At 41.9% G+C, this 72,089-nt stretch overlaps 1 long non-coding RNA gene across 2 annotated transcripts; it reads left to right on the plus strand.

Moving 5' to 3' along the window:
• Nucleotides 1-21,583: 21,583 nt before the first annotated feature.
• On the plus strand, nt 21,584-37,890 carry LOC139046556 (uncharacterized). Of its 2 annotated transcripts, none has more exons than XR_011506695.1 (3): nt 21,584-21,715; nt 28,083-28,307; nt 37,594-37,890. It is a non-coding gene; the product is annotated as an uncharacterized lncRNA (long non-coding RNA). The 2 variants fall into 2 exon arrangements; XR_011506694.1 differs by having other exon boundaries at nt 37,591-37,718.
• Nucleotides 37,891-72,089: the final 34,199 nt, after the last annotated feature.

Here is a 72,089-nt window from a genome sequence, read left to right on the forward strand (position 1 = left end):
ATGCTGTAGTCTCTTAAACTATGGGAAAAAGCTGCTGTAAGCATCAAAATAGTTCTTTTTCCCAAGAGCAGTAGATATTGGGTTACTGCCTGTTAGTTTGATAGATACAGTTTAAACACTTACTTTAAGTAAAAATACACATAAAACAGAGCACATTTTGGATCACCTTTGATCTGTAAGTGGTACCAAAAGGAATAAATTTTACTGGGAATTCACCTATTCTCTATCAAGTTGGCTGGCTATTCACATATTTTCATAAAAGATAAATATTTTGTTCATCCTTTGAGATAAAAGTAAAGTTCCAAAAAGATGTTTCAATGTAGGTTTCCTTTTAAAAAGTCTTTTTCTAGCTTGCTAGAATCTTCCATACCTGCAGAAATTTCTGTCTAGAGAAATTGCCCTCTCTAGAATTTCAGCTGAATACCTAATCAAAGCTGATGTCCACAAGAGAGCATTAATGTACCCATGAATCAAGGTTCTGTGTACACTTCCATTACCAGGGTAAAAATCTTTGTTGGTTTAAGTTAGATCTTGTATATTACAGGAGTCACCATATGGAAGGGTTGACTGAATCAGTATTTCTAATTTTTGTTTGCTGAGAACTCCCCTAAAAATTCCTATCTTTGAAGATGGAAGAAACAATAATTCCCAGGTCTGGATTATGTTCTGTATATGTTCCTAAGAGCCTAATTCTCTGCCCACGTTTGGTGGGGAGAATTAGGCTGATAATGGCTTATTCAAAAAATTGCATGTCATGTAGATATTTAAAAATTACATAAATGTAAAAATCATATATATAGCTAAAGTTATATGTATAATGCTAAAAGCATTTATATATTCATATTCATACACACGTGAATCTGAAAGAGGTGGTCTTTTTTAGATCACCTTTAAGAAAAATACCTTGATTGGTCATTTTGGGAGACAAGTCAGGTTGCAGGACAGTCTACAAGAAAGAGAGGACCTGAGAGCCTTGTAGAAAGCTGAAGCAAGAGTGGAAAGAACTCAGCACATTTCTAGGAATAAGTAGGGCTACCGTGCAAATATTTAAGTACTTTGCATTGCCCCAATGTAAAGCTTTTTGTGTGTCTGAACCTTCAACAACTTTGGCTGTTCACAAGATGGAAATCAAGTAAAAGGGGCCCAGTTGTATCTCATGGAGACTTAGAACCCAAGGTGCAAAGAAAACACATTTCTTACCAAATGTGCAATAAACATTGCTTTATGGCTCATGGAAGCGTCTGCTCACTTTAACATATAAGGACAGGTTTCTACATGCAGGAGAAAGAGGACTACCTTCCATAAAAATGAATTGTACTGTGAGAGTTCTTAAGTTCATGACTGTAGCCACATTCGCCTTTCTCTAGGATGTATATAATGTAGTTATGAATCTGTGTTAAATTAGATTTGAAAATTTTCTGCAACTATAACAAGCTTTAAAATATAGGATGCTAGAATTGTTTTTTTTTTTTTTTGAGGAAGACTAGCCCTGAGCTAACTACTGCCAGTCCTCCTCTTTTTTGCTGAGGAAGCCTGGCCCTGACCTAACATCCGTGCCCATCTTCTTCACCTTTATACGTGGGATGCCTACCACAACGTGGCATGTGAAGCGGTGCCACGTCCGCACCCGGGATCCGAACCACCGAACCCCAGGCTGCAAAGAAGCGGAACATGTGAACCTGACCGCTGCGCCACCAGCCCGGCCATAGAATTTTTTATTTCAAACCGATTTTAAACAATCAGTTCAGGCTTTTTCTTATTAGGATATTTTGCTCTATTGTTTTTTCTATCCTTTCTGTGTAGATAGATGTAATTGTTTTCATTAAATATGATAGAAATAACATATTAAACGACTACAAAATTGGCATAAAATGAATCCTTGTCTGGGGAAAATATGTCATATACACATACAAATAGAAAACATTTTTTTAGTTTGCAACACACACTGGGTCTATGAAGAATTCTCTGTAAATGTAAGTATAACAGTTATAGCTTCTTTTCAATAAACTATATTGGATTTACTGATTTCTGCAGTGCGATGGAAGCCAGCTTTGTAGATATCAAATCATTGTTCTATATAGAAGGCTTCTTGATGAATTAGATTGTAGATAAATGCAAGATTGAGGAAGTTCCTAATCTGTGTTACTTGGTAATGTTTTAAAAAATAGTTCAGGGGCTGGCCCCGTGGCCGAGTGGTTGGGTTCGCGTGCTCCACTGCCGGCGGCCGAGTGTTTCGTTGGTTCGAATCCTGGGCGCGGACATGGCACTGTTCGTCGGACCACGCTGGGGCAGCGTCCCACGTGTCACAACTGGAGGGACCCACAGCGAAGAATATACAACTATGTACCGGGAGGCTTTGGGGAGAAAAAGGAAAAAAAAAAAAAAGTTCAAAATCAAGTACATAACTTTACTGAATTAAGTTGATTACTTCAATGATTGTTCAAGTAAATATAAACGAAAGAACATGCTTGAATTATTAAATAGTTGAAATACAAAGGGCTCTTGGTGAATACTTCAGACCTTTTCTCCCAATTTGCAACTGTATTTTGAGTGGCATCCGATAGGCACTGAAAAGTTTCTGTCGACCCGATTACCTGTCTTTTGCACCGGCTGTAGGCCTCTGTGGCGGTTCTCCAAGTGGCTGCACATTCGAAGCCCTGGGACAGCTCTCCTGACCAGAGTCTGCCTTCGCAGATCTGAGGGAGGCCTTGCTCACTGCATTTTCCTTAAAGCTCCCGAGAGATTCGAATACACATCCATGGGTTGACAGCCACAATTCTACTGCCTTTGTTGCCTTTTTTTTGGCGGGGGGGGGGGCGGTCTGTTTCTCCAATTCAGTAGTCAGCCTTTTGGAGACAGGGACATTGTCATGAACTATGCTCCATGTCTCTAGCACAGAGTCTGATGCGTAGTGAGCAGTCAGTAAGTGTTTGTCGGATGAATGAGTTAATGTGCTAAGTTTTCCAAGATGATTACATTGACTGTCAAAGCTACACAACTTCTAATAAAAGAGCTCAGAAATTAAACTGAACTACTGAAAAGTAGAACCAGCCTTAATTCAACCAAACACGAAGACAAAAGAAATCTTGTCAAAGGCCCCAACCAGAGTGGTCTCAGTAGGGAGTGAAGGAAGAGGCTCTAAACTCAGCACTCAGGGGCATGAAGTTCAGAAGATTCTGGAAGAGCTATCATGATCCAGAGAGCCAGGGATCAGGGAGGACACAAGAAAGGACCAGGGAGGCATGTGTGTTGCAATGATGTAGCTCAAAGGATGAAGTGATGACCTGAGGACCCATATCCAGGCTTAAGGCAACTGAGGGTCCCCCCAGATCCAATGACTGCCTAAGAACACCCCAGACAAGAAGCTTAAAGATTTTCTTTAGCTTCTAACCCAAACAAGTTCAGATAAGAACATTATCAAGACGTGGATAGTTACCCAACTGAACCAGGCAAGCCAAAATTTATGTGGGATTACAAACTTAGTAATAGGCAGTTTTGGGGGATTTTTTTTTTTTTTGCTTTTATAGATTTGAGCTATATTGAGGCATAGATGGGGTGAAGTTAGTTATCTAAGCTAAAAGAGTTATGTGATCTAGTTGGCATTTGGAAGATGACTGGGCGATGGAAATGCAAAGCAAGTGCCACTGCTGCGCGCCCGTGTTATCTCCCTGGCATGCAGGAACAGTAGGGACTCGCACAGGCCCCTCTCCTCACCTCTCCAATCACAAACTCACATTTTCAAAAGGAATTTTCTGACGCACAAAGACGTGAGCACTCGTTTATCAGCCTAGAAACCTGTTTCTTTAATAGCAACTATATTAATGTTGGTTCAATTAGGGTTTTTTCCCTCTACCTATTAAAGTGCATTTGCCACAAAAGTTCTTATAATTGGCAGTAGGTTAGTCCTTAGAAAATCCTCAACTTTTCACAAATACTTTAGCACTATGTAAGCAAAAGATAAGGAGGGAGAGTAATTTTTTTGCCAGAAAATTAAAATAAATTTGCCCGCCTGCTTTGTGCAGATTGAGCCTGAAGAAACGGCTTGTGGGACTGTTCTGTGGCCTCCAGTATGCTTCCTCTTTTGACACAGTTAGATGTCTTCTAGTCCACTTTCTACCTGGTCTTCAACTGTCCAATTTTTCCTTATCCTGTCCTGGATGTGATATGTTTAGTCTTTCTACTGCCTTGGGGATGGTTGTAGGTTTTATACAACTCACCTGTGTCTTTTCTCCTTTTTGGATATTTTTCTTTAAAACCTGTGGTAGCCATAAATTCAGCTTTCATTGACTGATTTATAACTGATGGTTTGTCGCCTTACGTATTACCTGCTCTCGTTCTTTGATTTTCAATTAAAAGATGATCCCTGGGTGCAGAGCTCCACACACCTTGTTCTCACGCTTGATGTATTACTTTCTTTCATGTGAACGTCATCTTGTCTGTGAAAACTCTTGCTCTAATTTACAATTATATTTACTTTATGTCCTATAGTTTTTAGTTCATTTTCTTATTTTTTATTCATTATTTGGTCAATTTAAAGATCAATTCTTAACAGTATTGAAGGAAATCATCCTGAACTAGGTGCTTATAAAGGTGAAAGCCATGAGTGTGATATGTTAGTGATATTTAGCAAGAGAACCCCGAGACATTGAAAGCTCCCTTTGGTCAGACACCCCATCCAAATCGATCCCTGAACAGAGAAGAAGGCAAAGAAATTGAACTTTTCACATTAACAATGGCTTCTGCTGCAAAACAACACTGCAGATTCTAACAGGGTGGGTCGGATTCCATGGGGAACCATCTTTGACGGTCATTCTGAATGAATAAGAGCAGTATGCAAGTACCAATCTGTCCACAGTCATCCCAGGGACCAGCCTTGTCTCCTCTCTTGCTAGTCCAAGGCATGGAAAAGCCAGAGTAGATCTACCTGTGAGAAAATCCAGAGGAAAGCAGTAGGCAAGATCGTTTGGCCCAAATGGAAAGTTGAAAATGGCTTAGCAGACTTGTTAAGGTCCTTCTTGGTTGGGAGAGGCACTTGGGAAACCAAGGTATTACTTCCCAGGCTTATCCTAGTTAGCCGTATTAGAGAACTTTGAAAAAGGAGACATAGATGACTGGGCCTCTCCAAGGAGGTGATCCACTCTGCTTAAAGTAGCCAGGTATTCTGTTCCTTGGAGGAACAGAATCAAGTAAAAGAGTGAAAATGAAGACTGGCCAAGCTCCTTGGTTCCTCGTGGGAATGGTTCAGCCTAGACTTTGTACTCCTTCATCTAAACACACACACACAAACACACACACACACACACTGAGAGAGAGGGAGGGAATAAGAGAGAGAAAACTAAGTAAAAAGAGATGGCTAGGCCTTCTCCCAAGGGAAGTAGAACTAACTTCTCTTGGGACCTGGGAAAATAATCCTCATTTCTTCCACCTCTCAACTGTTTGAAAACTTCATCTTAGGGTTGAATGAAGAGTTTATACCTAGAGGCATATTGAGAAGACAGGCCTGTGAAGGGGAAAGGAATCTTCTGTTTCCTCCCTAGAGCTTCCAGTGCATTCCACTCTATACCATTTTTAGTATAGAGCAGTTGAGAGAACAAAATATGTTGTCTGCTCATTTTTTTTCCTCCCTCTTCCTTTTTTTAATGCCATGGACTTCTTTGCCAATCCTGTGAAATCTAAGGACCCTTTCACAGAACAATGCTTTTAAATACATAAAATAAACTACAGAAGATTACAGAGAAAACCTATCATATTGAAATAGACTTCTACCAATGGATTCCTTGGGGGTATCCATGGGGCCCAGGTTAAGAAACAGCGTTAAGTAGGGCTTTGCATAAGTCAGGGTCTCTGCAGGAAATAGGTGGCACACTCAAGTTAAGATAATTTGAGGATTATTTAATCAAAAGATATTTACGAAGGATGGGCATGGTATAGGGAAACCAAGCAGAGTCATGAGGTGCGTGATTCCAGAAACCGCAAGCTATTATTAACAGCAGAGACAAAGGGAGGAGGGGGCGCGGTGTGTAGTGAGGCAGACTCTGAGAAGAGTGACTCAGTCTTGGGAATGGTCCAGGCACAAGTGACCTTATGGGAGGGAGCCAGGCGTTCCCTGACCTGACCTCATTCCTTTTGATCCCCAGCTGGAGCTCCCCAGAGATGCTGGCCATTAAGCAGACTTTTAAAAAATGTAAATCAATTTATGTTTCAGCAATTCCTCTGCCTTAGAATCGGAGACTCCCCAAGTCCTTCAACTCTCACCTGGCTGTTGTCCTGGGTCTTGTGTTCTGTTAATCAGGAGCATCACCAAAAGGTAGCACATGGAAGCAGGTAAATTTCCACACACAGATGACATTGGTAAAATGTTCACTTACCATAACTCAGTATTTTTGTTGGCAAATATTTAAAAATACTTTAAACCATATGTGGAATTAGAGTAATTGATTTTCCCCCGTTTTTGCTAGAATAATTTTTCTTTTGTGATTGATTTAAAAAACACTCCCTGATAGATTTCTCAGGAAATCTCATTATTTGCCGGCCCAGGTTAGCTGGCCCAGGACATCATCTGTCTGTGCTGAAGGAGAAATCCTTTACAAGTTTCATCTTGAGAAATGGTTAAATTCATCAAATTCTCTGGGAGCAGCTATTTCATCTTTGAAAATGTAGGTGGAGTACTTGAGAACTATTTGAAAAGTCACTCGTTCCAAGGGTTTGTATTGTCATTTTACAAATTACACAAAACTATTTGAAAGGGGGGAAAAAAAAGGGCGATTGTTATCAACCCAAGGAGGTTCATTGAGAATGTATACCCAATGTTCCATGATGGTTTTCCTTTTGTAATAATAGAGGATTAATGAAGATCTACATGGCATGTCGACAATCTAGGCAGAGAGGCGTGTGGTCAGTCGCCTTGGTGTGAAGGTAGAGCCACTGCAGAAATGGCAACCATTTGCTCTGGGAACTCAGCCTGCGCTGCTGTGAAATGATTTGCATAAGAGTGTACCAGGAGTTCCCAGAACTGCGTTCCTGGGTGTTCCCCTCCTCTCTTTCCACTGCTGGCTGTCTGACTCTGTTTGGGTGTATGTCTTCATGTGTCATAATGTTCTGTTTTAAAACACAGCAAAGTTCAAGAAGTTTTGCTTCCTTAAAAGCAAACTTGGTGCCTAAATAGGAAATACTGAGCCGCTTTCCGCAGGGTTTTTTGTTTTGTTTTGTGTTTGAGGTACAAAGCAGTTCTCTAAACCAAGGGTGGGATGGGCAGTTCTCTGACACTGACTTTTCTAAATACCAAATTCCCACCATCGGTGTGCTCCAGGCTTCTTTTCCTTTCATGGACATCCTAACATGGTAGGTGACTTGACAACTGGACAGGGTATTTGCACTTGGGGCTATTTGCAAAGCATTCCTTTATTTTAAGGCAGCAATTTCCTACAGAAGTTTTTTTTTTTTTTAATGAATTCTCAAAGGGCGGACAGAGATGAAAAGGGAGGAACGGCTGAATATTTTTGCTAGTGTTTTGACCAGAACAGCCTTAAAATGTTCTGTTTATTAACACGGGGGAGAACGGTTTGTGTAAGGTTAATGTTGGAATCACTTAGCCTGGCCACGCCTTCTGTAGAGTGTCTGCATGAATTAGGAAAGGCTGCCAGGTGCCCATCTGTTAGCAATACAACCCTAGCCACAAACACAACTGTCGTGACAACCACACCGAGTTAGTCTTTCAAATAAAACTTGTTAAAAGCTACTGCCCTCCAGCCTCCACCCACTACGGTTAACTGCATTAAGGCGCCCTCTAACTAGGATTTATTTGCTTAGGCGTTCCTTACTTGTGCAGCTGCGGCGTGCTGGCCTGTGATCTAAAACACTCTACCAGGATGAGCGTTCACAGTCCCCTCAGATCAGGCAGTGCTCAGGGTACTGTCTGAGAGCAGCGTCCCACCTGAAGGGTCTCAGGCGGCGGGGCCTGCCTCCAGGGCCCTCTGGCCTCCCCTGTTACATGTTCTGTAAGTCTGGGAACTGATGGATCCGCTGATTCCTTCCAGATGACACCAAACCACAGAGACACCCTCAGAATAAGGCTCTAGTGCAAGGGTTGGAAAGACTCCCCCTCAGGCCAGGACCCCTCCCTGGGTCCCTGTTTTCCCATTTTGGTGAACTTGGGAGGCAAAGGCAAGGTTGGGCTAATTTCAGCTCACCTGTGAAATCTGAGTAGAGGAGAGAATCAAAGCATAACTGAGTCCACCGGCACTGGGTTTCCTGTAGTGCACATTTTCTTTTACTTTATATATTTGAAACGTTAAGAGATCAGATGGACTAGTGACCCCTTGGTATGACTCTTTTATCTAAAAGCAATTTAATGCTCTCTGAGGAGCTGGTGCCTTTAGAAGACCGCCCACAGAAGAGAGGGATCTTCAGTGTGGGCTGTGAAAATGGGTACTCTACTTAAAAAAAGCCTAGGGTAGGAACAGTGAAATGAAGATGAAACATACTATGTATCTCTGAACTCTTTGTACCTTTTGGAAAATGAAAAAGAAAAGAGCCCTCTCTGAGTGTTAGGAGAATGCCCAGAGGCCACGCCTGTACCTGAACAATGTGGTCAGAGGGAAACAATTGTGCCTAAAATGCTGTGAGACAAATACTGCCTTTTAAATACCAATTCCAGCTCCTACACAACTGAAGTGTCACAGAAATTGAGGAAGTCTACAGTGCCTGGTCCACACTGATCACTCGAATTATTTGTTGAATGAATCAGTGGATAAATAAGGAATGTTGATGATGATCATGATAAAGTTAAGGATAAACTTTAAAAGAGAACAAGACTGTGACTCATACAAATAGATAATCAACAAGTCAAACACTGTATTTAATGTATTAATGAAGAAAGCAATAAGATGTTATTACAACCGGTTCAAAAGAGGCGCACATTATAGCAGATAAAGATGCTTAAATGAATTTACAAATGAGTGTAAACTGGCAACATCTGTCCACATCTACAGGGCAAAAATCAGTTGTCTTCCATGGGGCACACTATACCTTTCTGTGGGTAGAATTATTTACGTAACTATCACTCTTCTACAAATTAACTTGTATCTCTACAGACTTGTCAAATATCCTAGTCAAAGAAAAACAAAGGTGCACGTGCTATAGAATCAAATCATCCTGTAATCCCGGTCTTCCCAACAATTCCTTGACCAATTCCAAAACCTCCAACCCTTCCCCACAGGAGCGAACACAAACATAGTGCTTATGTGCCAAACACGGTTCGAGGTTATACACTTTGCATAATAATTTACCTCATCTTCACAGCAACTCTATGAGGCAGGTACTTTGAATAACCCCATTTTACAGTTGAAGAAGAAGAGAGAGATTAAGAAATTGGCCAGAGGTCACAGAGCAAGTAAATAATGGGCCAGGATTTGGACCCAGCTGCTAACTGCGCCGCCCCCAGGCTCTTACTGAGCTGCAGACCTGCCTGAGGATGGATGTGGTCCAGGGGTCAGCTGGCCTAGGAAAGAGGCTCTTGTCACTGTTGGTCTTGAAGCCACGCGAGCTACGGGGGCCGGACAGTTGCGGCTGTCCTGGATAAGCCCAGGGCCTTTGGAAGTAAAAATGGTGCACCGGGTTTCTTGGTGTTCCTTTGTTTACTCGTCAAATCTGCAACTGGTGCAGCATTTCTATCTCACCATGATTTGCATGTCCATAGGCTCTGATAAGCAATGGTTATGACTGAACAGCTTCATGGCAGGTTGAGTGGCATCGAGTAATTACAGCTAGTTATCTGCCCATCACAAATCCAAGTAGTGAGCGAATTTGGGCAAACATCGGTCAAATGTGTTTGCTTCAGGACTTACTTTTCCATTTGCTCAGGTCCCCTTCATGAGAATGGCCCTTGACAAGACCTCCGCCCGCACTGCTCCTGCCCAGGGCAGTGCGCGGCAGGCCCCACGCACTGCCTTGAAGCTTTATCCTCAGGGGAGCAGGCCTAGTTTCGTCAAGTGAAGTGTGGCAAACACAGAGAGTTGCAGATTCCTAGGCTGGCAAAGTCTCTCCTATTCATTTTCTCCCGTAGTTTTACTGCTTCATATTAAAAAAGAAAGTCCAGGAAATGTTTAGTACAGTATTACAGCTGTGCTCCGGGAGCTGTAAAACTTTGCCATCCTTAGCCTCCTGATATCTCTCATCCTTACATACCCTGAAACTGGAGAGATATGCTGGGGAAGGTCGCCTAGGCACTGTGTCATGCATTTGCACGTTAATTGTAAAGCTTCCAGGAAAAGAAAACTCTTGTTCTAATTTACAATTATATTTACTCTATGTGCTGTAGTTTTTAGTTCATTTTCTTCTTTTGTATTCATTACTTGATCAATTTAAAGATCAATTCTTAATAGTATAGAAGGAAATCATCCTGAACTAGGTGCTTATAAAGGTGAAAGCCATGAGTGTGATATGTTAGTGATATTTAGCAAGAGAACCCTGAGACGTTGAACACCCCCTTTGGCCAGACACCCCATCCAAATCTATCCCTGAACAGAGAAGAAAGCAAAGAAATTGAATTTTTCACATTAACTATGGCTTCTGCTGCAAACAACACTGCAAATTCAAACAGGCTGGGTCGGATTCCATGGGGAACCATCTTCGATGGTCATTTGGCATGAATAGGAGTTTCCCCTCCATCGTGGCCGCCTGTGACCTCGAGCCAGTGCAGCCGGTCCCACAGCGCAGCTGTGCCCAGAGAAAGGAATCAGGGTGGGTTCTCCTCTCAGCGTGGGGCACCTTTCGCTTTAATGAGACCGGAGGAAAGACAGTAAGTCATCTACAGTTGTGGAGGAGTATGACTTTTGCTTTTTTTGCTGGGGTTTTGTTTTTGTTTTTAAATGAGCTTTGGCCCTTCATGTGTAAGTAAAGTTTGGGCAGGAGCTGATGTTTTATATGTTTCATGAAGAAAAACAAAGCAAAGCAATGTAATAATGATAATAAAACTAACCTAAAGTCCCTCTCATTTTTTTTAATTGCTGTGTCTCTGAAAACTTTGCTGTAGAGAGATCTGGTGAGGGAAGGGCATCGGGTCGCATTTCATCTGCAAGGAGCCGCCCAGAAAGGCAGCTCCGTCTGGGCAGGGAGGGGATGGTGATGATGACGCATTTACTCATACGCCCAGTGCTGTGCTGGGGCCATAGCTGACTGTGGGCGTCTCCCCTCAGCTCTCCATCCTGTTGGCAGTCTGAAATTGGCCATGGGAGTATTTACACCATGGTAACTGGCAAACACTACCAATCAGAGCTTCCCCTGCTCCCTCCAGGAGTGCCCTGTTTATTAAACATTTGCTAGCATACCACTCAACAGACCCCAAGTGCCTAGAGCAGTGCTTGCATACAGCTGGTGCCCAATAAATGCTTGTTGAAGGAATGAGGGAAGAATATGGTTGTCAAGTTATAGGAAGCTTGAAGAAAATTTCACTCTAGTTAAATAAATAACATCCTTAAAGTATCTAAGTTTAGAATTTTATCTCGAATTTCCTTAACAACATAATTCAACTTATTGTTTGGTGGGCAATATACAAGCTGCTTCTCATACTTTTTGCTTCTTTTAGTCTCCAAATAATCTTACGCAAAGTGGGAATTTTTCTCATTTTATAGAGAGGAAATGAGGATTCAGGGTACAAAGGTGAAGGGCACAGTGCTAATGTGGGGCAACCTTCACACCCAAGTCTGGTTGTCTTCAAAGCTGCTACTTGGCTGTGAGATGACAGTACCTCATTTTAACATGAAGGAGACCTGTGTCACACAGTGAAGGCAAAAGGATTTGTCCTGTTACTGCAGGAGCCACCCTGAGAGCCACCCTGGCCTCCTTCAGTTCTGGTGCTACCTGCAGAGCGGAATCAGTGAATTTCCAGCTCCCCATGTCTTCCTTATTCCCTGTTTGGAAATATAAGAGCAGACACCTATTACTGGGCCCTGACAGCTGTCGGTGCATTCTGGACCCAGGGCAGTAAAATTTAGGCCCCGTCTTGAGCAATGCATGGTAATGTGTTGGCTGAGCAAAAAAGATACAGTGATATAAGACAGCTACAAGGTGTGGTCTGAGGTGGGAAGATGGCTGATCTGGAATGCAAGCATTTAGTTGATACAAGGACTTCGGGACACCCGAGAGTCACCTCTGTGGTTCGAGGTTTTGGGATGACTGTGGTGCTCCTGTCAGTTGGCAGAGGGTCAGCAGGAGGAGGGATGAGAGAATATGGTCTCAGCTCTTTGAACATCTTATTGATGTTCAAAGTGACAAGGCTGAGGTAATAAGGTATTTAAGCTCACCCCCCGTCAGCTTGCCATACCTGCTCCTGGTCCACCGTCAGGGATAAAAGGGCAGCTGCTTGCCCAGCCATTCTCTCTTTTTCACTAATTCTCTCCTTCTGGCGCCCTTTACCTGCCCACTTGCTGGGAGCAAGTTTCAGCCTGGCTGTGGAGGAGGAAACAATGGGGTGCCACGTGATGTGGCAGAACAATGGTTGGCTCTGCCAGGCCCATGTCTTATACGAAAGAGAGAAATGACATGACTGTCACTGTGAGGATACGCTTGTGGGGGAAATGCAATAATGAGAAATGTGCCTATTCAGCTGCACAGAATGCATCTGAGCCACAATTAGGATTGGAGGCCATCAGTCCTACCCATATTACTACAGTGTGCTTTGAATAAAATTCACAAAAGTTCAGAAAGAAACTCCATAGTGCCACTCTCCTGACATTTCAGTGCCTTCATCAAAAAGGACGCCTGTTCTTTCCCGTCTCTGGAGGGCAGCTACTTCTGAAACTTGGTTTTGCAGGTTGCTGGCTTTGAGATTTATTCTGCAACCTTTGCCCTTCACTCTCAGGCGTGATCCTTCCAGGTGGGCTCGCCAGGTAAAGCCCAGGATGAGCTCCCACTTCGCTGAGGAGGCTGTGGCATCAGGGACCACTCGTGGGGGTTATTTGTGATCTTCCGTGAGGCTGCAGAAAACACGGACATTTTAGTCCTAAAAGCCAAAACCTAGGAAATCTTTGCAACATACATGAAAGAAAGTTAATACCGCTACTACACAAAGAGCTCTTAAAATCAGTAAAATATAGATAAAACTGTGAGAGTGAAATCAAGTTCCCGTGTCTCAGGTCCAAATTGCCAGGCCCAGTGGGATGGCCTGGGGCCTGCTGTGTAACGTCTTGTTCAGGGGTGTGTTCAGGGGTTTTGACGTCATCCTAAGTGCAGTGGGAACACAGCGAGGAGTCTTGGATAGGCCCAGGGAGTGGATGGAGGAGAATGTGACATGATTGTAGCTGCACTTCCAAAGTCTCTTTCTTCCTGGAGAGCAGGTTGAAGAGGCTGGGATAAGAGCCTTTGTTGGCGACATCAGGAGGGTCCAGGGCAAAGATAATGGTAGCTGAAAAAAGCCTGGAGGTTGCAGCATTGAAAGAAAGTTAAAGCAACTAATGAAGTCTTAGGAGGAAACATTGACAGACTTGATGGTTTGGCTACAGGGATGAGAGAGAAGGGGGGGCCAAGGCTGACTCCTGGGTCTCTGCCTAGATAACTGAAGCCTGGCAGCCAGTGGGACCACTGACAGGAGCTCACTCTGGAAGAGGAGCAGGGTTTTTGCTGAGCTGGGAGGCGAGAATCGTGAGCTCAGTGTGGTTCGTATTGAATTTGAACTTACTGTGCAGTTTCCTGGCAACATGACAGAGGAGAGGGCTGAGCCACAGGTATAAGCTTGACTCCCGTCTGACCATCGGTAGGCTTTGGGGCAGAGGTAGAGAAAGTAGTGGAGAGGGCCTATGAATTAATGTTTTAGGAACTTCAGAACTAAACGTCCGCGTGGAAGATGATGAACCTGGAAACAGCTAAGTAAAGGAACATCTGGAGAGATGGGAGGAAAGCTGGAGGTCATTGTGTCACAGAGAGAGGAATGAACGTTATGGGTCAAAGGCGCTGAATGCTGCTGAAGTGGCTGATATGTCTATTGGGTTCAGCAACATGGAGCTTATTGGTAACCTTAGTGAGAATTGTTTAGTTATAGCAATGAGGGCAGGGGCCAAATTGGAGTCGGTTGAGAAGCAAGAGGAAACTAGGAAATGAAGACAACACATATAGAGAGACCTTTAAAGAAGCGTGGCTGTGAAGGGGAAGAGAGAGGGAGAGACAGACACAGCAAGAGACAGAATGAGAACCGGACAGAGAAGAGTCAATCAGGTGAGGATGTGGGCATAGACTCCAAGACAGAGGTGCGTGATTATCTGAGCCTGGAAGAGAAATGGCTTCTCTTGAGGGACAGGAAGAAAGGGAGATAGAAATGGAGTGCAGAAGGAGACACAGTTGTCAACTTGATATCTGAAGACACTGGGAGTTCCCATGTGCTGGCTCCAAGTTTTCTCTGTAAGTAGGAGCCAGGTGGCTGCTGCTGACAAGCATAGATGGAGGAGGCGGAGGAGAGCAGAAGTGGATGGAAAGACCCTTGTACAGTGTGGACAGCAGTCTATTGACTGGACAAGCATCAGAGTAGAAAAGCTCCTCAAGATGACTGCTCACTTCTCTGCTTCAGAATCGTGTCTGCATTGGTGTATAAAGTGCTCCTTTGCAGCAGGAGCTATGACGTGAAGCAGTATCAGGTCCTGCACTTGTCTGCTAAGGCTGCTGTCACAAAGTACCCCAGCCTAGGGGGCTTAAACTAGGGAAATTTCTCTCTCACATCCTGGAGGCTGGAAGTCCAAGAACAAGGTGTCGGCAGGGTTGGTTTCCGAGGCCTTCCTGGCCTGCAAGCGGCGGTCTTCTGTGTCCCCCCTGGGCTTTTGTCTGTGCAGGCCCATTGCTGGTGTCTCTTCCTCTTCTGATAAGGGCACCAGTGCTATAGGATTAGGGCCCCATCCTTACGAAAGGCCAGATCTCCAAATACAGTCACACTGGGGATGAGAGCTTCAGCATATGAACGTGGGGAGACACAATTCAGTCCATAACAGGTAAGTAAAGATAAATTTCTCATTTTAGAAAGTGGCAACACCTTCCTTGCTATCTTAAAGTTTTCTTTAAAGGTTCCAGGTGAGTATCGCTTCTTTCTCACCTATTGTAATGCCAAATACTTCATATAAATTTTCCACAGTTTGTCTTAGTCCACAAAGAATTTTGTGGGAAATGAAGGCAAATGAAATCCATCCAATTCCTTTTCTATGAGATTTAGGGAAATGACATTGTTTTTCCTGCTTCCCTAAAAATTCTCTTGAGCAAGTTTGCTGTAAAATGCTTTTAAAAGGAGGTGTATTAAAAATTTTTACAACAACCAGTCTTGCAATACATATAGGTTAGAAAAAGAAAATTGAATATTGATATTTTTTATTGTGAAAGTGAGATCGTTTCACTATTTTTTTCCTGAGGAAATTCTCAAAATATTTACTTTATCTTAGAAGATTCTGGCAAAGTAAATTTTTTTTAAAGTTAGATTTAGTCTTCCTCCCATTTCTTCCCTCTTTAAGCTTACTGATACGATTATGACATTTGTTATGAACACATAACCCACTTTACTCTTTCATAGCTCTTTGTATTCAGAGATAAAACTACTGATAGCTTATTAGGATATCTATGTAACTCCAGATTAGGTTTGGTTGTGAGTTACAAAGACCTGAGAAACAGTTGGTAAAACAGGATAGGAAAAATGTTCATTTCCTCATGTAAATTGGCCCAGAGAAGGGGAATCCAAGCCTGGAACCCAGGCTTTTTCCAGGTCTCTGCCTTTATAAAAACCTTCTCCTCATAGTCTAAGATTGTTGCAAGAACCCCAGCCATTTCATCTGAGTTCTGATCAGAAGAGTAAATGAGGGAATGCAGAATATCATATCTTCTCCCTTTAAGGAACATTTCTAGAAGTTCCACCCACTTCCACTTATATTTCACCGGTCAGAACTTGCAGCTAGTTTCCCAGGAGCCTGGAGAGTATGGTCGTTTAGTGCGGTGCAAGACCGTCCAGAGTAAATTCAGAGCTCTGCTGCTAAGGAAGATGCCAGTGGTTACAAGACTTCCAGTCCTTTGTGTACTATGCACAGGCCATGGCTGCTCTGTGGAGCGTTAGGTTGGGGGGGCTGTGAACTCCCTTGCTCTGGGCAGATAGAGGACGAGACTGCACAAGAGCAGTAATGGCAGAAATAAATTCAGAAAACACGTGAGCTGTGTTCTGCAGTTTTGTTAAGCATTTTCATAGCCACTATCTCCGCTAGTCCTTATAATGATGTTCGGAGGTAAACATTAGCCCAGTGAGCTGGATACTCATATTACTTTGTAAATTGCTGGAAATAATATAATCTATAGGAGGTGAGGCTCATGTTCCAGGATCTCACTTAAAAATCTGTGTGCCGTCTGCTCAACCAGGCTGCCTAGATTTCCCTGACTGTGCCTGAGCACTCTGCCTGGCTACCTCGCAGGGACCCCAGGGTCATCCTTGACCCATCTCTTTGCCCCACCCTCCTGTGTCCACGCTCCACAAATCCTATGATTATCCTCCATTCATATTCTTTCCCTCCACCACCACCATCTCAGCCTGGACTGTTGTGGCAGCCTCAAATTTCACAGGTTTTTTTAATGCTATTCTCGACTCCCTTCCAAATGATCTTCTAAAATGCAAATCCGGGCACATCACTCATCTCCTTAAAGTCCTCCTAAGCTTCCTCCTGCCTTCAGGATCAAGCCACTTTCTGCGGCAAACCCAGCCCTTCACAATTTGAGCTCACTGACATTTAGTCTGATCTCTCACTGGCATTTTTCTCATCCTGTTGGGTTTCCAGCGAGTTTGAGTGACTTTCACTTACTTGATTGCTCCACTCCCTCTGTGTCTGTCCTCCATGCTGCTCTCCCTGACTCACTCCTGTTCCTCCTTCAGAGCTCAGCACAGCCCTTTCCTCCACTGAGAAGCCCCTGACCTCCAAAGCCTGGCCGAGTGCCCGGACGCATGCTCTGCTCTCTACTGTGGTTGTTGTTTCTCGTCCCTCTCCCCAGCTTGATAGCTCAACCTCAAGGGCAATGTAGCGAGCACATCTTTTTATTCTGATGCTTTGACATCTGGGGTCTTGCTGACACTGCAAGGACTGCCCCTCCCTGGCCAATTCCTAGAGCTAGTGAAGGACCGGCCTGTGAGCACACTGTTCATACACAAACCAAGCAATCAAACCCTCACACCCCACCACCTCTTGTAGCAGCTGTCACACTCCCTGCCACCACTCCCCTGCCTTGATCACCCCAGGGACAGGTCAGATAACTCAGGATGGCTCCTGTGTCCCAGAATCTACTGACATCATTCAGACCAGCCAATCCTGAGCCTGCTTACCCTGCCTCACCTGTCCCTTCCCTTGGAAATGGCAAGAAAGTCTCTTGCTCCTGTTTGCCCCACATCCTCTGCCTCCTCCCTGACCCTGGGGCTCCCCATGAGGCCCCCTCCTCTTGGCAACTGTGAATAACACACTGTCTTTCAGTGACAGTTGTCTCTGGGTCTGTTGGCCTCACCATACCTGGATAATAATAAAACCTACATTTTAAACCAGAAAAAGCCTTTGTCTCATTCACCGTTGCAACCTGGTGCCCATGCAGTGCTTGACACATGGCAGGCGTGCGTAAGTGACTGCATGGACTAAAGAAGAGGAGGGAGTGAGGATTTAGTTGGGGTGAGTCCAGGAAGGATTCCTTACAGGGTGTCACTTGATTGGTGCTTAAAGGAGAAGCAGGGTTCACTGGGTGCGGGCGAGCGGGAAGGGCGCTCCAGTGGGATCAAGAGCTGTTCCTTCTGCCTGCGATGCTGCTGGCTCTCCCCACCTCTCCTACTTGTCCACATGTCCTTGACACCTTAGCTTCTAATCACCCTCCCAGGGAGCTCCCTGACCACTCAAGTTGGATGCAAGTGCCTGATTATGTGGATTTTCATAGCACTTTGTAACTCTCTTCTTAGTACCAAGAACAGTGTGTGATTTTACCTCTACTTGTGAAAACTGGTGACAGCTATGTCCCTTCACTAGATGGTCAGCTCTGTGAGAGGAAGGGCTCTTTGTTTGTTCACTGTGGTATCTCTATCTCTAGCAAAATGCCTCTTTTAGTAAAGGTTCAAGGTTGGTTAGAGGAATGCATGAATGAATTTAGGAAGTAGAGAGTATCTTGGAGTAACTGAAACATATGGTACAAACCGGGCAATGCTAGGAGGTACCCTGGACCTGGGTGGGGTGATTCTGCATGGGGTTTCCAGTCCTGCGGCCACTGCTTTGGAACTGCTTTTACAGAGAGAAGATGAGACAATCGCTGCAAGTGAGCATGAAGGGACAGGCGAAGTGGTGGGGTGTCTCAGGAGGAGGAAAGGTGCTCCTGAGCGTGTCTCAACAAGGCGGACCAGCTGGAGGGAAGCTGGGGTTGAACCCCTTAAGAATATTATCTTGTTTCTCTCTTTTGGCCTCAGTTCCACTGCGTGACTGAGCCAAACACCACACAAGCTGTCTTGGTCCAATGATGGGCGACCTAGTTTCAGAGTTCAGCATCTGCCCCTTTTTCAGCACACAGCAACTTCTCACTAGCCCTTTCTTTTTCAGCCAGAAAAGATACACAAAAGAAAAATACAGTGCTTTCCAAGAAAAGTGCAGCACATTCGAGAAAAACACATATAAGCAAAATGCAGAGCCATTTTTTATTGAGCTGGTGAACTGATGGCTCATTTGCAAGGCTAACTTGTCAGCTTCTTTTAATAGAATCCATCATATGCATGTATATTGCTATATAAAGCTTGTATGTTATTAAATTTTAAGCATGGACACTGTAAAAAGGAGAAAATATGATCCCGGTTTTGTGATCTAAAAAAAAATAACAACAAAGAAAATTTAAAGGGCAGAGTCTCGAATTCTTAAATCTCTAATTAAACACACACACACACATACACACACACAATACACATTAATCTACCTCCCTTTGTACGAAGAAAGGCCAGCATGTCACAACTTCTCTTTGCTAACAATTCAGTGTTATCTCCCAACTCGGGTGGATTTAATAACTGGGAGACTGAGAGCCATTGAGATTTGATGACCCTTTAGTGGCCTCAAGTTATAGGACAAAAAACAGTGAGGAAATACCTTCTAAGGAGTCCTTGCCTTGGTGGTTTCCATCAATGACTCCACTTTAAATTGCTGGGGTTCTGTAGCCTCCTACAATTACTGCTGCTCTAATTTCCTGGGACTAATTTTAGAGGGTGGAAGATTTTAATCATGGAAAGGAATTGTTTCCATTGTTCAGACTAACTTCAGAAGCCAAGTTGAAAGCAGGCGCCCAAGCAAGCCCCCAGAAAATTCCACAGGGACTGGGCGGGCCAGGCCTGTCTACCGCTTGAAAGAGAAAACCCTCCCTGAGCCAGGGCTTCTGATTCCCCCACTGAACTCTTGTCTCTCATTTAGCTTTCTTTGTGTCACAAAGAAGTGGCGGAGGCTAAGAATTTAGTGAAGTTTTCAGAATGAGTTTATATGCATCGTTCTTCCTCAGGGAAATCTCTGGAGGTTGAAGAGGCCCCTTGCACCTTAATATGGCCTTAGGATGCTGGCTTCTATATTCCTGTTATTGGAAAGGCTTTGAGGGGGCAAGAGACAGGGTGGGGGGAGGTAGGGCAGTAGGGTTGAAGTGAGAGAGTGGCTCCCCTCTCTCCCTCGCTGCTGTCCCCTTTGCCTAGAGCTATACTTGCCTCTTTCTCTCTGTGTCACACTCCCCTGACCAGGAGATGGCAGGAGATATCGGCAGGCCTGTCAACAAAGTGACCTTTCCATTACAAGTATTAGAGGGTTCTTCTCCGACACACCTGGAAACACACTTCACAGTCCTGCCTGCCCACGGCAGAACTTGTCAAACAATGTGACCTTCCTGTGCCCTCCACATGACCTCTTCAGAGTTAATTCCCCGCTTTCTTTCTTGTTGGTATAGACTCCCCCCACACCCGCGCCTCTCACTAACATGCACCAACCTAAGTTTAAGATTTTGGATTGATGGAGAAACAGGCATCCCTCTGAGCTATTGTCACCTACTAAAGATGTGCTGAAAGTATGAAGTGGTGGGGGATCCGATGGCCAGTGTCTGTGGCCCCTCTCTGTGGACTGTCATACTGCCCAGAACCTTCCAGCTGGAAGAAGCCTCTCAGTCTCATGGTCCTTGAGAAGTTCCTCAGGTTGCCTGCCCACAGCAGCTCCCCAGGCCCTCCTCTGACGCTTCCACAGAACGCCTGCACCAGCAGGAGGCAGTCCACTCAAAGCATCTCAACACATACAGTTAAAGAGAAAACTTCTGAGGCTCAGAAAACACCGCTAACACAATTTACGCTGAGTGGAAAACTGAGAAAAGGCACCAATACTGTTTATTCCTAAGAAACTTATTAGTGATTTGTTTTCTTCTTTTTGTTTCTCTAATTCTTCTACGATGAAAGTATATTTAGACCATCTGAAAAGAAGGCACATTAGAATGCATTGGCCCGTAGGAGCCCGGGGGGTCTGTTCTGCTTACATAGCTCTGGTTACAGAACCTTGGCTTTTGAAGAAAAGCCACAAGTTTTCTAGTCCAGGATCCCACCTAATTCAAGCACTTGTTTTCCTGTGAAGCATTTGAGAGTGTTGTTCAGTCCCTGCCTGAGCGCGCCCAGTCAAGGGGAGACCACTACCTCACCAGGCCACAGAGGCCCTTGGTGGGCAGCACTGTTGTTAGAAAGAGAAAGAAGTGGGTAGAGGAAAGAAGAGAAGGATGGAGGGAGGGATGTAAAACATTGACATTTTGTTGAATTCAACTTCCTATAATATCCAGATATTTGACCAGGTTTCCCATAGAAACAGCACAGAAGCAGTCAACTCCTTCAGACATGATACACTTCAGCTTGATAAGCTTTCTCTTTGTTTTATTATTCCAAGCGTCCTAAGTTCCTTCAATTAGTCATTACATGGCACTGCTTTTAGCTCCTTACCATTTGTATACTTCCTTCTAGCCCAACTGTAGTTAGTCAGATTTTTTTAAAGTGCCTCTCCCTGAATGGTGCATTGTGCCCTGAGGTGGGTGCAGGATGCGCAGTATGGCAGGACTATTCCTGCCCTCCATCTGGATGCCACACACGCAGGTTTCCAGCTTAGGACCGCACTAACATTTTTATTGTTACATCACACTGTTGACTTATATTAAGTTTGTGGTCATCTCAAACCCTTGCTTGAATCTCTAAAACTCATCAGGTGAGAAAGTCGGGATTGGGGAAAAACTTGTATTCTGTCTGTGCTGAAGATACAGATATGCAAGCGTGTCAGGTAAAATTAAGGCAGCAACACCGAGCACTTGGCCCTGGGAGGGGATCAGCAGGGAAGGGGGGCTCCCCCAACAGAGGGCCTGAGGGCCGAGGGGAGCGGGGTTCACTGTGCAGTGTTGTGAGACCCCTTTCCGATCACATCCAGACATTCTTTGGAGAGATGCGCTCCCTGGGGAGGGAAAACTAAGAGCTCGACCACGAGGGGCTCAAGTGGCCCCGCAGGGGGACATGCAGACACGGAGAACAGAGAAAACCAGTGGTCAGAGGCTGTCGTGAAGGGCAAGGTCACAGGGTGCCAGACTGGCTGCCGCGGGCTGTGTCGAAAGCCGCAGCGGGGAGAGAAGCGGCAGGGACGCGGCAGCTGGCTTCGGTGCAGGGGCCCTGGGGGACTATGGAGACAGCAGCTGTCCCGGGGGAGCATCAGAGGTGAGGAGCAGTCACCGAGCAGGGTGGGCAGTGGCCCGGCAGAGCAGCAGAGTAGGTGCCCGGGACAAAGTGGTGCTGGAGGGGCAGGCGACAGCCCACACTGGTGTTGAGGCGGATGAGAAGCTCCTCTACCCTCCAGGAAGGTGCCGGAAGGATGAAAGACCTCGCATGGGGCAAAGGAGAGGTCCTGCAAACGGCAGATGCCAGACAGTGGGTCTGTAGATGTGACTTCGGTGGTGTCCGTAAGACAATCAGGCCTGGGAACATAGGAGTTTTCTTATACAGAGATGTTCTAAACTAACCATTTGGACACAGGTTTTAACGGAAGGTTTGTGGTGAGAAATGAACAGTAAAATAGTCATTTAATGCTGTGCCTTCCCGAGCCAAGTCGGGTCCAGGAGAGAGGGCGTGTGCCGGCCTGTCGGGATCCTGCGCAGGGCCCTGCCCTGGTGGCCGCTGACTCCAGCCGGTGCCCCAAGCGCCCTGGAAGAGAAAGAGTCCTTTGAAGACTTGGGGGTCAGAAGTGTCTGGTGGCCAGAACAGACCACAGAGGGACACTTCTACAGGAGAAAATCAGATTAACTTTTCTTGATTTGATGGTTTGAGAATCAGGCCATTTTTACAAGCTGAATTTTAGACTGACTCATCTTGTTTCCGCATTGCTTAATTTAACTTTCATAAGCATATTAAGCAGGGGGGAGTCTCAGGTGAATTTTCTGGTTCATTCTTTGATATTTCAATCTATAAAATTAGGCAACAGACAGGATCGCTAAAAAGATATCTATTTAATAATGTTATGATAATTTAAGGGTCCCCTTGGAAACCCATGTGAATCATCAACATATTTCTTTCTTAATGAGGACGTCCAGATGTGTTGAAAAAATGATTTTACAAACCATTCATTTGGCATCTGTTTTAAGATATGTAAAACATTTCTATCTACGTTTCTTCAAGGAAGGATTTCTAACTTAGAAGCCAGCAGCTCACGCTTTTTCTTCATTTGCTTCACTTTGCGCTGAGCTTAGTGTCCATTTTACCTCTGTTGTTTTTGGATTTCCTAGATTGCAACTGTATAATGAGATTTCGCTGAGGTGTCCTGGAGCACCCGGTCCCGGCTTCATCTTGTGCCCACATGGCTGGCTGCAGCAGGTACTGCGCCAGCGGGGATCCATAGCTGTCACAGCTGTGGTGGCCTCCTAATTGCTTGTGACATGGGGCTGCCTTTTGATCTTGACCATGTTCTCCTAATTATTTAATCTTTGACAACATGAAAACATGTTTAACCACATACCATGAATAAAGATCCAGCATGACTTTTCTCCTGAGGCCGAGTTTAAACTGCATATTCTGAACGCTAACAGCAGCTAAGGTGAAAAAAATGCTTATTTCCTGCATTCTGTGGAAGGGGAACTTGGGGCTGGGGTGGGGTGGGGAGGAAACTCCCCCAGCATCTCCTGCTCTGGATTTCTGCTGACACATTTCCTGCCGTTTCTGAATTTTCTGGAGTTCTCTCAGTGTTCTCAGGGGGATCGTGACTGATGGGTGTTCCTGGCCCAGGAAAGGCAGAGAGAGCTCACCGATAGACAGGGAAACAAGATGTGGATTCTGGTGCCGTTGTATTCTATTTAGGAATATTTACATTTTATTTTGTCCAGTTCACCAGTCAAGCGGGGACTTCAATTGACTCTAAGCTGCCTGCTGGTAGGGCCTCACTATTCCGTCTACTTATCACCTGTGCTTCAGGAGTACTTGCTGAGGGAACGAATGAATGAGCAACAGTCAACAATTTCTTGAATGAATGAATGAATATTAAATTATGTTTGTCTCTGAGGACTTAGCTAATGGCATAAGTGTAAGTACTGAGGCCTGCCAGTGAGGAATTCAGAAGAAAATCTGCATCTTTTCTTAATTGCAGCAAAAATATATTCACATGAAGGTTTCCGTCCTGGCTCTCAGCAATACAACCTGATGTTGCATAACTGACAAAAGCCCTCAGAACTTTCTGCTCTGGTTGCATAGTTTTCTCTCAGACACCAGTGTCCAAAGGTTACATTTTCTTATAATAATTTATCACATTTGCTTACATATGCTGGAGGTATTTATCTTAGCTCTTGAACTCTTGCTGCTCTCTGGCAGAAATGTTCACTAGGGCGACAAGTCGCCTATGTGTTCTCTTTAATACCTTCGCACCTTGGCTCTGTAGAGGAAGCGTTTACTATGAGGCCCAGGATTCTCTCTGGAGGAGACATCTTTCTTCAAGCGCCCTGGTCATCTGTGTAAGAAAACATCGTGACATGGTGCCTGTTGGTTTGGCTGCAAGGAGGAGACACCTTTAGATTGGGAAAAAAGTGTGCTATGGCATCTAGCCCATTAAGAGGGGAAACTGGAGCTGCTGCTGGAGAGGAATGGGAGGGAGCAGGGCCAGCTGTGAGTTCAGACAGGGTTTATCTTGGCCTCCTTGGACTTCCTGAGTCTCCATCGTCATCTGCATATTAAATGGATCTTTTCCAGTTTGTGTATGGGGACTCAGGTGTCCCATTCTTAGTAGAAAGTGAAAGGGGAAGGGTAAAAAGAGGTTCTTTTGCCTTCCCATAATAGCATTTTTCTAACTGTAAATGAATGAATCAAGCAATTCACATATTCTGAGGCCTTTTCCGTTGGTCTAGCTAAAAGTCTAGATGTTATAGCTGCTTAAGTTTTCTAAAAGACCAATCCTTGGGAATTTAGCCCTTAATTATTTTTTTTTAAGATTTTAATTTTTCAGAGTAGTTTTAGGTTCACTACAAAATTGAGCAGAAAGTACAGAGAGTTTCCATATAACCTTTGTCTCCCTACGTGCACAGCCTCCTCCGCTATCAACATCCCCCACCAGAGTGATACGTTTGTTAGAATCAATGAACCTACATTGACACATCATGGTCACTCAAAGTCCATAGTTTACATTAGGGTTCACTCTTGGTGTTGTACTTTCTACGGGTTTGGACAAATGTATAATGACATGTATCCATCATTGCCGTATCATACAGAATAGTTCACTGCGCTGAAAATCCTCTCTGCTCCTTTGATTCATTCTTCCCTCCCCCCAACCCCTGGCAACCAGTGATTTTTTACTGTCTCCATAGTTTTGCCTTTTGTAGAATGTCATAAAATTGGAATCATACAGTATATAGCCTTTTCAGACTGACTTTTTTCACTCAATAATATGCATTTAAGATTTCTTTCTGTCTTTTCATGAGCTGATAGCTCATTTCTTTTTAGTGCTGAGTAATAGTCCATTGTCTGGATGTACCACAGTTTATTTATCCATTTGGTTATTAAAGGACATCTTGGTTGCTTCCAGTTTTGGCTGTTAAAAATAAAGCTCCTATAAACATCCATGTACAGATTTTTTTGTGGACAGAGTTTTCAACTCCTTTGGGTAAATATCAAGGAGTACAATTACTGGATCATATGGCAAAAGTATGTTTAGTTTTGTGAGAAACTGCCAAACTGTCTTCCAAAGTTGGCTGTGCTATTCTGCATTCCCACCAGCAGTGAATGAGCAGTCCTGTTGCTCCACATCCTCGCCAGCATTTGCTGTTGTCAGTGTTCCAGATTTTAGCCATTCTAACAGTGTATCTAGCAGTGGTATCTCATTGTTGTTTTGATTTGCATTTCCCTGATGACATATGATGTGGAGCATCTATTCATATGCTTATTTGCCATCTGTATGTCTTCTTTGGCGAGGTGTGTAGTAAAGTCTTTGGGCTATTTTTAAATCAGTTTGTTTCTTGTTGAGTTGTAAGACTTCTTGGTCCATTTTGAATAACAGTCCTTTAGCAGATGTGTCATTTGCAGACATCTTCTCCCAGTATGTGGCTTGTCTTCTCATTCTCTTGGCATTGTCTTTTGTAGAGCAGAAGTTCTTAATTTTAAAGAAGTCTGGCTTATCAATTATATCTTTTATGGATCATCTAGGTTTTCTCCTATGTTATCTTCTAGGAGGTTTATAGTTTTGCATTTTATGTTTAGATCTATGATCCTTTTTGAGTTAATTTTTGTAAAAGGTATAGGGTCTGCATCTAGATTCATTTCTTTGCTTGTGGACGTCCCATTGTTCAAGCACCATTTGTAGAAAAGACAATACGTACTCCATTGTATTGCCTTTGCTCCTTTGTCAAAGATCAGTTGACCACATTTATGAGGATCTATTTCTGGCCTCTCTATTCTATTCCATTGATCTGTTTCTCTATTCTTTCACCAATGCCACGCTGTCTTAATTACTGCAGATTTACAGTAAGTCTTGAAGTCAGCTAGCATCAATTCTCCAACTTTGTTCTTCTCCTTCAATATTGTGTCCTTTAATTCTTCTTTTAAACTTACTTTCGAAATGAAATAGAGTGAAATATATGGAGAATGTGACTTTCATTCATCAGAGATCAACATCATCCCAGAACGTTTTAATTTCAGGAGCATTTTTCTGGAACTCATTCCAGAAAGAGACAAAGAAATAGAGTAATTCTAAGAAAAGATTTCTGTGCATTTTCTTTATCTTTTGGTAAGTTCTGTGTTCCAACTCCCGTTTGTCACACAGAGTCACATTATCTGATACTTATATTTTAAAATCAAGAATGATACATTCACATATAGATGGAAAGTTATCTTAGAACTTCAAGGGGTAAAATCAGCTGTCGATAAGCTTTTAGAAGGAAACTAAAGGATTGCTAAGAATGTGAGTGTGATAGAGCATTTCTAGTAATATTTGACACTGTTCGCAGCAACTGTTCTAAACTAAATAAAATATTATATAAGGCATTTGGAACAACTTCTTTCTGCCCACATCTTTTGTGTTATCACAGAAATACAGAATGCACATATTCATATCATTATGGACACATGTCAAACTGATCATACTCCAAAATCTCTATGATCAAAAAGTTCTCAAGTAATTTTAGTCCTTGACATAATCCACTTCTCAGTTTCAAGACCTTTTTAAACTGTTTCCGTGAATGCCGACTTAAAGTCACCCATGTGTGCAGAATGAAGAATGGAATGAGAAACATCACACGGCATCAGAACGCAAAAGGGTCTCTCATTTCAAAACAAAACCAGTATTTGGGTTTGCCTTGCCTGCACAACTGTACTTTTGCACAAGTGTCTTAGTTTCAGGCACATGGTTCTTTTATTCAAAGGTTAAGCATAGGGGCCAGGGTCTGTACTGATTTTATGGTTCAATTTTCAAAAATTTGTAGCTGTAAGGAAGAGATGGTTCTAACTCCTTTAAATAGTTTCCATATAGTATTACTTATTCTCATCACTTTAGAAAAATGTATTTGATAGTTATCATTGTTCCAGGGGGGCATCACATAGAACCTGGTAAACGGGTCCAGTGCCACTGAATCCAAGCACCATGATCTGAGTAAGACATCTAAACCTACTGGGGGCCAAGGATGCCTAGCCTGCTGTGATGGACTGCGTCTGTCTCCATTTGAATGAAGTCTTTCTTTCACGTTTCTCCCTGAGACATCCTTCTCAATGAGACTGTCAGGAGTGTAGTACAAGCAGTACTTCAAAGGAGTGAGTTTTGAGGAGAGTTATAAAATGACAAAATAAGCATTTCTGATCATCACTATGAGGGAGGAGTTACTGAGTTTGGAGGGTGTAATTACAAGGCCTGAAGATAAAATTGTTGGAGATATGGGACTTCTATGTGGAGAAGTCCAAAATGTGTGAGAAAAAGAGAGGTCTTAACCTTCAATGCTTTCAGGACGTAGACCAGTAAACTGATGTGGGAAGTGGCCAGAAGTAACAGAAAGGCGGCAGGGAGTCTCGCGACCTCCTAGAGAGCATTTGCACCAGCTGAAGGGATGAAACAATGCACTGGCCGGACAAAAATGTGCCTGGGGACGCTGAGTCCACCGCCTGGGAACCGAGCGCTGTCAGGAACAGGGCGTGTCTCTGCCACAGAACGACACGAGTGCACAGACAGGATGTTCGAGCGCTGTTGGAACAAAGGGCTGTAGATAGGGTTGAGTTCTGGAGTCACTGCTGAACCTTGGCAAAGCTGTCTCAAGATCACAATCAGAGAGTGGGGGCATCCACCCAGCAGGGGCAGGAGGGACAGTGGGAGAGTTCCAATGCTGTGGAAAGGAGGGCGATCACTCATTATCCATCCACTTACGCATTCCTTTTTTAAAAAATAGAAGGTAGTTTTGAGTAATCACTGCCTGCTTTTATTACTGATACACCTGAAAATCAGTAGTGGTCTCTCCAGGAGGATGTCAGAATAGAATAAAAATGGCACAAAGGATCTCAGAGTTACAATCTGTGTTTTGTTATGCTGGAGTCCCTCTTCTTTGTAAGAAGAACATTCTTTTCCTTGCTGCAGAGACTGTGTCTGTTGGACCGTGTGACCCTGGGGCCGCAGCGTTGACGTGGCTGCCTGCAAAGGGAGGAAAACCTCGTCCTGCACGAACAAGGAGAAGGACACGTACAGGGAGTGTCTGATGCCTGAAGGCTTCCCGAGGTCAGGTGGTCTGGGGTGACCTCTATAAGGCTACAGAACATAATGTCGGCAACGTGCTGGTACTTCACATCCTAAAGAACGTGGAAGGTATGCGGGAAAATATATTTCTTTTTACGTTAAAGAAATAAAAACTTCTATGTGGGTCCTCTATAATATCAAACCTGAATTATGCTAAGCATTTGATAAATGTCCCCTGGGTGACGAACGTAGCAGTGTGGTGACAATCAGTCAAGCAATGAGATGCAGAACGGAATCTTGGAGAACCACAGATCCTCAGATGGAAATGTCACTTCTGTGTGAATAGAAACAGTTTTAAAGCTGCACGACAGCAGCCTTGGCAGACCGCCTCACAGAGCTCCATGCTCTCTCTCCTTGCTCGCTCCTCTTTCCTCTCTTTTGTCCCCCAGGTGTCCCTTCCACTTCCTGATGGTTCCCAAGAGACCCAGGAGACTGGACACAGAACCCCAGCAAGTGATTTTTTCCCCACCCTGTTCTACTGATTTTTCTCAGCCCAGGTCTGGAGACCACCTTGAGGGGCGACAGGGTAATTCAATTTCCAGTCCCATTTCATTCTTGGTCTCTCAGTGGAGGCTGCCCACAAGGCACCAATTAGGGGAAACAAGAGGCCAAAGGAAAATAGAAGTTTGCTACTGTATTGCCTGTGTGTGTTTTGACATTTAGTTTGAACTTCAACCTGGCCTGTGCTCCTTTGGGAGCTTTTAAAAAGAAATAAACTTCGTCTCATTACCATCAGATAGAATGATGAGGGAAATGGGCTGGAAAAATCCTGAATCTTTTCTGAGCCCCATTTTGTGCTCACAAAGAGAAGGGCAAATTCTTTACTGCTGTGCCATTCAGCTATTATGTTTAACAATCTAATTAGAAAGGCCGGGTAGCCCATTCCCATTGTAAAAGCTGAGACAGTACACACAAGCAGATCCAATTAGACAGCTGTCCCTTACAGATCTGAGCTGCCCTCCGGCCAGGTTCTAATGAACAACCCGCCACCCCAGCCCCTCCCCGCGGCCCCCAGGAGATGGGTTTTGTCCATAAACTGGGCCAGATGACAGTGGCAGCACATTCAGGGCTCCCCATCCCGCGACAGGCAGCATAGTACCTGCCCGCTGGCCCGCGGTGCGAAGCCCTCACTGGGGCTCCTCTCCAGTGGCCTCCGCTCCTGCCCGGCTCTAGCGGGCTTCTCCTTCTGGACCACAACGCCACCCGCTCAGGCAGGTCAGACCTATGCTAACAGGTGGCGATAAATCAGAACCACGGCTTTCACTTTTGTGAATGTTACTTTCTGCATACCAGGGACTTATTTAACTTGAAACAGACCAAAAACTATACCTTGAGCCGCATGCTTGCCACGCTTTTGTTTTTCACCACGTATGGCTTAAATTAAGGCACCCTGTGTTGAGCAGATTGCTCACTGCAAGTCAGTCATCTGTTTAGTGTTTGGCATGTCCCACAAGGCAGTTGTGGTTAGTCACAAGTCTATTAATTGAAAGGAGAACTAGTAAGAGAACCAGTAAGTGGGCTGAGGGACTGAGCAACCGCTTCAAATAAAAAAAATATTAAAATGTGTGCAAAAGGCTCTCTTGCGTTCTCTTTCCAGACCCATCTGATATCAGTGGTTATTGCTGCAACTCAGCGTGCGAAAAAATGCTCTTGTCATCACTTGCATCCAAAAGGAGAAGTTTTATGTCAAAAATTAGCAATGTTGTCTGAGCTGATAGAATTGAGATTGTGTCAAGGTTTCCATTTTTAAAGCTCTATTTCCATCAGGTAATGACTCATTGAAAAACATCCACGTTGTGTTGAAATTGGACCTTATCAGAACAGAAAACACAAAGGATCTTTCAATTCTAAGGGAAGGAAAAGAACACGTTGTGTCTGTTAGCAAGGGAGGGACTCGCAGAGACGGCCTTTATTTTCCTCTGTATTTCAGGGACCCAAGTATTTCTCATGTCATCCTATTTATTCCCAACACCATGTCGCAAAATTCCCGGAACCAATTTGTTTTATATGTGACGAACTGAGTGATTAAACAGTTTTGCAAACTTACCCAAAATAATTTTGCCACGTACAATGGTGGCAGAAGGGAGAATTATTGAACAATGATCATTGGCTGGTTATAAATTATGAATCTTCTGAAGTCTTTTAGCCAGGAAGAATTTAATTTTGAAACTATCTTGGAAAGCAAGTGTTATAAAATTTAGGTTTGGCTAGCATTTTGTGAAAATGGCAGTTAGCTGTTGCAAGGATTTTCTGTGTTGGATTGTTTCTGGAAAGACCAAGAGAACCAATTGGTCAACAATCAGTAGCTGACATGTTATAAGACGAATATCCTCGCTGTCAGACTGTGATTATCCCGGCTGGAACCAGGCTCCGTTTCTGTAGTTTGCAGGGTCTCCGATTTGTAAAGAGCATTCTTAAAGAAGCAAGCATGAGAGAGAAAGCCACTGGAGAGGAGTGAGGGCCAAGACCATTAGCAAACAGATAATACCTCAATGGCAGATCAGCTGGCAAAACGTATACTTGGCTGGAGAAAAATTTGCTGATCACCTACTCTGTGGAACCAAGGAATGTGTACAGACTTATGCGTGGCTTCAGGAACTTGTCATCTATTTGGGGAGCTAGACACTTACACACAAAAATATCACCTGTTATTTAGAACAGCCAGCTCCATGTTCATAGGAAGTGGAGAGTACGTTGCATGCTGTTTGATACGGCAATGGGCAATGACTTCTTCAAGGTTTTAGAATCATTTTTTAAATAAATAAAGCTCTGAGCAGCATCTTTCTCAAATTGGCAATGGTGTGAAGTTTAAGGTGTAGTTTCAGACCAGGGGAACAAATGAGGATCTCAGAGCCGCAGGTCAAGTCAGAATGATGACCTGAATAGAGCAAAATGTAACGGGAAGAAAATAAAGACTTAAACTTAGATTCTAAGATAGAAATGCTGAATAACTGGGTGGCGAAAATATTTCAGCCTACTCAAAAACAGACAGTAGGATAAATGATTCGAGAGTAAAGGGGACGAGGACTAACATTTGTTGAGCAGACCATGCGTCCCAGCGACTGTTCGAGGTGCTCTGCCCAATTCTCTCATTCTCCCTCACAGCAGCGCTGGCACTGCTGTTGAGCGTCTTGCGTGGTGTGAGCATTTTATACACATCTTCTGTTCAATTTCATGACCATTTTGCTGGGTGGATGCCGTCTTCGTTTTACAAATGTGATAACTAAGGCTCAGAGAGGCTAAGTCACTTGGCAAAGGTCCCACAGGTAGCAAATAAGGACAGGAAATGGGAATTGCCCTAAAGTCTCTGCCTTGATTTATTTATTTTTAACTATGCCACCTGCCTTTCCGGAATGTGATGTGACTTCGTTAACAGGCATGTAGTACCCAGGATGAGGGAGACAGAGTGCCGTTCTCTTGGAAGAAGGCTCTCTCGTAGTGGTGAGTACCTGGATTATGGAACCTGGTGGCCTGAGTTGAAGCTCTGCCACTTATGAGCCAGGTAGCCTCAGGCAAAGTATTCAAATAAACACCACCGCCACTGTCACAACAAAAACCTTCTCTGTGCCTCAGTTTCCCCACCTCTAAAGTGAGGATAAGTGTAGTTCCTACCTACCTCATAGGTTGCTGAGATGATTTAGTAAGTTATTTTCAGTACTTTTTATTTTTTTTGAGGAAGATTAGCCCTGAGCTAACATCTGCTGCCAATCCTCCTCTTTTTGCTGAGGAAGACTGGCCCTGAGCTAACATCTGTGCCCATCTTCCTCTACTCTATATGTGGGATGCCTGCCACAGCATGGCTTGCCAAGTGGTGCATATGTCTGCACCTGGGCTGCTGAAGTGGAATATGCAAACTTAACCACTGTGCCAGCAGGCTGGCTCCTCACTAAATTACTTTATGTAAAGCTCTTAGACCAGTGCCTGGCACATTTTAAGGGCTGTGTGTACATACGCTACTATTGCTCTGCTCACGTCAGGTCTCACCTAGAATCCTTGGCCACACATGTCAAGAGGCATGTTGGCAAGTCAATTTGTCTCCTAAAACTGACCAGAAAGTGATGGAAACAACTTTGCTGCAGAACTGTAGAAAGATCTGAAGGCATGTAGTCTACCTAAGGAGAGCCACTTAAAAATACTTGAACAATTTTGTTCTAAGTTTTGCCCTAAAAAAGAGTAATAGAAGAAAAGGAGGAGTTCTTTGTTTGGTAACCTCCCCCTAAGTCATGACAGCAGACAACTGCTCTTGAGGCAGTTTCTTTAGGTCTCCTAGGTGCTGGTGCTGGGCTCCCACCTCACATGCCTCCCTGTGGTCAGTGCCCTCCACGCAATGATGTAAAGACGGTGCTCTGATCCCTTACGACACTAATGAGGCTCCTGAGTTGCAAAGAGGTGAAGTCACTTAGCTAGCAGCATATTAATTTGGTCAAAAATATTTATCAAACGTGTATGATGTTCTAGGCATTGTTGGACACATGAACAAAATAGACCCAGCTCGGTCCCTGATGAGGCTGGCATTCTAGCCACCAGTGATGGAACCGGGAACCCAACTCAGCTCTGCCCGACCGTGAGACCTCACACATGGGGAATGAAGTGAATGAAAACAGCGGAGTGAAGGCTGGCCCTTCAAACCATCTGACATTTCTCCTTCAGTCAATACCTACCAACTTGATTAGCATTCAACCAACCTGTTAATTACCAGTTACCTTTATATAACGTATATTATTTAACCCTCAGAGCAAATCTTTTAGATAAGAATTAGTTCATTTTTCACATAAGGAAGCAGAGTCAGAAATATTCTATGACTAAAGCTACACCTGGGAATTCAAGTCAAGCACGATTGACATTGCAAAATGACTGCCCTTGGAAGAGAAATTGACGGGAGGGAGTGTGTGACTTTGTCTATTGCAATTTCTCTACAAAAACTAAAGAGATCCCTAACACAGGAACTATTCAAGCTTAGGCCACCATCTCTGACACCTTTTGGTGTACAAGCATCTGACATCTAAGCTGGTTCAGTGGCTCTCAACTCTGGTCCACATTAGAACACAGGAGACGCATCTACAGGTGGGGCCCAGGCATCAATTTTAAAGCTCATAGTGTTGACAACCACAGTTGTGACACAGGTTGTAGATTCTGAGGGATGTTGTAGAGAGGATGCAGGTGCCATGTGTGTGGGTGTGGTGGGAACAGGAATAGACATGTGGTTTTCCATGACCTCTCCGCTCACCCCGATCCCTAGTAATATTACGTGTGATTCTGCGAAGTCCATGGTTCCCCCTCTCCTTGGGTGTCACGAGAGAAAGATATTGTGCTGGGTACTTCTCTCTGGACTCTTACTTCTTTTTCAGTCTCAGATGGGAGAAGCAGCAGAGAAAAAACAGGAATTTAGGCCAAATAGTGTTCCCTTGGTACTTGGCCTACAGGGTGACATTGTGAGAAGTGCTCAGAGACAGCCCACCTGTAGCCAAGAAGTTTGTTTTGTTCATGGCATCTTAGGGTCTGTGATCCTTTACAGAGTCATGATTCTGCTCTTAGCTCCGGAAGGTCCCCTCTTGTGAGGCTGTGCGTTTTTCAGTGGTGTATCTCACTGTCTGCCACAGAGCTCCTCACAGGTACCTTTGCCACCCCTCCCCGTGCAAGATCCTGGTGTTGGGATGGGATAGAGTGGGAAGGGTGGAGTTACCCCAGGGGTATAGGAAACCATGCTCTCACAGGGCCTCTTTGGTGGGTGCATAGCCTGAGAAAAATCCCTCAAGCAGTGGATCCTGCCAGACAGTGCAAAATGCCCATGCACGGGCACACTCCAGCTCTCAGCTGTGCACAGCAGAGGATGCTGGCAGTGGCCTTTAGGCCACTTTATGGCCCATTTTATAGCTGGAGCATGAGATGAGGCAGCACAAGATCCACTCCTGTGTCCAGGAGCCTCGTGTTAGACAGGAGAACTTTAGGGCAATAGGAGTCTATGCTGGGACGTCTAGTCCTTCTCTCAAGATACACGAATTCAGGTTTTCTGTGGGTTTCCTTTTACAGCTCAGGGTGTATAGTTATTTGGGATAGCTTTCTTTAGGCTACGAGGATCTCTAAGAAACATTCTTCAGGAGCTGAAAGTTTACCTTTGCTTTCAAAGTTGTTTTTTTTTTTTTTTTTTTTTTGGAGGAAGATTAGCCCTGAGCTAACTACTGCCAGTCCTCCTCTTTTTCGCTGAGGAAGCCTGGCCCTAGGCTAACATCCGTGCCCATCTTCCTCTATTGTATATGTGGGATGCCTACCACAGCATGGTGTGCCAAGTGGTGCCATGTCTGCACCCAGGATCCGAACCAGCGAACCCCGGGCTGCTGAAGCGGAATGTGTGAACTTAACCACTGCGCCACTGGGCTAGCCCCCAAAGTTGTTTTTTTTTTTGATGAGGAAGATTCACCCTGAGCTAACATCTGTTGCCAATTTTCCTCCTTTTGCTTGAGGAAGATTATCACTGAGCTAACATCTGTGCCCATCTTCCCCTCTTTCGTATGTGGGATGCCACTACAGCATGGCTTGATGAGTGGTCTGTAGGTCTGCTCCCGGGATCCAAAGCTGTAAACCCTGGGCCGCCAAAGCAGAGCACGAGGACTCAACCACTATGCCACCCGGCTGGCCCACTTTCAAAGTTTTAATCTCATTATTCCTCCTAAGTCACAGCCTCCTGGGACCACATGAAATGACCCACTTCCCCCAGTGGCACTCAGATCCTCTAAAGACTTGTAGGCAGAAGGCCAATAGCCTTTCCTCTCTTGGTGCGCACTCCTGTCTGCTTGGACAGGCTAAACTAATGTTAGCCAAGTTAGACACATTAATTTCACTTTCTTAAATAGCTGAATCTTTTTAATTAATCTTGGGCCTCATCTCCACTCCAACTGCCTTATGTTGGTAATAGTGTAGCATTTTAAAATAAACTAATTTGCACATGTAGACACAGCTATAAAACCCACAAGTTATAATGAGGATATATATACGCATCCACATCTATATGCAGCACCTTCTGGAAAATGTCACTTCTAGTCTCCACCCCATCCCGGTCCACTCACATCATAGAATGACAGAGTGGAAAACGTCTTAAAGGCTCTTGTCACACGTCCCTAACCTGTGCCTGGAGACAACTGCGCAGATACAGTGTTTAAATGTTGGCTCTTGTTATACAAATTGTTTGCATGAAAATGATCACAAAAATCACTTATATAAGGGGAAAAAACCCCTTTCGTTTCTAGTTCCTAGCCCAAATAGGAACTTTGCATTTTAGATGTTCTTATGGGTTTGATTTCAGTATATCCAAGTAGGTACGACCAACCCAAACATGAATTATCTGAAAACTATATAATTTCTACAGGTAGTTTGGAAAAGAGTTACAAATGTATGACTAACAGAATTGGGAAGAAATCCCGTTGTGAAGACCATTGTGGTGTATGTGGTCCCTGTGGACCTGGGAGACACACAGAGAAAGCCTTGTGCTCTCAGCGTCTGCCCGTGCATCCTGGTCCCTGTGGTCGCTGGGCACCCATCCCATGAAGACTTTCAATGTGCCTCTCACTGGCACCACATTGTCTGGGCACCCACTGCTGTTAACGTGAAATGAAGTTATATTAAAGCACCGAAGGGAGAAGAACGTCTAAAATAACGTCCAAACAAAGAGGCCGAGGGGACCGGCCCTTATCTCAGGTGTGCACACACGCTATCTCATGCAGTTGGCAACGGGCATTTGGGCCCTGGGATTAAGGACTAAAAAGAATTCACTCTTGTAATGAGAGAGAGTGCCAGGGATTTTTCTTGCCTCATGAAATAAGTTAATTCCCTGAATTAAGAAATAACAAACAGGAGAGAAGCTGGCAGTCTGACTAGGGGCTCGGACAGGTGCCTGTTTTAAAGGAGTGTGGAGAGCAAAGAGGTGATTGTGCACGAAGGATGACTTCAAATGCTTGTTTGTTATCCCACTCCTTTGTTCATAGACTGAAGTGGGGGCCTGGTTAGGCTGAGGTGGGGAACACGTGTCGCTACAATTACGATTGATTAGAGATGTGCTTTAAACGTTCTTTCTGCTCAGGAGCTGGGAGTAGCATTAAGGATGAGGTTAAGCCCTTGGGAGGCACTTTTTAAGCAGATAACCATAGACACCAAGGGCTTTTCTCCCATAGATGGAGCCGGCTCCCCTTTAAAACCAGTCACACCAAATGACTCCTTGACCTTGCTGGGGAAACAGCCAGTCGTCTTTGGTCCACTATGCCCCAAAGGAATTCTGACCTTGGAGGAAACTCCTGGTGGTAGTGGGTGGCTCTGAGGACCATGATTTCCTGGGGTCATGCCAACTCTGTACCAGAGATGGTGTCATCACAACAGCTCCTGAAACATGGCCTGGCATGGATGAATTGAGTGAATGACAATAAATGATGCTCAGGTACATCCGACTCCTTTTGACCTGGGTCCCTACCCGGGTTCCCACCCAGAAACCTGAAAACCTGAAAATGAGACCTGAAGTGTCTCATTGGACACTTCAATAGGCTGGTTTCAACTCTCCCAAATTTCTTCCTTTTTCTTAAACTTTTTTCCGTATGTGGGGCTTGTAGAAGATACAGGGAAGAGAGAGCTTCAAAAAGCCTTATTTCTTGGCCTGAGAAAAGCCTTTGCAGACCTTATGTGAGCCACCTACTCATTGCACTCCCACTCCAGCTCGCATCACTATATGCTAGAATATTTCTGGAGCCCCAGGCGAGTATTTGTGTTGTGAAACCTAGGAGCGGCGCAGGCGGAGGTGCTATGGACTGAATATTTGTGTCCTCAAATTTACAAGCAGTCCTACGCGCCGGTGTAACGTATTTGAAGGGGGCTTGGGGAGATAATTAGAGTTAGATTAGGTCATGAGCGTGGGGCCCTCATTATGGAATTAATACCCTCATAAGAAGAGGAAGAGACTTGAGAGCTCTCTCATTCTGCCATGTGAGGACACAGCAAGAAGGTAGCCATCTATAGTCCAGAAAGAGGGTCCTCAACAGACATCAGACCTGCTGGCATCTTGATGTCAAACTTCCAGCCTCCAGAACTGTGAGAAATGAATGATGTTTAAGCCATGCAGTCTATGGCATTCTGAAATAGCAGCCTTAATGGACTAGGGCAGGAGGCCAGGAGAGGGGGGTAGGATGCTGCAGGGCTCCTGTAATTCCCAGTTGGTTCTCAGCTCCCGTGATGGAGGTGGCACAGTCTCCGGGTTGTACCAGGTGGTTCCCAAATTCCGAGCCCTGCTCTCCACTTTAGAGCAGTGTAGCTCAGATTTTCGCACACACAAGCTTCAGCTGAGGATCTCCTCAACATGCAGGTTCTATTCCAGCAGGTCTGAGGTGAAGCCCTGGTCCTGCGTTTCTAACAATTCCCCTGGTGATCTTGATGCTGCTGGACTTCGGACCACGCTGGAACTGGAGCGAATGAAAGTGAGTGGAGGACAAAGTCAGCCTCTGTTTCAGTTCTGCTAGCAGATCACAGCCTCATCACTTCACAAGGATTCGATGAGCAAGTTAGTGGTGCAAGCTGAGGACTTTGGTACCGAAACTCATTGTAACTTCCTGGGATATGGCCCTTTGAGGGCTGGCTTCTCAGTGAAACTTACGAATTAATAAATGATATACCTTTTAATTGTCTCCTGGACTCACCATCACACACAGATACACACACACACACCATGTCAACTGTTAGGAAGCTCCATGAGTGTGGCCTGAGCTCAGTGATTACATACACAACACACACCTGTGCAGGTAAGCGCCCCCCGTCACAGGGCAGGCCTGGCTTGTTGAAGAACAGCGTCCACTTTAAAAAAGCCCAGCAACTGACAAAGCTGTTGAACACTTACCAATATGACACATGAATATTCAGTTTATTTTAAAAAAAAGTACACGTGGTATCTTTGTTTAATTACATTTTGGATTGATTAAATTATTTTGGTATGATTATTCCCGATAGGAGTCTTTGCTCAAAAAGAAAAAAAACAAGCAAATAAGCAGTGAAACAAACAAAAATACAATGGATTCCGTTTACTGCCAAGTTATCAGCCATCAGCATTTTCGGGGAGGTGTTCTTTGCATGCGTTGAGAGACAGGTTTACCCTGAACTTACATGGGAGGGATGCTGTCTCCAGGCCTGGAAGACTCCACTCTGTCAGGCCATGTGAACATGGATAGCAGGAGTGGGAACAGAAGCCTAAGAAAGAATTTCTAGACAAAAATGACTCTCCGGTCGGAGCCTGCTCCTGCTTGACTGGAACGCCGAGCCTCTGTGGGACAGCCCTGCCCAGGCGTGGCCTCCTCCCCCAGGCCTCCCACTGCCCACGGGCACCCCGCTGCTCCTCCCCCAGCACTGAAATTATTTCAACAACTTTCTAAAGTGGATTTCAAGAGGGTGCCTGAGCCCTCAGGTGCACAGAAGTCAGTAAACAGTGGGCATTGAGCACTCACCACGGGCAGGGCTAGGGGGATAGCAGGCAGAGCTGCCCTGATGTTAATGAAGTAAACTGCAGTGCCAGTAGGGCGGAGACGGAAGGTCCCAGTGACAAACGAATGTGCCAGCATTCTAAGCCACCCGCCCCTGGAGAGGAAGCTCAGGGAAGCAGCAGGGCTCATTAATCCTACAGTATTGCCTTTCCAAAGCACGGGCTCACACAGACCTACTTTGCTTTACACTGTCATTACAATGAACCATCACTTGAAAACCTCCATGATTTTGACAAAATTGGAACAAGTGATATAAAAATAAGAGGTCAGAAAAACCCTGTATGACAGAGCTTAGCTTGTCGGGGATAGATTTCTTCACAGGCCGCCTTTGCTTACCGCTAAAGCCAAGACGACGTGTCAAAGTTGTTTAAGATAGGGATCAGTTTTAATGAATGCGACCTCAGCTTTTCAAGGTGTTTAGGTCTGGGAACACTTAAAGTACATCTGTTATTATTTTGGTTGTGCTGAATTTCTTATTTTATATGGTTTCATTTTGAGAGGGGCTGTTTTAGGCAATACAGAGGTAAGCTCTTATCACCGTGTTGTGCTTAAATTTTTTAGGATTATTTATTTCTCTAGTTCTTCCCATCTGATACTTCTTGATTCTATAAACTTGTCTTCTAGTAATCATTTTACATTGAAATTTTACTTTAAAATTTACATCCCTGCCCTTTGTGATAAAAATCTTTTTCAGCTGCTTAATTAGTATTACATTTATCATCCTGTCAAACCTCACATTTTAAACACATCTATTGTCTACATGTGGTTATATACTAGTTCCTTCATGAGAGAAATCTTAGAAACCTGGCCCTGCCACTTGGGGGCTTATAGTTTGAAAGTCACAGGAAGGAAACCCAGTCAAACTACCATTAAATATGTGGATGGGCTGAATAAAAAATGGAGAATAAATCAAGGCTTGAAGTGCAGGTCCTGCCTCTTTTGCCTCTTCTCTCTCCTGTTTTCTCTCATCTATTTCTACCACTCATCTACCTGCCCTTCTCTCTCCATCCATCCATGCATCCACCCATCCATCCATCCATCCACCTATCCATTCATCTACTCACCCATCCACCCACCCATCCATCCATCCATCCACCTATCCATTCATCTACTCACCCATCCACCCACCCATCCATCCATCCATCCACCTATCCACTCTTCTACTCACCCATCCACCCACCCACCCATCCATCCATCCATCCATCCATCCATCCACCTATCCATTCATCTACTCACCCATCCACCCACCCATCCATCCATCCATCCACCTATCCATTCATCTACTCACCCATCCACCCACCCATCCATCCATCCATCCACCTATCCACTCTTCTACTCACCCATCCACCCACCCACCCATCCATCCATCCATCCATCCATCCATCCACCTATCCATTCATCTACTCACCCACCCACCCACCCATCCATCCATCCATCTATCCATCCATCCACCTATCCATTCATCTACTCACCCATCCACCCACCCATCCATCTATCCATCCACCTATCCATTCATCTACTCACCCATCCACCCACCCATCCATCCACCCACCCATCCGTCCACCCACCCATCCATGTGCCCATACATCCATCTGTATAAAGAAGTCCAAAGAATAGAAAAGAGTTGGGTTTTGTAATATGTAATAAGCCTTATAGCCTCAGGTGTTGTTGATACGATTCTGCCAGATTTTGACTGAAATAGTCTTAAGTATCTCTCTGTAACAATAACTGTACAGGTTCTTTTATTAGGTACTGTATGACAAACTCAAATTAGCTAACTGAAGGATTTGCCAAGATAACAAAATAGTATAACTATACTGTTAACATGGGTCTAATTAGGGGTGTTTGATATTAATATTTGTTTGTTTAGCCTTACCAGACAAACTATGGAAATCCTTACCCAGGTTTGGTTAAGGAATTAGACTTCCTTCTAATTTGGTCAAGGCTATGCTTCTTGAGTGGTCAAATTTCCGCTAAAACTGTTTTCTCCCACTGTGATGTTACTTTGTTTCAAAGCCCCATCACTCTTTGTGTATGATATTTAATTTTCTAAATTCACTTGAATTCCAAATCTTCAACACTGTTGTACCTTTGGAAATGGTTCTTGCCTCTAACACATGCTGGGAAATACCTGATGCTAATTACTTATTTCCTGGCAATAGGGTCTGAGCTGCTTCTTGTTGCTAGCCTCCCTTTTCAGTACTCTTGTGTTTGGTGTAAGCAGCCTTGACCTTCCTTTGCTTTCCAGGTCTTTGCTGTCTGAGAAGCAAGAGAAAGGTTATATCTCTCCCTTTTCTGATCCACTTTTTCATCCGAAGAGTTACTTCCTGAATGGAGTCTAACCCTCTTTTGGATACAAACACTGATACTAGGACGCTCCTGTGTAATACTGTCAAATAGCCTGAGTGATAAACAGAGCGTGGGTGTTCATTATTTCGGACTTCATTCCCTGGGTCCTGCGCTTCAGACTTTATTCCATGTGAGAATGATTTACTCTAAGAGCTATCTCACCAAGTTCTCTCAGTTCTGCTAAATGTCCACCCTCTTGAGTCCTACCTCCTCTGGCTTTGTTGTCAGCAAGTGTGCCTCTTCCAGCTTCGGATGGTTTCTGCACTCAGGCCAGGCTGTGCCCATTGCCTTTCATGGATAATTACTGCTATACCCACTTGGCTCCCAGCTAAAAACCCTTTTCTGTTGTCTTTCTCTTGCCTCGAGATTGTTCCCTATGGACCCAAATCCAATGTGACCTCAATAAAATAATAATAAAATAATAATAAAAGAGACAAGGATGAGTGTGTCATCAGGCTTTAGTGGAGGGGTTTCTTTACTTTCAGTACCTGGAATGGGAACTGGACCCTAATTTCTCCAGGTGTCTTACATATGATAGTTTCATTTTGATGTGAGATATTTCTCAAAATGCTCTCTTACTGAACTATGTGGGAACATCCAAAACATGTAATCATGACCAAATGTATCAAATGGCCTCATTTCCTTCCATTTGAAAACTGATAGCTGAAAAGGCAACATAGGTAAAAAAAACAACTCTGAACTCAAAAGCTCCACTAATTGTGTGACTCAGGGCAAATTCCTCAAGCCGCCAGCCCCCTATTTCCCATGTGGTAAATGGAGATGACACCACTTTCTACTTTTTAATGAAGTACTGTTGGGCTAAAAAACACTTTCATGCTATTTAAAAATTTGAGCCCAATTTTAATTTTATTATTTGTTAAAGCATGCAATTACATTTTCTCTGGGATTGGTCATAACCTGCTTGCTAACTTTTGAAAGTAGTTGTCTGTTTTACCAACTGTGTGTTATTCAGGCTAATGCTTCGTTTAAAAAAAATACACCTGTCATTTTTAAAATGAGTTCAGACTATTTTATTCAGAACTAAATGGTCAATTATAATATGTTATCCTAGTTTCTAAATTTTCTCCTTCTAAAACAATTTGAGAAAGTATGATTTTATTCAGGTTCAAACATACTGAAAGAGCAGCAGCAAACAAACAAACCTCCTTGAAGGAGCTGTCACTTCCTGTCATACGCTTTTGGTGACTACACGTAATTGTTATTTAAATATCAATATTAAATTTAGTCTTTGAAATAACTGTAAGATAGGCCTCCCAAAATTTGGGCCTGACAAAAGATTTTCTGATTTAAAAAATATGTTTCTTTTCATTCCTTTTATAATTAAGCCTTTTAAAAAAGCTTTCAATGGCAGAACAATTAAAAAACATCATTACAAACCCCAAATCCCTATAAACACAAAACCCTGGCGTGTATACAATGTTTTCAATTTACAGTGTCCTTTCACTTGATCTACACAGAGACCTAAGCGGAGGCTAGGTTTGTTTTTTTTTGTGCTCATTTTATAGATGAGGGTATTGAGGTTTGTATAAACTCATTCAAGGTCACATAGCTAAGTGGAAGGAAGTCAGGACTAGAATGCAAAGATCTACCTTCAATTCTAATATTTCTTTTCTCACAGCCCAGAAGAGAAACAGTTTCTGAAATTTCTCTATAGCACCTTACCTAGAATTCTTCAGATTTAGCCTGATTTCTAGGCATATGTTGAGTCATCCTAAATTATACAGAGACTAACTTATTATATCTTAATCTTTCTAACATCTGTATCAGATTCTGGAATAACTCTGTCTGACTGCTTCTATTAAGGCTTAGTTTTGGCCACTCTTTATAGAAGCTTAAGACACTGAATTCCGTATTTTGCTGTTACAGGAAAAGGTTTGTTCCGGAGGATCTGTTCGTTTTAACAACTAAGGATTAAAGTGTGGTAATTTATGCTTTGGTGCTTAGAAAGTCTATTTTCTGTTGTGGTTTACTCCCTTTCACAGCCAGCCACCTGAGCGTTTGGGAGAGCCGTGGGGGTGTTTTGAAGTTTCGGGACTGCCCTCACTATACAGACATTGGGCTAACTGTAGCAAGCACGTCATTCACAGCAGATTTAATGCAGCTCTTTTCTGGTCATAAAAAGCTAAAGGCTTTTGAACGCTTGCTTATTTTTATTGCATAACTTCAGAATCCTCACCAGTCGTTATTATGGTTCATGTGAACATATGCTTTTATTAAATGCTTATTCATAACAACTTTTGGACAAGGCTATTAATCAGTGTAGATGATTTCCATGAAGACATTTCTATGTCTTCAACTCTGTTTCTTCATAGACATCCAACAGTCTGAAATAACTATTGCTTTTCTTTTCTGTGTGTATGGTCACTTGGAAAGAGGATGTGCTGACACTAGAATATAATTATTCCTCTCCTGGGTTGCCTAAAATGTGGTCAGCCAGCCTTCTTTAGATTTCCAGTGCATGTTCCACAGGCTGCGGTATTTTATTTCTGAATGGACCAGCATTTGTTTTTCAATTATGCAATTCATTTTCATTACACATTCAAATATGTTTCTTATTTTCCAGCTTGTTGTCTTCATTCACAACACATTTTCTTCATTCTCCCCCCCAAAGTCTACCTCTGTTTTCTCCTTCCTTCTCTTTCTCTCTCCTTTGACGCTTTCCATGTGAAATAGGTGGGATTTGAGGCGTGAAACTCCAGTGCAGCTGTATCCTTGTAACCACTCCCTCCGAGCCAGCAAACCTGCTTACAGCTGAGAATTGCTTTACAGTCAGCTTGGGGCTGGAGTGTCGAGGGGGCTGCTTTCCAATTACTGTTTCTCATCAACCTGACCACCCTAAGCCATTAAGCCACTGTAATAGTTTTGCTAATTTGATTTCCTGCACATAAACAACCTTTGCTCTGCTTTGAAGTTCTCGAGAAAGGTATGAGGAGTTTCAAATTGCAATAATTCAACTCCAAGCATAAAGCTAATTCATCTTTTTTTTTTTAATAAATCACTAAAACAGAAGTTAATTAAAGTGTAAACAATGGGCAGCATTGTGGCTGAGAGTCTCGGGAAAGGAAGCTTTGAAGCTCTTTGTGTAATGGCTAGTACCTGAGCCCCCTCGGAGTGGGGTGGGGTTGGGAAAGGATCGCATTACTGAGCTTTCTCTTCTTCCTCTTAACATTAAAAAAAAAAGAAAAAAGATAGAAAACCAACAACAACAGATGCTTTTATTTTTTTACTCAGCTGGGTGAGAGCTTCCTAAACCCAAGCTTTCCCAGGGAGGCCCTGACATTGCCAGCCCTTGTTAGGGCAGACTCGATGGGGGGCCTCAGCAGGGTGGGCCGCCTCATTGGGGGTGGCAGGAGAGAGAGCGTTTCCACAGCAGTTCTGTAGAGAGGATGTCACTGCAGTGTGATTAACGCCAGCCCAGGTTATGCAAAGGACACGGACTCCCCTCATCCCTGGTGCCACTGGGCTCTCCTCGGGCTCTGCAATGGCGGTTGGGACTCTGCCAGGAACACAGAGATGAACAGAGACCCACTCCTCCCACAAGAGGCAGGCTGGGCTGAGAGCGGTCCAGGGGAGGGAAGATGTGGCTAAAAATAGCCCAAACACCACAGCGTTTTCAGGACAGATCCTCTTATTTTTGATCTTGAGAGAATATAAAGAAGAGAAGTGCTAGGAGGTGAGGCAAAAATTCCAGCACTACTGGAAACGGTACTCATGTTTTCTTTGCAGATCAGGTGGTGTAAGGAGACAAAATATTTTGCTTAAGAAGTAAAAATCCAAAGAATAGTAAAGTGCTGTTGCATACTGTCACCTATCACACTACATTTAATATGAAAATGCACTGTCTGTGCATGTGTGTGTGCACATATGTAAGCACATGGATAAGTGTACATGCATGCACATGTATGTGGCTCTGTGGTGGGGAGAAAAGAGGAGACTGCAGAGCTGGAACCAAGGCCAGCAGAGGAATGGGCGGTCCCCCAAGTGGAGTGCGTTCCGAGGTTGCGACAAGTCTTCCTTGCAAAACAATCCATTCCACATTGTCCAAAAAATCTTAAATTCACTTTTCACTGCCAGAATTTCTATCACTAATGATTTAACTTTACAGACAACAAAATTCTCTTTTAACAGGCAGGTACTCCTCTTAAAGGGCCATAAGCCATTGATGTCTTAGAATCAATTAGTCTAATAAAAGCATTCTTTAGAACATTGATCTAAAAATGTCAGCTTAATGGAGAAAACAAGGGAGCGTAGTTTTTTTAAACACACAGGTGCAATAGGGATGGGAGCCTAGGATAAGGGCTCTGGGGAAAAGAATGGGATCAAAGCTGTAATAAATGGTGTAAGAGTGAAATAGGGGAATTCGGAGGAAACACGTTGCTTATCTCCTAGTTTTGTTAAGGGCTCATTCTGGACATCAGGGCTGGAGCTCAGGGAGGATCTCAGAGTGCTGGTCGGCATGGGAGGCAGACGTCCACCACTCAGGTGGGAAGAAGCGCCTTCCGGGTTGCTGTCCTGAACCTGGGTCCAGTACCATGGAGCCAACAGGATTGTCTCCAGAGTGTGTTCCTGGTGGCCTGAAGGCAACCCTGTCCCAGAAAGGATCTCCCGCAGAACCAGCGTGCTCACCAGCATGCCCCTGGCTTTGCAGGCCACCTGACAGCTCTCCTAACTGACGCACCTGTCGTCCAAACGTTGGATGCCTGCATTCTCCAGGAGTAAGATTCATGGACTTTTACATTTAAAAGTGACTTTTAAAATATCTTAAACTTTAAAAACTTATTTATGGATCTGAAAGCTTATCCATAACAGCAAGTGTTTTTTTTTTTTTTCTTTTTGAAAGATTTCTCCTTAGCTATGAAATTTACTGCCGCTGGAGGAAGGTAGAACCACATTCACCATAGACCTATTCTGTCCCAAGTATGTTACAAATAGTGTTTTACCTAATTTAATCATCCCTATAACTCTGTCAGATTGATCATTAGTCTCATTCTATAGATGAGGAAAATGAATGTGAGAGCCGGCAGATGCAGAGGCAGGATGCCAGGACGCGTTTGCCTGGCTCCCCCGCTCGCACTCTTCCTTGTACACCCCGCTGCCTGGCTGAGAACTAACGCCTAAAGCATAATGCGTACGTCTCTACTCTAAATGATGGCCACACTTGAGAAAAGCACTGATTTTTCTAGACAATCTATGTAACAGAAGTAAGAACATTCTTTTTACTCCCTTTTGCTCAATTTACGAATGAGAACTCAGATTAATTTAGAACTATATGAAATTATATAACTGAGAAGAACTGATAACTGAGAAGTGCATCTCTCTGGTTGATTTTCGCTTGGTTGCACAAATGGTGCATCTACAATTCAGGAACCTAAGCAAAACGTCGTATCTCACTTACTCCTCACAATTGCAAACGAAATCTACAGACCCTCTCACCCTCGTCGGGAATTTGTCAGTTGTATGTACATATATGTGCAGGGGTGGTTAAAACCCATAGGATACACTCGTGAACAAGCCCAGCCTCATCCCTGCCCTCACAGAGCTTACATTCTAGGAGAGACAGGCAATAAAGAAGTAACTACATGGGAAAACAATTACAAGATTCCACGGTGCCAGGAGAAAGGACAACTCTGTGTTGTGTGTCTGTTGTAGAGGGTCGTTGCAGCGTTGCCATGGAGAACACATTCTGAAGTAAGCCTGCTGCCTTCACATCTGAGCTCTGCCCCTTACTTGCTATGTGATCTTGGGCAAGTTCCTTAATGTCTTTGTGCCTCGGTTTCCTCATCTATAAAATGGGGATACAGATACTCACTCATTCACAGAGTTGTTTTAAGAATTAAATGAAAATTTCTTAGGACAGTGCTTGGCCCACGAGGGCTCCATACATGCTGGCTGAGGAGGCCTACAGGGAGAAGCAGGTGGAGGGAGGGGATGTCCAGGCAGTCAGAAGATGGTGCAGACAGGGCCTGGACTGCAGAAGAGCCCTATTTGAGGTTTTTTTCCAGATAAAAGTATTGTTCTTTATAGTTACATAAAGCTTACCGATTTATGTACCAAAACTTTTATCATATTGAAAAATAGTTAAAAATTTTAAAAACAAGTTTTTATATCTAAATAAGTGTCATATGGATCATTTAAAGCTACTTCTTAACTACTCACTATTAAAATCATCTATTACACTATGATGCCAGTCAGATTTGGATGACTGTTTTTTCCTAAACTAAATTGGCCCCAGCATTTTGGCTTTGTGAGCTAATTATCTTGTCTCTTTTTCTCTCCGTATTTACATGGTCAAACTCTAAGCTGTCCCCATTTTCTTTGCATCTCTAAGCACGCCTGACTGTAGCAGCCTAGAGCCCTTCTAATATTCTGTTTTTAATCTGCTGAGAGATGAGAAAGCATGTAACTCCATTTGGCCTAGAATGTAAGATAAAGTGAGGGTCTGAGGGACTAGAACTCATCAACCTAGTGAGTCAATTCTGCTGCATCTATTTCCCTCCTAAGAAACACTGTTCACTTACTTATGGCCTTTCTTTTAGATTCTGATGTCTCTAGAATAATGGCTTCCATGCAGTAATTGGAACATTACTGTGTAGATTCAATGTCTTATGGCACTTAAAGGACTCCACTGGGATTGGTTAATATCCCTAACTGCATACGCAGTCTTGAATAAGGAAAGTTGCATTTCCCTCTTGAGAATCATAGAATTTTAGAGCCGAATGTAACTGGGAGGTATCTAATTCCGTTACCTTGATCCCCACATGAGATATTCTAGGTTAAAAGAGGGGTAGGTGACTTATTTGAGATCACAAATCAAATTGACAAAATGACAATATGACCATGACCTTCAATTTCTGGGCTTTTCTGCCTCACTGGAACTGCTGAATCAGCAATCTCCCATAAGCGCTGGGTCTAAAAACCTTTTGCCTCCTCCGCAGTAGAATGAGTCCCAGCACTCATGAGAATGGGTCTCCAGAGCTCCAGCGCTGCCCCGACAGCTTTCCAGCTTACCTCTTCTATCTTACCTTCTCAGTCTCCGAAACAAAAGATAAAACAAAAGAAGGAAAAACAGTCTATGGGTTTGGAGTTTAAATAAACAGAGAGGTTAACCAAAAGGCTGGTTTCAATAGATCAGAGGCAAAAGGGATTCCTACAGCTGGAGGCAATTAAATAAAACTAAAAAAAGGGTTCTCACACTCAAACTACTAGACAAGTTCCAGAGACCAAAGGAGGCTTTTGTTGAAGTGGATAAACCCTCACTTTGGCCTAAGACTAACCGGAGCAGCCTTTGTCAGCATACCTTTTGGGATGAGAGTTTTCATTTATTTATTTTTTTTCTGGTTACCTCTCTAGTTACTACAATTATGATAGTTCTCAGAGAAGATATTGACTCTCTTAATAAGATCAAGTGATGCCCAATCCCAGCAGTATAGAGTTGGATAGGACCTTAAGATCAGTGGAATGCCAGTAAAGTTTAAATGACTGGCTTTGCAAAAAGTGAAAAGAAATTAAAAAGCCCTGCTTTGTAGCATTTGCCAATTACCGTGGTGTCAATACTCCATCATGGCGGATTTTAAGCTACTGACATAAAGTCACCAGTCCACTGATTGTGAAGTTGGGAAGAACAAATAACAATCAACTCTAGTGCACAGGGGCTGCTAGCTCAGGGCTCTACTGTGACCATCTGAGAGCAACTGGAAAATGTTCATGTGTCATTGTGGAGAGGGAAAAATTGGTTATAAATCTGTTTGTGTAATATAACTTGAACTCTATCTGTCTATCTATCTATCCATCCATCTATCTACTTACCTACCAACCAACCTACCCTCCTCATTGTCCTTGGTTATAAAAATTAAGTGTGGAACCAGATAATCAATAGGACACTTTCCAATTCTAAGTTTTTGTGATTGTATTCACGATAGGTTATTTCATAGAAATACTTATTTGTGGCTTAACCTAGGAAGTTTGCTCTGTTTTTAATGGTGCTGATGCCCTTCATTATCTGTCTTCATAGCATTCATCACCTCTCAAAGTCTTAGGTATTTACTTGTTATTGTGTATTTGTCTCAGGAGCTGATCTCCCTGAGGGCAGGGGCTTTGTCTCGGTCACTGCTGTACCATGGCACTTACAACAGGGCCTGACTTGTGGTAGGTGCCTGGTAGACATGTTGTGAATGACGTAATCCAAACTCTTCCTTATAAATTTACAGAAATTGAGACTTTAAGAAATGAAGTGATTTTCCTGAGGTCATGCAGCAATTTGTGGCAGAACTGAACATGGAATCTAAATCTTGCAATTCAGGTTCTTTCCTAAATCATTCTTTGGCTCATCTCACAAAGTCTAAGGCCTAAAAAGAGGTTTACATATGTTTCTAGATTGCAAATTGAAATCTCCAATGATTGGGTAGAATATAGAGTTTCAATCTGCTTGCTCTGCTGTACCAACCCTCATGCTTTCACCTCACATCCTTTTCCCCTCCTGATTCTGCTTTCTTCAGGAATGGGGTGGGCAACACTGGGTTGCTTTTTGTGATCAAATTACTTTATGGTCTATGTCTGTCTCAGTGGAGATGGAGCTCTGGGGGCATCTGTGTTTTTCTACTGCAGGGACCCTTCTCTTCAGGTTCCACTGTGATCAGAAGACCTGCTTTTTGCTCCAGCCTCCTGTTTGCTTCAGCACATATTGGGATCAAGTATTACTTTAGGTGCTGGAGATAAAAAGGTGAGTAACACAAGGTTCCTGATCTTTAGGAGTACACTGTCTTCTGGGGGGACTATCAACAGGATCCTAACAGCATCAGGTGGGCAAGTGTAATGTCAAAGGAAAGTTCCAAAGCTGTGGGAATCCAGCGGAGGGGCACTCTACACAGATAGTGACAGAGGTTCTTTAAAAGAGACTGGTTTGGGTAATGACTAATTTATCTGCTTAACAGTTTCCTCATCTCCTAAATGAGTGGTATTTGTGAAAATGAAGGTCTCTACCCATCTATAGAAGGTCCTACAAAAGCGAAAGTGTGAGGTTCTGTAGGAATGTCTCATCATCATTCTTCTTCTTCCAGATACTGTCATCAGACGGTAGGCCATGTAACCATGAATGTCAGATGCCGATTGATGTCTTGTAGGCACATCCTCATGGCTGTGTCAAGAGACAGCTGCCCTAATTTAACTCAGCAAGGACTCCATTGGGTCCTGAATGGAAAATGGCAGTGACCCATTAAAACATCTCAGCTTGATTAAAAAAATTACTAGATGGAAATGAAGCTGACTGAATCAGCAAAACTATTCAGTCACAATTAAATTACTTTGAACAGGAGATTTTTATAAAGTTCCTGATTTTACAGATTATTGAGAGTCTGCAGGTCCAGGGGCTTTTGAAAAATGAGTTAAGGCTTAAAAGAAACATCACTGTGGGTCTGTATATATTTTAATTAGATGTAACAGTCAAGCATTAAACATCTCGAGAAATTGTCACTGAGTAGCTTCCTCTCTCAATTGCTTTTAGCCCTTTGAACTACAATGCAAATCCACCAAAAAAAAGTCAACGAAACTCAAAGTGGTTTTGTACTTCGGGAGTCATAAGTCATTTCAGGTAATGGTGTGGTAGGAAAATGGTTTTTGTCTCAGCTCATTGATAATGGGTGGAAGTTACCCCCCGTGTGATGGCTGCCCTGTGTTTTACCTGTTGACAATTGAAAGGGAACGAACACATCAACATTTACTTATCTTACTTAATGAATGTTATCATGTGGAAAAGGTAAATCAGTAATGGCCGAGATCAAACATACCAATCTCCTTTTGAACACACAATGCCCTCGTTTATATAAATCTTGGCCACTTGACGGGTCTCTCATTTGAACACATGAACTGCCAGCCTGGCTGAGAAGCCTTCCATCTTAGGGCACTAGTGTCAGAATTTCAGAAACTTTTAAGTATGAGGAGACTGATGAGACTATGAGTCCAATGGTTTCTTAATTAATGTGTTAATTGAGAACTGGAGCAGACGTGGGTTATTTGAAGTTTTGAGTTCCTTCCACCCCCACCCCCCAGCTCCCTAGCCTCCTTTAAAAGAAAGGTTAGAAGTGGCCTACTGGTGACCCCAGGCGAAGGAGGCCAGGCAGAAAGGGACAGATTGTGATCTGCTTAATTAGGCTGCTCTGTCTTATTCTTGCACCTTCAGCTTGATCATTGTTTTCCCCTGAGGCTGTGTTTCTGCGTGAAGTTGTGAACAGTTTTAAAGAGAAGATTTTAAAGTTGCTGGTAGAGTTAGCAACTTTCAAGTGGTTCCCAATACTTGGTCCCCCTGCGCTCGGTGGTCTGTCATTTACGCCTTTCTTTTTCCTTCCTTGCCCACTTTCTGTACCTGATCAGCCCTCCCTCACACGGAAGTGATCGCCTTCCGCTGGGACAAAGGCAGCCCAGGGAGCCTGGTTGAGAGACACACTCAGGGGAGGCCCGTGCCCTGTTGCTTTATTGTTCCCTTAGAGGCTCCTGGCTCCGTTCTGTTCCACCTCCACCCTCAGCCTTGCGATTCCCACATCTCTCCCCGGGCTGAGGGGGTCCTCTTTGCTGATTCACTGGCCTTGGCCTTGCTTCTCAGTCTAAGACCCTAAAATCGTTCTGGACACCCTTCCCTGCCTCTTTCTTGAAGGCACATTCTAATTGCACCGAGAGTTGGCCTTGTTACGAGATCTTCAATTTAGGCATTTGAATAAGTTTTTTAAAAGTTGATGTCGGCAAATTATTTAGCCTTCATCTCCTAGGGTTTTAAGAAACACTGAGCTTGAATTGTGATAACAGAGGTAGGCTGAGTTGCTTTTATCTCTGAACACAAGAAACTGGATACATTTCAGAAAGCTAAATGGTAATTTAGGTATTTGCTCTGTTTCTGAAGCAAGACCTCAAGAAAAAGTGTGTGTGTGTCCGTGTGCGCGTGTGTGTGCGTGTGTACATGTCTGCTTCGGCTTGGATACATCTGTGATTTCAATTTCCTTTTGCTTCTGTGTCCCTCAGCTAACAGGCACTGCCCTGTAGGTGAGGTCTTTGAAATACTTTAAAACTAACAAGTCAAGTCTTAGTGCCTTAGGGTTTGAGGAGGTCTGAAAGGCTACTGGGTAACCTTCCTCCCAGTTCACAGACTCAGTTTCACACTCAGGTTTGCAATTCACTCTTTTCCCAGGAGAAATAGGAGCGCAGCACGTGGTCAGTGCAGTCAAGTCCCTACTTTATTGCAGGCCTTTGCTGGTTCACCCTCTCAGTGCCTTCCCGGAGGGATTTCCAGGCTTAAGAACAGATTCACAAAGTTCAGTATCCCTAAATTAAAATGCAGATTTGGGGGCCAAATTCCAGAGATTCCAGTTCTGTAGGTGTGGAGTGAGGCCCTAGAATCTCTTAGGAAGCAATTCTAAGTCCAGAGGGCACAGAATTCTGTGAGAAAATAGCTTCTCCTCATTAAAGTTTGGACACACTTAAAATGAGAATTCACTTATAGGTTATATTATGCTGTACTTAGAATTCTACCATCTGAAAAATAGACTCAGGGAACAGTGAATCCATATATGCACATACATATAAAACATTCTCATAACAAATAGCTCTTGACTTAAATAATAATGACACTATTGAAAGGTCAACCTCGGAGCCTCAAAATGCTCTCTCTTGGGAGCTATAAATGTAGGATGTGGATCTGTAAGCTCGGACACTGCTAGTACTTTTCTATCTTTCATTGTCTAGCAGTAACATTTTGGCAGCCTGTTTGGTGAGGAAGGCCGGGGATGGGTGTGGAGAGGGTTGAGTGGGGGCATTCTCATTTCCTCCTAGGCTGTTTTTAGCTCTCTCTCCATTGTAGGATACGCAGGATCCCCCCTGCCTTATGTTCACACTCTTGTTCCCTAAAACTGCCAAGCTCTCAAAGACTTCCCTTTCTCTACACATGGAGGACCCTTTTCCTGGACACTCCTGCTCTCCTCTGTCCATCTGACAGTTTTCACCCATCCCACAAGCTCCACTTCAGGCTGCGACGTGGACTTCACCTTCCTTCCTTGTCTCCCCTGTCACCCAAATATGCCTCGCTTCTTCCTCCTCTGCACACCGTAACAGAGCACAGGCAGTGTTGGTTCATATTTTGCTGTCTCCATCCAACTGTCATTTCTCTGAGCATAGTGTCCATGAGGGTAGGTTTCTGTCCCTGGCAGTGACATGAGGCCTGGCAATGAGCATGGGTTCAAAGAGAATTTGTTGAAAGAACAAATTATACTGAAGGGGGTTAGGATGTACCGGGGTTCAGGGCCCTTTGGCTACTTAAAGATTTCATCTCCCAGGGATCCTTGTTTTATCTAAATTCCACACAATTAAACAGAACTCAAAAGTGTTGTCAGTTTATAGGGAGTCAGTTTCTTAGGGAGAAGCCAGAAATAATTCTGAGGTATTCCTCAGTTGAGCCTTTGAGTCAGAGTAAGTGGGAGTTTCACTGGTGGGAACCATATTAGGGTGAGTGAATGTGACCTGGAGTCTAAGGCCTGGGTGCCATCTGACTTATCTTGTAGGGACTCAGGCTGTTCAAGATGGCTTCCCATTCTTGTCCAGGTCCAGAAAGGACTCCAGAAATCCTTTCTGCGTCTATTCTTTAATTCTTAGGATTCCTAAAGTCATCTTATCTTCTTATGGAAGAAAAAAGCATGGTGATTACTGAGGGGTGTGTGTGTGTGTATGCATATATATATATAAAATATTGGTATCTCTATAAATTTTTAAGGGAACAGCTATTTCTATTTTTAAAATGCTTTCTGGTTCAGATCAACCACGTTAGTAATGTTACAAACAAGACAACAGGCCCAAAGTGGAGTTGCTTATGCTAAGCCCCACATCACCAAACCGAGACTTAAATTAATTATAGTTTTGGCTCCCCAAGAAATGGAATCTTAAACCAGTCAACCAGGACTGACATGATCAGCACTAGTTAGATAATCTGGCTGATAGACCCCTGCAGCCCCCTATAGAAAAGTGACTACGCAATAATCAGCTCGCTTTTTTGCCTACTGTAACTCCCTAGTTTCTGTCCCCTTCTGCCTATAAAAGCCTTTCCCTTTGTACAGCTCCTCGGAGCTCCGTTCCATCAGAGAGGTTGGATGCTGCCCCATTCAAGAATTGCTGAGGGCCGGTCCCGTGGCCGAGTAGTTCAGTTCGCGCGCTCCGCTACGGCGGCCCAGGGTTTCTCTGGTTCAGATCCTGGGCACAGACATGGCACCGCTCATCAGGCCACGCTGAGGTGGTGTCCCACGTACTACAACTAGAAGGTGCCACAACTAAAATATACAACTATATACTGGGGGGATTTGGGGAGAAAAAGCAGAGAGAAAAAAAAAGGAAGATTGGCAATAGTTGTTACTCAGGTGCCAATCTTTAAAAAAACAAAAAAGAACAAAGCCAATAAGTTCTTTAAAATTTACTCAGTTGAATTTTGTATTTTAACAGTGAGGAGCCATTATTTTTAGGTAGTATTCTACTTTTGGGTTATATGGGTAGGGAGATAATGCTTACCTTCTATGAAGTTATGGTTTAGGGGGATAATCTGAGCCTTGGTCAGCCTTTCTTCGGCTTTGAAGGCAAGGAAAGTGAGTTAGAGAGGTTTCAAAGAGGATATCCCTCAAACTCTCTTCTTATGGAATGATAATCTCTTATGTGATATGCTACAACAGGATTTCAGCTTAACTGGAAGTGTAACATTAAAGTTATGAGAACATTTTGCTATGCTGCCTTCTAAGATTATTAGTAATGGAAAGGGCAACATGACAATCTTTAAGACTACTTATTTCTTCAATAAGATTGTATGTTAGGGTTATAAATCAGCAAATTTCTCTATGTGAAACTTCCTGCATGTTTTTCTTGTACTTTATGAGTGCCCATAAGTTGGCAAGGCTTCCATGTATGGCCACATAGGTTGTGCACTGTACCAATCCAGGGAGCACCACTGACATAAACACTGATGGAAACAGCGCCTCCCGTGGTTGTTCACTGCACAATCTGGTGATGCATCTATCATGTGTATGGGAGAGACTGTAGATTTTAGATCATTTGTCTTCTAACAAAAGGTCTGTGTAGTCTGACTGTTCCTGGCCCGTGAGAGCACCCACAGTCGGCTCTTATCCCCCTGTCCTGGTTAACATCCAAGAATGACCAATTGACTGATTACCCATAACCTCTGCTTTGAGCTTTACTTTCAGCGTCACCTGTGTACTGATCATTTTCCATTCGCCCCTCCAGATGTTTTCTCGGCCCTTTCTGTCATGCCCAGGAGCCTAATTTCTCAGACTGTGTCGCCTATGTTCCTTTGTCCTCTGGCTTCTGGTTGGATTTGGTCAAAGGGAGGTCCTGACAGTGACTGGAGAACAGGGAGAGAGAGGTTGGGGTATTCATTTCTGCTGCTCTCTCCTGCCAGGCTGCACCCTCTCAGGCTGTCAGCACAGCTCCTGTGGGCAGCCCGCTCCCCAGGGCTGCTGCTCTCGTGAGATTTCAGTAACGCTTCCTCTCCTTCTGCCCTTGGAGAACTAGGCGGCAATGGCTCCCCATTGTCTTTGGCCTTGGGTTCTTCACCATCTCTTAATCCCTCCTGTACAACTATAATAATACTTTTCCCAAACTCTTCTCTCATTCACCCCTTCGAGAATGCTGTATGTTTTGTCCTGGAATCATGACTGATACAATCTGCTATTTGGTTTTGCTTCCTCTTGCCCAGTTATATCCTTGATGTTGATCTCAACAAAATAAAATCTCATTTCCCTTTCGGCATCCTGGCTCTTGTCTATCGCCTTCAGAGCCAGTTCTCAAGCCAGATCAGTTGTCCTTATCCCAGTGTGACTTAGTTTCTACAATCTCTCTTCCCCACTGCTGAAGTTTCAGCATGCCTCATGACCAAGGTCTCCTGAGATTATGTCAGTCGTTGTTTGGGTACTTCATCCAAGCCCTTTCCTAGAGTATAAACTCCAGAATGGAGCGGTTGTGTATACCCATCTTTGTATTCTTTGTAACACTTAGGCGAACATTTTGTATGTTCAGGTTGCTAAATATATTTTTATTGCATTAAGCTACATTTGGAAGCACTATTAGCAGATATAATACATCTGATGTTGCACATTATGATGGGGGCATATCTCTTCTTTCATGTGTATCTTTAAAAAACATTCATTCAAATGGAATTATACTAGATATACTTATCTGCACCTGTCTTCATTTGCCAACATATCTTTGAGAGCTGTCCATGTCAGTAGAGAATTTTTAGTCCCTTTATTAGTTTATTAGTCTCTTTTTTCCCAAAATGTAGAAATATTTCTATATATTTTTTGAAAATCTATCTTTAACTATAAAGAATTTTAGCATACAGAATATGCTGAGAATGATACAAGAAACATTTACCCAACTTTAAACATAAACATTTTGCCATTTTCTGTTCAAATCTTTTTTTGTCCTCAGCGAAGACAGCTGAAGCTCTCTTTGCATCTTTCCATTCCCTCTCACTTCCCTGCTTCTCTCCGTTCCTCCCTCCCCAGAAATCATCATTATTATGCAATTGGTGGCATCTTTTCAAACATGATTTTATACTTATACTGTCTATGAATGTGCCCATAAACAGGATTGTAGTTTTAAGCTTTTTTTTAAGCACTTTTGTGCTTAAAATTGTCACAAACTGTGTTGTAAAATTTAATATTTTTGAGCTTTTTATTTGATAATAATTTAAGACTTTAAAGAAAAGTTGCCCTTAGCCCAGATGCACCAGTTTTTAATATTTTGCCACATTAATTGATCATTTCCTCATACACACACATGTAATATTTTTCTGAAGAATCTGAGAGTAGTTTATATACATCATGTCTCTTGACCCCTTAATATGTCAGTGTGTTTTTTTTCTTTTTAAGTACAAGAACAAAGATATTATCAAATTTAGGAAAATTAAGATTGAGATAATATTTTTATCTAATTTGCAGCTCATATACTAATTTCATCATTTGTCCCAATAATGTCTTTTATAACAGCTTTTTCCAATACCCTACCTAGCTCAAGATCATGCGCTGAATTTAATTGTCATGTCTATCCTCTTTATCTAGAATATTCCTCAGTTATTTGTTATCTTTTATGATGACATTTTTTAAAGCACATAGGCCAGTTATTTTTCAGAAGTCTCTAAATTGGAGTTCTCTGATATTTTCTCAGGATTATATTCAGTTTTTGGCTGCAATGCCGTTATGATTATTCATAAATCAGGACTTATTTCTCTCTGTCTGTCTGTCTTTATGTACCAAGCCCTCTTTTTGATTTTTGTTTTCTTCTTTAATGCTCTTTATTGGATTAATTGGATTTACAATATTTCTCCTTTCCTCCATATTGGCTAGTAAGTTACAGATTTCCCCCCATCCTTTTAGTAGTACCTTAAAAATTTTAATATATACATGACTCAAAATCTTACTATCTTAATACTGTTCTCTAGTAGTATTCTCCCTGTTAAAAAATGCTTCTAATTTAGTCATTTATAGAGTGAAATACATAATTTACATTCATGGAATTTTCTCGTATGGAAGGAATTTACATTTGTGAGACCTTTGGGTGTCTTGCCTTGCATCAGTCCAGCTCGGGGAGGAGGCAAAAGGCACAGAGCTGAGCACGCAGAGCGCAGCTTCCTCCTTTATTCTTTCTCTTTGGGATCTGGCCCCTCAGAACTAGGGTCACTCTGGTCCTTCATTGTGTGTATGTTTCATGGGAAACAGTGCTTGCGACAGTGGATAAGTACAATTCTGAGGTTCAGTATAAAGTACAGTTCTGGGGTTCACTTTCTCAAATATCAGCTGTTTTAGAAATAAAAGTAATATTTGATCTCCAATTGCCTACACTTTGCGTTATGTATTAACTAGTTCGATACTCAGGTGTGGGAGATGCACGAAATCTATTGAGCTTCCTCAAACCCCACTTAAGAGTTATTATTTTTGTTGTTGGTATTATTATTACTAATTATAGTAACTTATTTTGATGTGTGAACTTGATTGTCTTATTATTACTATTTTACATAATTTTTGCTTCTTAAATCCTAATACTTTTTCCCGGGATTAATTTTCTATTTTACTGCAATGCACTCTTTAATTTTTTAAACATTTTTAACTTATAGTCTCTTTTAAGATTATTATTTCAAGTTCTTGGGATGTTAGCTCTACTCGTTACTTTGTTCTTTTGTCTTTCATAGTGTTTTATTTCTTTTTCTGATTTAACTTTTTGTTGGGAGCTCATCCAGAGTGGGGTTGTTTTTCTAAAAGACTTATATGTCTGTATGATGCATGTTGAAAGTGTCTCTACAGAGCAGTTTTGCATTTATTTTTATTCAGATCCTAGTGATTTCTTAACTTTTATGTTTTTTTCTCAAATGGTAGTTCCTATTACGTAGAGAGGTAGCATAAATATTGCAGCCCCCAACACTCATGCCTCATAGCCAGAGTTTCTACTTCTCCTTTTCGCCACCCTAATCTCCAGTTAGACAGGAAATTCTCTACGTTCTTCCCTGGGAGTAGGTGGAATTTTTTGTGTCAGCTTTTCATGGACAAGAGACCCTTTCAACTACAGTCCTTCAAACTCACTGCCTTGATTTGTGTCAAGGGACCAGAAGTTTTATTCACCAAGGTTTTGTACCACTGATGCAAATGTCAATGCAGTGAAAAAAGGTCTATAGTACCCTGGAATTATTACAACAATAGATTTGACTTTCGGACCCCAAAACAAGACTGTGTTTTGAGAACCACTGCTCTAACAGATTGGAGAGTGCTGTTTGAATAGGTCTAATAGCTAAGGACACTGCTTTGGTTCCTCTTTTTTTTTTTTTTTTTTTTTTTTTTTTTACCATCAGGGAGCTCTCCAGAACTCTCTAAAAAGTTGATCAGGTGGTTTTCTGCTGGACTGAAAGAACTCTGGTGTCATCGTGACTTCACACATGCAGTGGAAAAATAGAATCCATGATTGTTGTTGCATTTACTCACAAAAGATGAGTGCCTTCCCCTCCCTGCAAGTCTCTGGATCTGTGGAATAGTGTCATAAAAATTCAGAATTGATTTGGACTAAACTGGATTTGACTGAATGGGGCGTTTTTAAGTGTGAACTTTTAAATTACATCAGACTTTCAGTATACCCAAGATATATTGAAAAAGGGTCCCAAAGAGTTAGATTTCTAGGTTTGACTTTACATATTGTTGGATCATCTATTTATCAGCAAATAGGTACTATGCACCCCTTATATAGAACCTGTAAATATAAATAAGCAAGGTGGTTCCTGCCATAATGGTTATTGTTAAGTATATATACTAATAAACACAAAAATAAACAAGAACTTTATAGGAACTATAGGAGAAGTAGATATAAGGCAGGGTGGACTTTCAGGGAAGAAGGTGCTCAATTCTACCTGGAAGCAAGGGGGGTCCAGAAAAGGACCTTAGAAAGGCTAAAGCTTTGAATTGAGCCTTAAAGGATAAGCAGATTTTTGCTAGGTAGTCAAGTATGGGAAAGGCATTACTGGCAGAGCGATACCTTGTGAAAATGCAAAGATGTAATGACTAGTGGCTCAATATGGCAAGGTAGAGAAGTATGAGTGTGTGGTGAAGGTTAGGGGTTGGGAAAAGATGAACATGGAAAGTAGCCAGAGGTCAGATAATATATAAATTTATATGCTGTATAAGCAATATGGAGTCTATCCTGAAAAGGATGAAGAACCACTAGAAAGGTTTAAGTAGAGGGTAATATGATGAGGTTGCATTTTAAAAAAGAGACCCAAACAAACACTGTCATGGTGGAGGAAGGAACAACACTTGAGAACCACTGTTGGGGTGGGAATCCATCACAACAGTCTAAAATCGAGACAATGGACACGGAAGTTAGGAAGAAGGAAAGGAGCAGAGATCTGAAGAGTGAGGGATTGCCTCTGTGGTCAATTCATCACATATGGCGCAACGGATGAGTAGGATAAATAGAATTATGAAACCATTCATGCACAAGTAATTTGGTTACATCATGTACCTTGTTTTTGACTGATCAACAGCCTGAGTTGGAGCTGGAACTGTTTGAGATTTGTGGCTAGAATACATTGATTTCCTTCCGTGTAACTGTTTACATTATTTGGGTAATTTCTTGTACCTTAAGAAGCAGAAATGAAGGGCATACTTTATTCCTTGTGGCTTATGTCCTATGTGCAGTATTCTTAATCTCTATCCTTGATCTTTACAATAGTTTCTAGAGTATGTGCCAAAAAATGTAACCAAAGGCCTTTATGGTTTAGGAATTTCATTCCTTCCGTTATGTCATACTAGAACCTATAATCACAAAATATCTTTTAAATCACCAACTTCTGAATTAAGAACTTACTGTGAAGTTGAAATCTAAGTTCCACTCACATAAAGCAAACATTCTTATGAATGTCACTTGGATTTTATTTCTAATATATGTTTCTAACTATTGAATTGCAGCCTTAGGCTTGTTAAATAATATACATACATAAATATATATAATATAATTAATATGGGCTTCAATTTCTTGAAAATATTTAGAGACATAGGCAGCTGTGGAATGGTTCCATGGACTGTTCCAGTCATTACTTTCAATCAAGCTTGTTGGCCTTGGTTTTGTTGTACCATGTATTGAGACTAAGGGTTCAGACTTCAACTTCCCTGATCACAAAGTTGTGTAGATGGTTTACTTCTCCTCACTTTCATCTAAACGTGATATAGTACATTGGGAGATTTTGTAATCATTTTATCACTTGGCATGTAGAAGCAGCCAGGCATTTTTAGGCCACTTTCTTTACTTCTTATGGTAGATGTTGACCCTTCTTTGCTGTTCCAAGGGTATGAATAGGTCAATAGAATCCTATGCACAAAGCTGCCTTCTTACCTTCGAATATTCTTCAAAACCTATCTTCACCTTTAGAGCAAATCAAAGATAGTGGAAATTCTTGATTTCCCCAAGCACTAGTGTTTTTATTAGACTTTTTATCCTCTCAAAATGGAAAAGTAGAAATTGTTAGAGAGGAAACAGTCATCCATTCATTCCTTACGTATTCATTGTATGTTAACTCTGGGGCAGTGCTGTGCATAGCTCTGAGGAAATAAGGATGAATAATGTATCATTCCTGCCTTTCAGGATCTTACTGTCTAGTGGAGAGAAAGACATCTCTCTAATGAACTGGAGTGTGATAAGGATTCAAAAGAGGTAGAGAAAAGGGGGAGGTGGAAACAAAAGTTAGGACTAGCGTTGAAATGATGAGTACAAATTTTGTCAAGGTAAGTTGTGATTTACACGTATGTCATGACAACTTAGATTATATTAGGTAAAGGCTACAGAAACTGTTATTTGATAATGAATGTAGGCATTGGCTCATTTCAGAAAACATTTGGGATGTTATATGTATTAATAATGTCAATACAAATAGTAATAAGGATAAAGTGAATAGTGGGCAGCGCTATGTGCCAGATACTGGTAAGGTATTTAGGGATATATCACATTTGATCCTAGGCATAAAATCACACGTCAGGAAAATAGTGGATAGAGCACTGCGGCTCATGGAAATTATGTGGGATCAGACATCCTAAGCTTAAATCCGAGGTCTATCCTATTAACCACGGCGCCATATGCAAGCTACCTAAACTACCTTCTGTTTTTTCCCATTGGGAGAACATCGATGACTTATTCAGAGAGTAGCTCTGAGAAAATTAAATTAATTCAATAAGTACAGTGTGTTATTATTTTTTTAACATATGGCAAAAACCCTAATTTAGATAGTTTATATAACTTTCCAAATACCATAGGCAAGGTTACTGGCAGAGCTGAGATTCAACCCAACCTGTAGACTCCAAAGCCTGAGTTCCTTTCACACTGTATTGAACATGTTTTGACAATAGTCTTTATATATTTATGATATACGTATATATCATACAAATCCTAAAAGCTTCCAACCTCAACCACCATGACATCTAGAAATAAAAATTGATTTCGCTTCCTCATTTTAGATTACAAGTTTATTTGTGTGCACTTCTCGTGTCTAATAAGATTAGCTTTAATTAAACGACATAACTTTGTGTGATATTAAAAGTTGGCTTGTCTAAATCATCCCGTTAGCTGATATCAGATTGGGTTTAGAAAACTTTATGTTACAATTGAGATGTGTAAGCACTGACCCACTCAGACACACAGAGTTCCTTTCCTACCAGCTGCATAAGTGATGCTATCTTTAGTTTTATTAGTTTTGGAACAATTGGGAGAATGTGATCTTACAGCTGGATAGTTAAATTACTATTTAAGTAATGCTGACACAGCAAAAACAAAACAAAAAAGTCTCTCTCTTATTCTCTTTGCTGTCATCGTTCAAAGGAGCTTGCTAATAAGAGAAAACTTTAGCAACCATGGGGGGTGTACTTCGTGCTGCAAAATTTACAAAATTGTATTCCTCTGACATATGCCTCATTTTTCTTGGAAGTCTATTCTTTCATTCTAATGTGCAACCTCATAGTACCAAATCAAGGTGTTAAAGCACCAGGAATTTCTGATAAGTTTTGGGGAAGGAAATCAGAGTTCTATTTTATCACATGCCACCACAACCTTCTTCCATGGTGGAAGGTGTAGATTAATTTTCATTCTTTTTTTGTTTTCTTGTGATAGCCCAATCCACAAATACGCCTGTAATGCAAAGATCTATTAAAGGAATAAATAAACAAACAAAATTCCGCATGATATTTTTTTCATATTGTAGTGGACAGAAACTTCTCCCAACTACGTGAAAAGTGAAGGATTCTAGCTCACATAAAGGCTGTTTTTAGAAATGCCCAGCATGGCCTGCTCTTTGCCTCTCTATCATTCACATTACTGAAGCAGAAGGAAGATCTCTGCTGGACAGGGCTTTCTGTGGCGACTGAATCCACATCAACCCTAGGAGCTATATCCCTTAACTATTCATCTCGCTTGGTTTTCTGTTTTCAGTTTCACTGATTTCTGGCCTTATTTTTGTTGTTTTGTCCCTTCTGCTTCCTTTAGATTTATTTTGATCCTCTTTTTCTTGATTCTTGAAGTAGGTGTTTAAATTAGTTATTTGAAACTTTTCCTCTTTCCTAATATAGACATTTAACGTCATAAAGTTTCCTCTTAGCACTGCTTTAGCTATGTCCCACAAATTTTTATTTTCATTTAGTTCAGTGTATTTTTTTTATTCCACTTGAGATTTCCTCTGTGCCCATACATTGTTAGAAGTTTGTTGTTTAATTTCCAAATGGTTGAAGGTTCTTCTTCTATCTTTCTGTTATTGATTTCTGGTTTGAACCCTTGTGGTCATAGAACACACTGCATGATGTCTGTTCTTTTAAATTTGTTGAGGTTTGTTTAATGGCCCAAGATATGGTCTATCCTGGTGCATGTTCTATGAGTACTTGTGAAGAATACATCTCCTGGAGTGTTCTATGGATGGTGATCAGATTCTTTTGGTTGATGTGTGGTTCTTTTTATAGATCCTTGTTGATTTTCTCTCTAGCTGTCCTATCAGTGGTTGAAAGAGGGATGTTGACATCTCCAATTTTGATTGCGAGTTTATCTGTTTCTTCTTTCAGTTCTATCAGTGCTTGCTTCACATATTTTGCAGCTCTGTTGTTTGGTGCATACACATTTAGGATTGCTATGACTTGGTGAATTAACCCTTTTCTCCTCATGTAATGTCCCTCTCTGTCTCTGGTACTTGCCACTCCTACTTTCCTTTGATTAATAGTTGAGTAATCTATTTTTTCCCATCTTTATATTTTCAGTTAACCCATATCACTATATTTGAATTGAGTTTCTTGTAGACAAAATATAGTTGGGTCATGTTTTCAAATACATCCTGCCAATCTCTGTCATTGAATTGGTGTGTTTAAATCATTTGCATATAATGTAATTAAGGATATGTTATGGCTTAAGCTTGGTATTTTATTTTTGTTTTCTGTTTGTTCCCTCTGTTTTTGTTTTTTTTAAAGATTGGCACCTGAGCTAACAACTGTTGCCAATCTTTTTTTTTCTCCCCAAATCCCCCCAATACATAGTTGTGTATATATATATATATATTTTAGTTGTGGGTCCTTCTAGTTGTGGCATGCGGGACACTGCCTCAACATGACCTGATGAGTGGTGCCATGTCTGCACCCAGAATCCGAACCTGTGAAACCCTGGGCCAATGAAGTGGAGCGTGTGAACTTAACCACCTGGTCATGGGGACAGCCCCTGTTCCCTCTGTTTTTAGCTTCTCTGTTATTAGCGGGTTTTTTTCATGCTTTCCTTTGGGATACCTGAACATTTTTTAGAATTCTGTTTTGATTTGTCTATGATGCTTTTGTGTATATCTCTCTGTATAGCTTTTTTAGTAGTTGCTATAGGTATTACATTATATATACATAACTTATCATAGCTTCTTGGTGCTGACATTTTACCAGTTCAAGTGAAGTGCAGAAACTTTACTTTTCTTTACCTTCCCCCATTTATAGTACAATTATAAATATTTTCTTTCTTTATATTTAGAACCACATCAGAGCATTCTATAACGTTTTCTTCAATCCTCAAACATAATTTAGAAACTCAAGAGAAGAAGGAAAATTTATTTGCCCATATTTTTACTCTTTCCCTTGTGTTTTTCTTTTCCTCTTGATATTCCATGATTCCTTCTTTTATTGTATACTTTCTATTTAGAGAAATTCCTTGAGGCATTTTTTAAAGATGGGTCTGCTGGTGACAAATTCTATTAGTTTTCCTTCATCTGAGAATGTCTTGATTTCCTCCTGAAGGATATTTTCCAATGGATATAGAATTTGCATTTGACAGTTCTTCTCTTTCAGCACTTGAAAAATGTTGTGTTACTTCCTTCAGGCCTGTGCGATTTCTGAGGAAAAATATACTGTTATTCAAATTATTTTTTCCTATGGGTAATGTATTATTTCTCTCTTGCTGTTTTCAAGATTTTTGTTTGTCTTCAATTTTCAGAAATTTAACTATACTGTGTCTTGAGGTGGATTTCTTTTTTTTTCCTTTATTTTAAAAAATTTTTTTAATATTCATTTTTTTATTACAGTAACATTGGACTATAACATTATATAGCTTTCAGATGTACATCATGATATATTTCAAATTCTGTGTATATTACATCATGTTCACCACCCAAAAACTAATTATAGTCCATCACCACACATGTGAGCCTAATCACCCCTTTTGCCCTCCCTTCTCCCCGCTTCCCTATGGTAACCACCAATCCAGTCTCCGTTGTTATATGTTTATTTGTCATTGTTTTTATCTTCTACTTATGAGTGAGATCTTATGGTATTTGACTTTCTCCCTCTGACTTATTTCACTTAGCGTAAGACTCTCAAGGTCCATCCCCGTTGTCACAAATGGCCGGATGTCATTATTTCTTATGTCTGAATAGTATTCCATTGTGTATATATACCACAGCTTTATCCATCCATCCTGTAATGGGCACCTAAGTTGCTTCCATGTCTTGGCTATTGTGAATAATGCTGCAATGAACATAGGGGTGCATGTATCTTTATGCATTTGTGTTTTCAAGTTCTTTGGATAGATACCCAGCAGTGGAATAGCTGGATCATATGGTAGATCTATTCTTAATTTTCTGGGGATACTCCATACTGTTTCCATAGTGGCTGCACCAGTTTGCACTCCCACCAGCAGTGTAGGAGGGTTCCCTTCTCTCCACATCCTCTCCAACACTTGTTGTTTCCCGTCTTGTTCATTATAGCCATTCCAACAGGTGTGAGGTGATATCTCATTGCAGTTTTGATTTGCATTTCCCTGATGGCTAATGATGTTGAGCATCTTTCTTAGGCCTATTGGCCATCGATATATCTTCTTTGGAGAAATCTCTGTTCAGATCTTTTGCCCATTTTTTAATTGGGTTGTTGGCTTTTTTGTTGTTGAGATGTATGAATTCTTTGCATATTTTGGATATTAATCCCTTATGTGATATTTGGTCACAAATATCTTCTCCCGATTGTTAGGTCGTCTTTTCATTTTCTTGATGGTTTCCTTTGTTGTGCAGGAGCTTTTTAGTTTGATGTAGTCCCATTTGTTCATTTATTCTTTTGTTTCCCTTGCCCGGTCAGACATGGTACTTGAAAATATGCTGCTAAGACTGATGTCAAAGAGCATACTGCCTGTGTTTTATTCTAGAAGTTTCATGGTTTCGGGTCTTACATTCAAGTCTTTAATCCATTTTGAGTTGATTTTTGTGCATGGTGTAAGGGAATGGTCAACTTTCATTCTTTTGCATGTGGCTGTGCAGTTTTCCCAACACCATTTATTGAAGAGACTCTCCTTTCTCCATCGTATGCTCTTAGCTCCCTTGTCGAATATTAGCTGTCCATAAATGTATGGGTTTATTTCTGGGCTCTTGATTCTGTTCCATTGATCTGTATGTTTTTGTGCCAGTACCATGCTGTTTTGGTTACTATGGCTTTGTAGTATATTTTGAAATCAGTGAGTGTGATACCTCCAGCTTTGTTCTGTTTCCTCAGGAATCCTTTGGCTATTCGGGGTCTTTTGTTGTTCCCTATAAATTTTAGGATTCTTGGTTCTATTTCTGTGAAAAATCTTGTTGGAACTTTGATAGGGATTGCATGGAATCTATAGATTGCTTTAGGAAGTATGGACATTTTAACTCTGTTAATTCTTTCAATCCAAGAGCATGGAATAGCCTTACATTTCTATGTGTCTTCTTTGATTTCTTTCAACAATGTTTTATAGTTTTCAGTGTACACATCTTTCACCTCTTTGGTTAAGTTTATTCCTAGATATTTTATTCTTTTTGTTGCAATTGTAAATGGGATTGTATTCTTAATTTCTCTTTCTGCTGCTTCGTTATTAGTGTATAGAAATACAACCGATTTTTGCATTTTGATTTTGTATCCTATGACTTGGCTGTATTCATTTATTATTTCTAAAAGTTTTTTAGTTGATTCTTTAGGGTTTTCTATATATAAAATCATGTCATCTGCAAAGAGTGACAGTTTCACTTCTTCTTTTCCAATATTGATCCCTTTTATTTCTTTTTCTTGCCTGATTGCTCTGGCTAGGACATCCAATACTATGTTAAATAAGAGTGGTGACAGTGGGCATCCTTGTCTGGTTTCTGGTCTTCGAGGGATAGCTTTCAGTTTTTCTCCATTGAGCATGATATTTGCTGTGGGTTTGTCATATATGGCCTTTATTATGTTGAGGTATTTTCCTTCTACACCCATTTTATTTAGAGTTTTTATTGTAAATGGCTGCTATACCTTGTCAAATGCTTTCCCTGCATCTATTGAGATGATCATGTGATTTTTATTGTTCATTTTGTTAATGTGGTGTATCAAGTTGATAGATTTGTGCATGTTGAACCATCCCTGTATCCCTGGAATAAAACCCACTTGATCATGATGTGTGATCTTTTTAATGTATTGTTGTATTCGACTTGCTAGTATTTTCTCGAGGATTTTTGCATCGATGTTCATCAGTGATATTGGCCTGTAATTTTCTTTTTTTGTGTTGTCCTTGTCTGGTTTTGGTATCAGGACAATGTTGGCTTCACAGAATGAGTTAGGAAGCCTCCCCTCCTCTTCAATTTTTTGGAAGACTTTGAGAAGGCTAGGTATTAAGTCTTCTCTCAATGTTTGGTAGATTTCACCAGGGAAGCCATTTGGTCCTGGACTTTTATTTTTGGGAAGGTTTCTGATTGCTATTTCAATCTCCTTACTGGTGATTGGTCTATTCAAATTCTCTACTTCTTGATCCAGTTTTGGAAGGTTGTATGTTTCTAAAAATTTATCCATTTCTTCTAGATTATCCAATTTGTTGGCATATAGCTTTTCATAATATCTTCTTATTGTCTTTTGTATTTCTGAGGTGTCTGTTGTAATTTCTCCTCTTTCATTTCTGATTGTATTTATTTGAGCTTTCTTTCTTTTTTGCTTGGTGAGTCTAGCCAAGGGTTTGTCAATTTTGTTTATCTTCTCAAAGAACCAGCTCTTGGTTTCATTAATTTTTTCTATTTTTTTTCAGTCTCTATTTCATTTATTTCTTTTGTGATTTTTATTATTTCCTTCCTTCTGCTGATTTTGGGATTTTTTTGTTCTTTTTCCAGTACCTTTAGGTGTGCTTTTAGATTCTCTATTTGGGATTTTTCTTGTTTGTTGAGGTAGGCCTGAATTACTATAAACTTCCTTCTTAGAACTGCTTTTGCTGTATCCCATAGATTTTGGCATGTCGTATTTTCATTTTCATTTGTCTCCAGGAATTTTTTGATTTCTCCTTTGATTTCTTCATTGACCCAATAGTTGTTCAGTAGCATTTTGTTTAATCTCCACATTTTGTGGCTTTTCTGGTTTTCTTCCTGTAGTTGATTTCTAGTTTCATATCTTTGTGGTCAGAAAAGATGCATGGTACTATTTCAATCTTCTTAAATTTATTGAGACTTGTTTTGTGGCCTAAGACGTGATCCATCTTGGAGAATTTTCCATGTGCATTTGAAAAGAATGTGTATTCTGTGGTTTTTGGATGGAATATTTGGATCCACTAAGTCCATCTGGTCTAATGTGTCATTTAAGGCCAGTGTTTCCTTATTGATCTTCTGTTTGGATGATCTATCCATTGGTGTAAGTGAAGTGTTAAAGTCCCCTACTATTATTGTGTTACTGTCTATTTCTCATTTTATGTCTGTTAATAATGGCTTTCTATATTTAGGTATTCCTATGTTGGGTGCATAGCTGTTTACAAGTGTTATATCTTCTTGTTTGATTGTTCCCTTTATCATTATGTAGTGCCCTTCTTTGTCTCTTGTTAAAGATTTTGTTTTAAAGTCTATTTTGTCTCATGTAAGTATTGCTACCCTTGCTTTCTTTTCTTTGCCATTTGCATGGAGTATCTTTTTCCACCCTTTCACTTTCAGTTTGTGAGTGTCTTTAGGTCTGAAATGTGTCTCTGGTATGCAGCATATATATGGATCTTGTTTTTTTATCCAGTTGGCCACCCTATGCCTTTTGATTGAAGCATTTAGTCTATTGACATTTAAAGTAGATATTGACAAATATATATTTACTGCCATTTTGTTATTTTTTTTTCTGGGTGTTTTAGTAGTTCTTCTCTGTTCCTTCTTTTTCTCTTGCTCTTTTCTCTTGCAGTTTGATGGCTTTCTTTACTAAGTTTGATTTCTTTTGTCTTACTTATTTGCTTATTTATTATAGATTTCTGACTTGTGATTACCATGAGGATCCTATATAATATTCTATGTATATAACAGTCTATATTGAGTTGATAGACTCTTCACATGGCCTCTTTCTAAAGCTCTACTTTTTAACTCTCCTTCTCCCACATTTTATGTTTTTGAAATCATATCTAATGTCTTGTTTTGTGTGTGTCTATCCATTACCCTCTTATCATTGAAATAGGTAATTTTAGTACTTTTGTCTTTTAACCTTCATATTATCTTCACAGGTGGTTGATCTGCTACCTTTACTATATTTTTATCTTCACCTGTGATTTTATTTGCTTTTTTTTTTTATAATTTTTTATCCCTACTTGTGGTCATCACTTTCCCACTTAAATAAGTCCCTTCAGCATTTCTTGTATTGAGGTGGATTTCTCTGGGTTTATCCTGTTCAGAATTCTCATAAATTTTTGAATTTATAAGTTTATAGTTCTTGGCCAAATTTAGGAAGTTGAAGCCATATTTCATTGAATATTCTTTTCAACTCTTTTTCCTTTTCTTCCAAGATTCCAATGACAAGAATGTTAGATAGTCTCATAGGTCCCTAAGGCTCTGTTCAATTTTTTCCATCTGTTTCTTCTCTATTCTTAAGATTAGGTAATTTATCTTGTTCTATCTTCCAGCTCATTGATCCTTCCCTCTTTCTTCTTTATTCTGCTATTGAGCTCACCCACTAAGTTTTACATTTCTATTATCGTATTTTTCAGTTCTATGATTTCCATTTTGTTCTTCTTTATATCTTCTATTTATTTTCTGAGGCTTTCTATTTTTCCAACTGTTTCAAATGTGTTTGTAATAGCTCATTGAAGCATTTTATGTTGGCCACTTTAAAAACTTTATCAGATTTTAACACCTTTTTCATCTTTGCGTTGACACCTATTGATTATCTTTTTTATTGAAGATGAGATTTTCCTTGTTCTTGGTATTATGAGTGACTTTTGATTGAAATTTAGGTACATTGTTATGAGAATCTGAATCTTATTTAAATCTCTCTTAACTGGCTTTCTCTGACATCCTTCTGGTGGGAAAATGAAGAGTGGGTTGCCTCATTGTTGCCAGGTCGGGGTAGAAGTCCAGTCCCTTGGCCTCCAGTGATTCCCAAGGTGGTGAAGCCTCCCTGTTACTGCTGAGAAGTGATGAGAGTTTCTGGCTTCCTAGTAGGCCCCTGTTTATACCTCCCTGGAAGGGAGAGACCAGAGTGCCTCTTTAGTGTTCCTCACATGATCTCCACTGATGCCAGAGAGGTGGCCTTATGATCACTGAGTGATGTTGAAAGATATGATTCTCCACTCGGCTTCATAAGACATCACCACAGCAAGGAGTGGGTGCGGTACCTCGTTACTACTGAGTCAGGGTGGAAATCCAGGTTCCTTATAAGGTCACCACTGACACTGTGGTGGGGGGGTGGGGGGTGGGGCTAATTACCATTTGGCATGGATGAAAGGCCAAGCCACCTACTCTGCCTTCTCTGATACCACCCTAATTTGGGGATTGAGGTGCCTCATTTTAATATGGAGGAGGTGGAAGTCTATGCTCCCCCATCCATCTTTTCTGGTATGTGTAGCAATGGGGCCACCGTTTTTATTTGGCTGGAGTAAATCTGTGTTGTCTAAAAGTTCTCTGTCTTGCAAAGCTGCTCCTTTCCTGATTCTTTGGCTAGAGAGAGTGGGCTTTTGTTTGGGGCTTCTATTTGCACCTGTTAGTAAATTGGAGTTGTCAGCTTCTCCAGCTCCAAGAGCAGGATATATAAGGGAAAAAACCAAATCAAACCAAACTAAAGTGAAAACCAAAACCCAAGGACTCAGTGCCATGTCATTCCTTTGGTCCTATGGTCCCTAGCCAGTGTGACTTGTCCACCTTTCAGGGGCTTCTTTTTTTTTGTTTTATGTATAGTTTACAGGGCTTTTAGTTGTACTTATCAGGAGGAAAAAGGAAAAGTACTTCTATTCCATATGTCTGGAGCTGGAAGTTTAAGCTCATTGATTTTTAATCATTGGGAACAGTTCTTCGATGAAAAGTAAGTTCTGTGTTGCTGTGACCCATAGGACCCTCTACCAGATACGGGAGCATTGGTGAGGCAACATTCTATGTGTGCTGCACATCTCAGTGATCTGCCTCAAACATTGGTGCAACAATAGGATAGGGTTTGTAGTCAGAATATCACTTACACCAAGACCATGATGGGGTCTTTCACTTACTTTATGGTGACAACAAAATTATTTAATCAGAATAAAATAATTGAATATTATGTTATGAGAAATACTTTATGTGTTATTGGGACATTTAAGTACAATTACAAACATCATAGTAAATATAATAAACTAGATTCTGATATTAACTGCTAATTCAACTTCACAAGGAGATGGTGAAATCCTTAAGAAAACTGTCACTATTCTAATTCCAATATGTATTTATTTTCTTTCATTGTGCTGGCTCTAATAAATGTGTGTTCCATATTATTCCTGTCCACTGTATGCTAGCAAGAAATAATAATTTTTATGATGATAGTAGTCATAGTAGAGTAGTAGTAGCTAACACCTATATAGTTCTTTCTACATAAATTAAGTAATTTAATACTCACAATGACTTGATAGCTAGTTACCTTTATTATTCTCTTAATATAGATGAAGAATTAATGAACAGAGAGATTAAGTAACTTGCCCAAGTTCCTTCCGTTAGTAAGTGGCACAACTGGGAACTAAG

Source organism: Equus asinus, chromosome 11 (genome assembly GCF_041296235.1).
Source record: "Equus asinus isolate D_3611 breed Donkey chromosome 11, EquAss-T2T_v2, whole genome shotgun sequence".
Lineage (NCBI taxonomy): Eukaryota > Metazoa > Chordata > Mammalia > Perissodactyla > Equidae > Equus > Equus asinus.